The 72,089-nt window shown below is 32.8% G+C and overlaps 3 protein-coding genes across 4 annotated transcripts in view; all 3 read right to left on the bottom strand.

The window, feature by feature from the left end:
• The window catches only part of LOC105341555 (mammalian ependymin-related protein 1), a 4,583-nt gene extending 359 nt beyond the window's left edge, over positions 1-4,224 (bottom strand). Inside the window, exons 1-5 of the mRNA XM_011448134.4 lie at positions 4,019-4,224; positions 3,393-3,497; positions 3,135-3,210; positions 2,873-3,019; positions 1-46 (exon numbers count right to left, since the gene is read on the bottom strand). The exon at positions 1-46 is cut by the window's left edge and continues 55 nt beyond it. Coding sequence (XP_011446436.3) covers positions 1-46; positions 2,873-3,019; positions 3,135-3,210; positions 3,393-3,497; positions 4,019-4,156 — 512 coding nt within the window. The 5' untranslated portion in view covers positions 4,157-4,224. The remainder of the gene's footprint in view (positions 47-2,872; positions 3,020-3,134; positions 3,211-3,392; positions 3,498-4,018) is intronic.
• A 14,415-nt stretch (positions 4,225-18,639) lies between these two features.
• On the bottom strand, positions 18,640-35,657 carry LOC105341552 (neprilysin-1). Of its 2 annotated transcripts, none has more exons than XM_011448131.4 (22): positions 35,314-35,657; positions 33,040-33,266; positions 32,911-32,943; positions 32,385-32,546; positions 32,023-32,106; positions 28,563-28,768; positions 28,233-28,412; positions 27,893-27,979; positions 27,525-27,664; positions 27,278-27,371; positions 26,888-27,016; positions 26,252-26,350; positions 25,610-25,687; positions 25,305-25,408; positions 24,796-24,854; positions 24,581-24,632; positions 24,325-24,392; positions 23,006-23,136; positions 21,182-21,247; positions 20,931-21,035; positions 20,024-20,100; positions 18,640-19,865 (listed from the first exon to the last, which is right to left on the bottom strand). In XM_011448131.4, the coding sequence occupies exons 1-22, from the start codon at positions 35,385-35,387 to the stop codon at positions 19,766-19,768; spliced, it is 2,355 nt and encodes a 784-aa protein (XP_011446433.3). In that variant the 5' UTR covers positions 35,388-35,657; the 3' UTR covers positions 18,640-19,765. The 2 variants fall into 2 exon arrangements, with proteins under 2 accessions (XP_011446433.3, XP_011446434.3); XM_011448132.4 differs by lacking the exon at positions 35,314-35,657 and adding an exon at positions 34,623-34,772.
• A 10,607-nt stretch (positions 35,658-46,264) lies between these two features.
• Positions 46,265-67,130, bottom strand: LOC109620381 (neprilysin-1-like). Its single transcript, XM_034482291.2, has 20 exons — positions 67,102-67,130; positions 66,678-66,839; positions 66,342-66,425; positions 61,057-61,259; positions 60,410-60,589; positions 59,558-59,638; positions 59,189-59,328; positions 58,903-58,996; positions 58,506-58,634; positions 58,022-58,120; positions 57,742-57,819; positions 57,260-57,363; positions 56,002-56,060; positions 55,787-55,838; positions 55,536-55,603; positions 54,827-54,957; positions 50,417-50,482; positions 50,106-50,210; positions 46,811-46,887; positions 46,265-46,617 (listed from the first exon to the last, which is right to left on the bottom strand). Exons 4-20 carry the CDS (start codon positions 61,102-61,104, stop codon positions 46,518-46,520), a joined length of 1,611 nt encoding a protein of 536 aa, XP_034338182.2. The 5' UTR covers positions 61,105-61,259; positions 66,342-66,425; positions 66,678-66,839; positions 67,102-67,130; the 3' UTR covers positions 46,265-46,517.
• Between the last annotated feature and the right edge of the window lie 4,959 nt (positions 67,131-72,089).

Raw genomic sequence — 72,089 nt, 5'->3', positions numbered from 1 at the left:
GTGGAGAAGTTAGAGAACACGATAAACTCAACGTATCCTGCTGCCACTATGTTAAAACAAAAGACAATTAACTGATTTTTGTATAAAGGGGATGAAACAACAAGAGGCCAATTGGCCTTAACGGTCACCTAAGTAGCATATAACCCATACAAAAACTTGTCGAGGAGTCTCATATATGCATTTAATTAATAAGGTTTCATTCTGGAGTAGAAAAATTATAAATTTGTAATGACGACCACATTTAATTCAAAAAGAACTGTGAAACCTATAATTTTGGCAAAAAACTTAAAGATCTGGTCTACAAAATCATGAATTCAGTTTTCCTTTCAGCTGTGTGGGAGTAAAGAAGATAATTTTCTAACATTATATGCATTAACACCTATACATCCATTTTGGCCCTTTAAGTAAACATAATTATAAGTCAGTCAGTTTTTAATACATATGTGTGAGAATAGATAAGAAAATTTTTGAACATTATATGCATTAACACAATATTGCCCCCCCCCCCCCCCCACCTCATGTCCTGAACCCCTGACCCAGAGGCCATAAATTTCACAATTTAGGGAGAGAAGTTAGTGGACATCATAATCATTTATTCAGTTTTTTGCCCACATGTGTGGGAGAAGAGAAGAAGATTTTTTTAAGATTTAAAACATTTTTACAATATGGCTATATTGGCCCCACCCTAGAGCCTGAACCCTTAACAAAGGGGTCAAGAATTTAACAATTTTGGTAAAGGGCTTCATGGACATTAAAACCAGGCATTTTGTTTTTAACAAATATGGCCATATTGGCCCCACCCTAGAGCCTGAACCCATGACCCAGGGGTCATGAATTTCGCAATTTTAGTAGACTTCATGGACATCATAATCATGCATTTAGTTTTAAACAAATATATATATGGGAGTAAAGAAGAAGATTTTCTAACATTTAATACATTTTTACTATATGGCCATATTGGCCCAACCATAGAGTCTGAACCCCTGACCCAGGGGTCATGAATTTCACAATTTTGGTAGAGGGCCTCATGGACATCATAACCAGGCATTTAGTTTTAAACAAATATATGTGGGAGTAGAGAATAAGATTTTCTATGATTTAATACATTTTTACTATATGGCCATATTGGCCCCACCCTACAGCCTGAACCCCTGACCCAGTGGTCATGAATTTCACAATATTTATAGAGGGCCTCATGGACATCATAACCAGGCATTTAGTTTTAAACAAATATATATGGGAGTAGAGAAGAAGATTTTCTATGATTTAATACATTTTTACTATATGGCCATATTGGCCCCACCCTACAGCCTGAACCCCTTACCCAGGAGTCATGAATTTCACAAGATTTATAGAGGGCCTCATGGACATCATAATCATGCATTTAGTTTTTAACAAATATAAATGGGAGTAGAGAAGAAGATTTACTAAGATTTAATACATTTTTACTATATGGCCAAATTGGGCCCAACCTAGAGCCTGAACCCCTGAACCAGAGGCCATGAATTTCACAATTTTGGTAGAAGGCATAACCATGCAATCAGTTTTTAACAAATATAAATGGGAGTAGAGAAGAAGATTTTCTAAGATTTAATACATTTTAACTATATGGCCATATTGGCTCCACCCTAGAGCCTGAACCCCTGAACCAGAGACCATGAATTTCACAATTTTGGTAGAAGGCTTCATGGACATCATAACCATGCATTCAGTTTTTTCCTCACATGTGTGGAAGTAGAGAAGAAGATTTTTGAAAATTTGGCTTTTTTTGCATATTAGGCCCCGCCCATGGCACCACAGGGGTGGTAGAGCCATGAATTTCACAATTTAGATTCTTCTTACCATAGAGATGCTTCACACCAAAAATGGTAACGATTTGTCTGGTAGTTTTCAAGAAGTTAAAAATGTAAAATTGTTAACGCACGACGACGGACGAAGACCAATTGCAATAGGTCACCTGAGTCACTCAGGTGATCTAATAATATTTAATTTCTAATAACCGGTAAAAAATATGTCTGTGATAAATATCGATATCACATAAATGATATAGGTCTATATGAACTAGCTAGATAATTTAATTGACTTTTTGTCAAGTTCATGACACACCCCGAGGTCAAAAGCAAGCTTTGTGTGAAGTAACAACTTCTCATGTCTTCCAGGAATAAAAGCTATTGATAAACTTTGCACTTTCCTGCAAGTGTTCTTGATCTTGTCTGAATGACCCGAGGTCAAGGTCATGATACACCAACAAGTCATGTTATATTTTTGTGAAGTATCAATTTCAATTCTTCCTCCTCTATAAGAAAGATATGAACCGGACACATTTGGAACAGACAGATGAACGGACAAGGTGATTCCTATTTATAACACACCCCCCCCCCCCTCTAATTTACATGGCTGACAACATACATGTAAAAATAAGAACTCGTTCAATTTGCATCTTAAACATTTTTGAAAAGTTATATCCCCTTCATTAAAAGAAGAAAATTTTAATTTTGTCAAATCATCTGCGGCAAACGACTCATTTGATTTAATATTTTAATGAAAAGAAAGTTTATGCATAATTATACTTACCAAAATATTTTTGTGTGTAAGATTTTAAGTTACAATCACAAAATCTGAATAAAACACGCATAGTCCATATACTTCAAATGACACTTCAAGGTGCAATTATTTTGACAATAATCAAAATTTTGAAAATTCCTGTATTGTAGTGGAATTTTTCATATGATAATAGCTTCAAATTAATATCATTATTCACTAAATGGTATTGGGCCACTCATTATTGGGAACAAAATGTGATCGTTTGACATTAAATACCTTAAAGTGAAGCAAAAAGACTTGGCTGATTAAATACAACGTAAAGTTTTACCTTTGGAGAAGTGGGCCTCTATAGGTGTACATTCCTCGGTTACCGTGGCAAATGCTTGATTGGAATCTTTCTCAAATGAGTACATCTGTATTGATAGTTCATTTGGGGGTTCTCCCATATATGTTCGGGTTAAAAGTTTAGCATTTTCTGAAATGTAAACATATTTAAAGACCAATTATAAAATTTTAATACTTGTATGTATTTGCAAAAATGAATAAAAAATACAGGACTTGCGTGTTGTTCGCATATTGCATATTTGTACCTGGTATGCATGAATTGCTGAAGTTTCCGACGGGTAAGACTCGGCAGTAACCGTTAGCCCACACATATTCCTTTCCCTAAAAGAAAAGGCGTTTGTTTAGATTAAGGCAATATTTAGCAGTTATTACAATTTAACACAGTTGTAAATATATTTGTTAAACCCGAGTAGTCTTTGAAATACGAATAGATTATACATTTACTTTAGTACATAAGTGTCACCATTTCTCTGATCTGAAAAAAAATTGAAACATAAAGTTACATGTTTGTAGTCCATGATGACGCCAGACACTATATTATTGGTGTAGTCGATTCCATGGACGTATATTCGTTTGGACTCTCCATCGTAAGACACACGCTGCATTCCCTGAAATAAAAAAAATTCCATTCAAAAACGATTGGTCAGATTTTAAAGGTTATTAAAATATATGCTCTCATATACAAAATACAGGCTCGGGTATTCAATAAATTATGTGTTCATTTAATTTACTTAATCAGACTCAGGGATTCATGAATTGTTTTCCGGCTAATATCTAAATGATAATCAGTATTCAAGAAATTTAATACATTTCTTCAAAATTAATGGTCCAAAAGTTGATATTAAGAGACTTCGTTTTTTTTCGTTACTATATACAAGTAAAAAAACAACACAACATATTACACATAAATGATTTCGTATTGGACGGACTGTGCAGCCTTTTTTCCTACTGCGTGTACCAGATTGATTGGTGTTTGGCCATGATTAGATTGGAGTTTGCCTTTGATGCATTTTTAGTAACATTATAAATGTCATATATTATTCCGTATGCTAACCCCTCAATCTCGTCCAATGCGTAGTTAATGATAACAGTCGTAATTAATCTTTAAAATTTTAAATTAGAACCTTACTATTGTTATTTCCGCTGTTCCATTTTTGCGAACTTCTGCATATACATCCTGTGTGATCTCGTACACATCCGGGGGACAGCATTGCCCCCAAACACCCACCACAAGGAGGCAGAGAATGGCAACACCCGTCAGACTCATTGCTGTCTGTCGCTGGTCTGAACTCCTTGCAACTTGACAGTTTCTACAAGGTTTATTTACTATCAGGGGATACTCACTAGATAAGGTTTCTAAACTTTGTATGTTTAAACATACTACGTTAACCGATTTGCATTAAGGACCAATAGTATACGCTCTACGGAGATTAACAACTGATTAAAACTTCAGAGAATGACAACTTAGTTATTTAGAGATTTGTCTACTTTGAAAAGAGTAAAATTACTTCACTATAAAATGTATGGTTCTAGATTTCCGATTGGGGCGTATTCCCGATTGATAGAAATTTCAAAATTAAAGTTTTTATTAGTGAATGAATCACAGGCACGGGGCATAATAATTTTCTCATAAAAATATACCCAGATCTAATTATACACAATGTACACATTGCGGGATTCTTGAGTCCTCTTTCAGGCGACGTTTGGTTGGCAATTAATGAATATTGACAGGAATGATGGAAGATCTAGGTTTATTTACTTTTAGTTTCCTTTTAACACTAAATATTGCATGTGCTACGGACATTAATGTATGTGACAAAAAAAGGTGACATGAGACAGTAATTACACAATTTTGTACAGCAGGTAGAGCCGTATATAATCAAAGTACTGAAAGCCGGGCTCTTTTGGTGTGTCTTTATGCATCTCTCTCTCTCTCTCTCTCTCTCTCTCTCTCTCATGCTTTTAATGTCGACAAAGCATCAGAGAGCGACCAAATTTTGTAAGCGGCTATAAACAAAAAATATGTCTGTCTAGTAGAAGTAAAAAAGTTCAACAGTTGCTGCCTTGAATTTTGCAACAAGCATTATATATTCAATCCCCGTTTCTTCATCGCGCAGCAAAGTAGTTCATGGAAATTCATGCGCATTGTATGTGTCCAAAATGCATAGTAATGTTTTAAAAACACGTTATTAATAAGAAAACTAAAAAAGATACACAATTCATTAGAAATAAAAAAATAAACAAAATGTCAACACTTTTGACAAAACGTGGCTCTTTGTGTAACTATTTGGTATAGCGGAAGCTTTACCTTGACGCTGTTTGGTTTTTTGTTTATTTGAGCTATTTATAGTAACATTGGCGATTTGCCTGCCTATAGCCAGGACTCAGCAGAGCCCGGCTAAACGGACTTTACCCTAGTCGAAGATGGCGAAAGGTAAACGCGCTTCGATTATTTTACTTCAAATTTAGGCATTTGCAGGGGTAAAATAACGAAATATACATATAAATTTACAATATTTCATGTTTATAAACGTTACCATTGTAGAACTTCTACAAAATCTTTTCTTAATATAGCAAAAAAGCAAATAGAAATTTCTACTATGATTAGGGTAAAGCAAATTCATGACTAGGGTAAAGATTTTTTAAACTTTAAAACTGATTAGGGTAATGCTTAAAGAAATTTCTTATAGAGAGCATGAATGTCTTCTTATTTCTTTTTCAGGGTTTGTTTTAAGATGCTATTATTGTAAGTTAGAACCGCCATCTTCCAGCAAATTAATAACTCATTGCATGAAACATCACAGCACTGAAAATTTTTCACTGCGCGGCCAATTCCTAAATTAATACAATGGCCAGCTCATGTTTAGATCTGTTTATTTTCCTATTCATATATCGGACATAGTTAAAGAAATTGAGTCGGGAAAACAATGTACTGTTGATTTAGATGCAGCAAAAATATACTTTCAAGAATTTCCCAATAGCATTAACACCTCCGAGCCTGATGAATAAAAACCAGAAAATATGAAAAATAACACAATTTAAGAAAAATCAAAAGCTGATGAAAAAGAGTGTACAAGCGATGATACGCTCCAAGAACTTTTTGAAAAAACAAACAAGTTGTTTAAAGAGTCAGGAAGGGGTGATGGATTAACGGCTGTACTACAGGCACTTGCAAATGGAACATTAAATTCCCAGAATATTGCAGTGCACCTCCTTGTCCTTCTAGACATAGGGGATCTTCTCTCTAGTAGTTCCCTAAAAATGTACGGTGATCGGACACAACCTTAGACTTTTGGATAGTAGCAGGCTTGGGGCGAATTACATTGTAAAGTAATGCATTACATTACCATTACTTCATGAATTTGGGCATTAAATTACCATTACCATTACTTGAGTAAAGTAATGCATTACCATTACCATTACTTTTTTTTAAGTAAAGCTAATAAAGAGTTTTTGCAAATGTTTCAAATATACAACACTCTTTAACATATCTACAGCTTCATGCTCAGTATCAGGTTCAAATTCAATGAATAAACAAGAGTCATTCTTTATTTGCTCAATATATAATCATATTGTGGCAATATGAACAACATATTACATAAGTAAAATGATATTTATAGACATTTGGCATGATACAATATCAGATTTGAAATAGAGACACAGGATAACATGCGTAACAAAAAACTATTTTTTGAAAGTAATGTTGCGGTTTTTAAAAGCTAAATATAGATATATCACCAGATTACACAAATCTTAATAATTTTGGACACTTAATTTTATTAATTTATAAACAGATGATTTTTCCCAGTTATATTTCTTAATATATTTTAATCGTATTTCTTTTTACGGAGGACACTTTAAGACAAAAGATTGCTGTTGCACTTCAAGATCGAAGTTTCAAAGGGTTCATCTTTTAAATGCATCCATCTTCCGGGCTATACTAAATAAATGTTTTGCAGGAGCAGTTAAAGCTTGGACTGGAAAATACTGTTTGACGATTTTTATCTTAGGATATATTAAGTGCAATAATAGATTAAATACATAAATCTTGTATTTTCTATCAGTCCAAACTAATGTACAGTGTAATTAATATACAAGAGAGAGAGAGAGAGACAGACAGACAGACAGAGAAAGAGAGAGAGAGAAAATAAGTAAGATTATTCTCAAATAGATCATAATATTGGAAGTAATATTGATTTTCATCATGGATGGACAGTGCATTCATTTTGCTTTTAAAGGTGCATGTCAGTCTCCTATTCTATTGAGACATAGTGAAGGGAAGGGGATTGAAGTGTTTAGCACTTCTTATAACAATAGATTGTTTTGATACTTAGATTATCCTGGGGGCATAGTGTGTTGTTGACACACTTCTTATTGAAGTGCAAACTAATGGGAGTAAATTGTTTAAATGATTAAAAACTCTTAATAACAACACTCTTAAAAATGTTATGAAATTGTGCTGTTATCTTTAGTAATATAAACAATTCAAAAATGAATTTTAAAAAACCTTTTTTAGTAAAACATGTACAATTAAAACATTTTTTTCTCAATTAGAATTATTTCTTTCATCTTTAAAAATAAATTTAATCAAATTCAATTTCAACTATTCATTTATTCATCACATTTTTTAAAGTGAACATTCATAAATATGCATAGTAATGCAAAGTAATGCCATGTTATGCCAGCATTACACTAGATTTTGGAAAGTAATGCATTACATTAGCATTACTTGTAATGCTAATTTTGAGGCATTACACATTACTAGCATTACTTTGAAAACATGTAATGCATTGCAATGCATTACCATTACATTTAGCATTACCCCAAGCCTGGATAGTAGTCTACAAGAAGTTTCGAGGAAAATCCACGAGGTTCTTCAGGGGAACTATGAGAGCTGACTCAAATCAAAAATAAACCAGTACCCGAAATAAGAAAGAAAGACATACAGACAGACAAATGGGAGACATGAGAAATATTTAAAAATCCTATCATTAATATGCCTGTATTGTACATTCTCATCCAAAAAATTACTGCTGTTTCAAAGTTTTCAGAAGAATTTTACGATAATCTCAATTTCATGGAATCCTCACTTTTGATAAAGCAACATTCAAATCACTTGCATCAACTGAGAAAAAGGCCGTTGTGACAGGAAACACGTGGTTTGCTAAGGGTGCAACGATTAACCATGAAACGGTATATCAGGGTAATAATATCCGACGATTCGATTCATGATACTTTTTTTAAAAACCGCGGTTCGGTTTTCTCCATCCGCCTCCCGCGACCCTTTAATCTCCAATATGGGAGCATTTTGGTTTCCGTACAACAGAAGATAACGGTAAGAAGATTCCCGTATCCAGTGATACTACGTGTAAACATTGTTTTGCGGGTGTCTCTTATAATTCGGGAAACACGTCCAACATGACAACACATATGAAAATGCATCACCCATGCATCGACCTGTCTGTACGTAAAAAAACATCCCACATTCACAACTGCGACTACAGGATGCAGTCAGAGTGAAAATGTCTGTTAATTCGCCTCAGGCACTGAATATCTCGCGTGCAATAGGAAAATTTATTGCAACGGACCTGAGACCATTTTCGATGGTTGAGAGTGCCGGTTTTAAACTACTACTATCAGCATTCGAACCAAGGCACCAGCTTCCATCAAGGACATATTTTAGTGACAATATTATTCCAGAACTCATACTGAAGTCATGGGAGAGCTTAAGTCAGCTGAGATGGTATATCTTACCACTGATGGGTGGATTTCAAGAGCCACTGAAATTTATATTACTATCACAGCCCACTTTATTGACAGTTAATGACACTTAAGGAATTTGTTCTACAAACTAGACCATTGTTTGAATCGCACACAGCTAAGAATTTGTCTAATGTCTTAAAGAAAGCTGTTGACGACTGGAAGATTGTAAGATGTTACAAATCTTTGACCGGTAATCTGGTAGAGAAACCAATTGCCATAACCACTGACAATGCTACAAACTTTGTGAAAGCTGTTGAAATTGGTGGATTTTCTCCTCACGTGCGCTGTTTTGCGCACTGTTTGAATTTGGCAGCATAGGAGGGAATGGATATATACCTTCAGTCTCTCGATTGCTGGGGCGAATGAGAAGGATTGATACATTTTTCCATTCAAGTTCCACAGCTACCCACATTTTGAAAGAAAAACAAAGTGCACTTCAGCTTCCTGAGCACAAACTAATTCAAGACGTAAGAACCAGGTGGAATTCAAGTTTTGATATGATGAGCAGATATTTGGAACAGCAGCCTGCAATTTTTGCAACTTTTCACCATAAAGATGTTAAGAAAAACATTAAAGACATTGTGACCCTCTCAGAAACTGAGAAATCAGAAGCTGAAGAACTGGTCAACATTCTTGGTCCGCTGAAGAAAATGACAACTATACTCTGCAGTGAGCATTCCCCAACAGTATCCCTTGTACACCCCATGAGGGAAATGTTGCTACGTGAAATGGCTAGGAAATCCTCTACATCACAGATGGTTATGCAGGCAAGTATTTTTTGCATTAGAGAAAAATATGTTCTATTACGTATCATGTATGCCAACATGTATGCTATCATGTATGTCAACATGGTGATGTCAATCAACCATTAAATTACTATTTTTAAAAACATGCCTGCAAATATGTTTAAAATTTAGTTCATATTGTCATTGCACGTTTTGCAGGTAAAGGATGCTATCAGAAAGGACTTGCAGTCCAGATAGACAGATCTACTAGTGAAAAAGGCCCTTGAAATCAGTTGTGCCTTGGATATTCGTTTTTGATCACTCCCATATCATGAGAGTGATCTAAGATCTCAGATATATGACGAGATAATTCTGTTGCTGACAGAAAATCAGGTATTTTCTTAGTTTTTCTTTGAAGTTTGAATGTTTAATTATGTTTTATTTTTACTTTATAATGTTCAAGTGTTTAAATTTTGCCTCTATCTAATATACTGGTACTAACCTGTAATTTTTCATTATTTATAGTTGACTTGTATGATCACTGTCCTGTTACCTACACTGTATCACTAATATGTGCTACTTAAGTGCTAGATTAAATGGTAAGTAAGTTATAAAAAGAATGATGTTATAATAAGTTGATAACATATCATGATATCAAGTTGTTTTACATTTGCTAGAATGAAAGTAAATCAATTGACAATTCTCATTTATCGATACATGTAACTAATGGATTCAAAGGTAGACCTTGAAAAATCATATGCAATGTATTCAGAGGAATATGCACCTGATGAAAACAATAGATTAGATCAAACCAAAATAAAATTGATCTATGAGAAAGAAACTTTAAAGATAACAAAAAAGGCAACATATATGGGTATATGGCAACTTTTCGCACTTGCAACTGTATTAGGAAGACCAATATACTCTATATATCTACAAGCTGGAAATCAGCATGTCAGGAAAGATTTAAACAGAGTCATTCTACCTCAAGAGCAGAGAGAGACACATACTTCTTACATCATGTGGACAAGTACCCGTTTTGACATGACTGAAAGGAACTGGATACCAAATCACTTTGTAGCAGCTTTGCCAATCAGTTTAGAACAAAAACCACTTGGAGAACCAGAAAAACAAGAAGTGATTTGCATAAAAATACAGAGATGGCTATTATTGAGAAAGAGAAAACTTGCAAAAGACATGTTAAACAAAACAGAAACTGAAACAGAAGTGATTATTAATGATGAAAATGATGAAGAAAACGCGCAGCAGGAAAAGAAAACAAAAAATGAAAAGGAAGTGCAAGAACAACTGGACGATCAACAAATTGATAATGACTTGAACAATGAAAACCGGAAAAAGAAAGGAAAAATAGATATAGAAACTGAAAAGGGAATATCAGATGAAGAGATGAGAGGTGGCAACATTATTGGTCATGTGCAAAGTAACAAAGAAGGGAAGACAAAGCATTTAAAAGGTTCCGATTTCAATCCCGTGGATAACATGTTCAATTTTGAAAGTTCAAAAGAGGTATTAAACAGGTATGTAGTTATTCAATACAATGGAAAACCATATCCGAGTTTTGTCGTCAATATAGACGAACAGGATGTCCGCGTGCGATGTATGCATCGCATTGGAAAACTTGAAAAATGCCACTTATATTGGCCGAGATGTGTTACCGATGAGAGTCTATACGACATGGAAGATGTAATTGCAATCATCCCTGAACCAGTCAAAGTAGGCGCCAAATTTTATGTTGATCCAACAATTTGGGAACTGATCTTAAAACGCTTCAAATGACGGTTCTAATCACATGCATTTGTTAATTTGAACATTTTAAAGTTTGTGTGTGTGTTATTCTGTTCAAAGTTTAGTGATAAATATCATTGTTGTATGTATTAAATTTTGAAAAATTATCCATGCTTTTTTGTGAACTCACAAAATAATATTCAATCAATTTGATAAAAAAAAAATAATAGGAGAATTACTTAAGAATGATTTTACAGTATATGCAAAAGTATATATTAAAGTTGGTACATGAAAGCTTAAAATGGAATGTTTATAAACAGTACTATAATGGAATTCATGCTAAAGGTCTTTATCATCTAGATGAGTGGTGTCCATGATGAAACACTTTGTGTCTTTTGTATAACAAACTACAATTTTAAGCCTAAACCTGTAGAGAAAAACAGAAGCATTGATAATATATCTGCTAAAATGTGCATTTGGTCATTCTGAATGCACTTATAATACTTTTAAGCTTTAAAAACAAACGGAACTATCAAAATTTAGATTCTTATGACCTACAAAGTCCATGGTGTAACGTAAGTGTCCTTGGTAAAACATATTGGAACCAAATTGTGTAAATAATTTGACTTTGGAAAAACTTTTGTGCATTTTGGTAATATTTGCTGTTCTTTTTATACCCTTTCATAAGTTATACTAAAAAAAATATGCAATTGCTTCTATTTGAAGTCTGATATTTTGTCTTTTATTATTGGTTGTCCTTGGTAAAACATTTCTGTCTTTGGTCTAAGAAATATTGAGTTTTTTCACTTTTGGTCTATTTATAATGTGATATGCTTGCGTCTACAAAACACTATTCAGACAGTTAGTGGAAAAGAAGTTTTCAGTGTGCAATACAATGTCATGAGACGGATGCATGTTTCTCATTTTCACACCAAATATGGAAAATTAAGGAAAACACACTACTGAATTTTTGTCTTATGCTTAAATTCAAGAAAAACACAAGAAAATTTAACTTTAAAAAAACCCCCAAATGTATGAACAATCAAATTTAATGAAATTAATATTAATTTTATATGCGTTACTCCAAAGACTATTTTCTTTTCATTGAGTAATAAATATCATATTTTTATAGATTTTTATTTGGTGTACTGTTGGCATATTGTAACAATCAAACAATCAAACAACTTGATACGCCCAATACAAAATATGATAAATTCATTCATGTTGTAAGTACTATATTTTTGATCAAGTGCTACTTGAGAAAATCCACCTTTTTTCAGAATGACTCATATATTGAACCTTCAAGGTTAGATTAAAGAAGGAGCCTGGTATCATAACCCAACTCCACAACTGCTAACTCTACAGGGTGATTCTGACTTGCAGGATATTTCAATGGAAAATGAAGCCGAAACCCAGAGTAAATAACAAATTGCACATAAAGTGCTGCTCATGTGTATTATCATATGGGAAGGGATCTCATCCTTAAGTTATGAAAATTATAATTTTTAAATGTATTACAGAAGCTTGCATGTGGCCTTCATTTTTAATTAAACTGGTACAAAACAGTGTTATTTAGGGGCAACACTTGGTTGCGGGTATTACTGGCTAACGATAGCATCTAGTTTTGTCTTTGAAATTAAATGTCCGAGACCTGGCGAAGTCCACACCACAGATGTGTACTACCGATTACCAGTATATTCTTCCATCCAAGTTATGGCCGAGATGGAAATTGTGATCAATTTGTCAACATCTGCTACAACCCAGAAAGTACTACATTTATATCAGGCAAGAAATGTGACCAATGGAAAAGCATCATAACTCTTACCAAAAAAAGCTTGGTTGAATCAGCAGCAAAACCAACTCGAATTGACCCAGAGGCTAAAAAAACCCAAGTCTAAACTTCAGGTATTTGCTGACACATCGTCGTTTATGACTTAATTTCTCTCCCTTAGAGGCGTGGTTTGCAAATATTCGGATCAAATATTTACGGATGTAACAAGTCCCTTCAACACTCATGCCTCTGAGAAGTCAGAATCCCGTTTGTTGTTTGAATACATCCTTGAAATGTGCCATCGTCTTTGAGAACAACATCCAACATAATGAGGCATACAACATAATAAGAAGACCAGCCAAAGAAGTTATTCTCGCCATTATTTCTGACTTGGACAGAGGTCACAAAGATACAGAGAGGCATCATGCTATTCCTGTCGCATACTACATATCTTGTTTCAGTCTTAAAATGCATGCTGTACGTGGAATTCTAAGCGATATTATAAGATAGTGTTTTGACAAAGCCCTGAAAGTGAAAGTGGTTTCTTTCGAAGGTCAATTTCTTGAAATCTGCACAAAGGACGATCGAGGAAATCCCCTTATAATGTGTATGTTACAAAAATATATTTGGCAGAATACACGCTAAAAGAGTAAGAAGGAACTTCTGAAGTATCTTTTTGGTATTTATAATCTGCCATGCATCGTGAACGAAAGAGATCTCGATCACCAGATGTGACAGCACAGTGACTCTAGAATCCAGAGACGAGTGGTGTCAAGTCTTCACACAGTAAAAAACATCAGTTCACTTGTCAATATTAGAAGTAAGAAGAATAAATTCATTCCTGTAGCAGATTATGAAGAGGACTTTAGTTAATGATTCTTCAACACCTACCCTCTAACCTCATTAAAGTGTTGGATACAGACAGTTTAATGCTGATTAAAACAGCTGCCAAAGGTATTGTGCAGAAAACAGACGAGTCAAATGTCAATGCAGATGATGCTGAATGATTCCAAATGATGAACTAGAGCTACGATTGATAGTTGGGTCTGTTTTAGTGCATTAAAACTTGAAAAGACGGTGCATCTATTTCTCGCACTTTTTCTGTGCCAAAATTAAAGACAATCCTTAGTGCCAGCAAAATAAAATTTTCAGGACTGCGGAAATTACATGTATCACTAGTGAAACTAGTTTCCGAAAAAAGTTGGTGATTGATCTGAGGCAGTTTGCTCAACTAAAAAGTCTCCAATGTCTCTGAAAGCCATTGTACAATAACACATATCTTCTTGGTCACAACAAGCTGTAACAGTTTTGTATTGCAATAAAGTCTTCGGAGATGAGCTTTCCCAATGGAATAAATCATCGATGTTTCAAGATGTAAGCTATGTGCAGATAAAGAATGGAAGCCGATGTGCAATAAAACAGTGGTATGCTCAACCCACGACTATTGCCTCGCAAAGTGTGCAAGTAATACTTGAACCACACCACATTTTAGTCAACAATCGAGCTCGAGTGAGTGCTCATGGTTTAGATGGAATGAATATTTCTAAGAAAGCTCGGCATAAGGTAGCCGAAACAGTAGAAAAAACAACACGAACCTTTTACTTGAAATAGTAAAGGAGTTACGTGGCTAAGAAATTCGTATGCACAGACATGTTCAGAATAAGTAGAAAAGGAAATGAAGAAACTAGGATTTTTGCAAGAAGCAGAATGGTGTCATTTGATTCCCAATTGGTAAGCAGCGGTCGATTGAGCAGGGATCGATATTGATGAGAGAATTGCATATTTGATGGACATGAGAGAGTTTCTGTTGAAACAGTATAATCCTATGATATTTCCACCACAGGACATTTATGTGAACAGTTTACCTATTGCTCAATTTGAAGGCATATTAACAAATGTTGAGCGCCGCTTGCAGCTCTATATTATGGTGCAAACTTGAGCAGTGTCTGAAAGATGACAGGTAAAATTCTGATACATAAATTTACTAGCAGTTTGAAATGCATTTCCTAAAAATGAAGATGGGATACAAATTATTTTTAGGAATTTTAATATGACAACGGCACGTGCTTGTATCTACAAGCATGAAGCTTTTTCTACGATGCATGTCCAAAGGGGTGATGTAATGGTGTCTGCGCCTACTATGAATACCATAACAATAAGGTAAATAACAATTATTGAGGTTTTAAATTGTCATACCATACAGTTAGTAATGATATTTATGCATTTTAACTCTAAAAATAGTCCATTTAAATTTAACAGGCCACATGCGTTTAATGAAAAACAGCGCCTAAACAAAATCCAAAGAGAACATCTGGTACAATTTCCCAGTCAGGTGTCGTTGCAAGAGGTGCAACAGGTGTTAGAGCGCACCATAAAGTTAACGAAGAAAACATATTAGTGCATCGCCGATCCGGATATACCGATCATGAGATCGATAATGGATTTACTTTATTTAATTTTTCCTGAGAAAACTTAAGCATAACAAACTAAGTTCAAAGTAATGAGTATTCATTTTATTCATGCTGAATATCAATTCTGGTGTTGATTTTTGACATGTCTGTTTAAGTTGCTTTTGTAGGATGTGTGGTAGGAGCACATGCGGCAGGAATATTGCAATCCATCTGCTTGTGCTTACTTTCAATGTGATTCTTCAAATCTTTCTTGTGAACATGAGATGCACTGCATCCCTCCTTGGCACATGGATGGGCCTTTTGCTGTAAGAGTTGTAATAGTTTATATTTTCAAAAAAAAATTGTTGAACAAAATTTTCCTTTTTCTGCTTCAGATACTTATAGTTTAATAAAATAATGATAAGTGTCTTCAACTTTTCCACATGTACATAAAGGGCTATCAATGATATTATGTCGCAATAAGTCACAATTTAGTATGCAATTATGACGTAGTTTAGTATGGATTATATTGTAGGATCTATCTCCAAAAGAGAAGTATGAAGGCGGAGATTTATTTATACTTAAAATATCTTTATCTGAAGTTATTAAATTGATAAAAGTTGATAGTGAATTAACCTCCCTTATATGCAGAGGTAGGGAGTTCCATTTCCCAATGACTGTTGGAATTAAAGAAGATTTGTACACTTGCAATCGACATTTTGGTAAGGAATAGTTCTGAGAATTTCCCATCGCATAAATAGACAAATTACACCGCTTGTCTGGAAAACATTCCCTAATGTAAGAAGGAATTATATTTTTATCTACCTTGAACATTGTTTTAGTCTACCTATTTTACGTCTTGTACTTAAAGAATTCCAACCTGTTTCTAAGTAGAGCGAGTCTCTGGAAGCAAACATTGATAAACGAGTAACAATTCTAGCATCAGTTAGTTGTACAAACAATGATGTGGTTGAAAACTTTATTTGGTTATTCGAAATATATCTACAATCGGTGAGACGTCTTAAACGACAATTGTAGTGATGCATATAAAACCAATGTACTGATAGTACTAAAAAGCGCTTTGCCTAGCCTAGCTTGGTTTTAAAGGAAAGTTACTTTGTGCAAGCTTAGTCAGAAAGAATCAAATCAATTTTTCAATATTTCAGCTTCTGTATAGGCACTATATTTCCGTATCACTGTGTGGCAGCCCAGCAATGATGTACGTAAGCCCCGCACCTAAGATTCACAAATGCAATAGCCACGGGTACTTAATATTCACAATTGCCTGTGCAACTATGTGCGTAAACCCCTGAAACTGGTTCCCTAACCAGTTTAAATGATGTATATTTCTGCTCATAGGTGCAGTTATTTGATGCACCGGAAGAAGAAGTCTAACGACAATAAAGCGCTTAGCTATGCTTAGCGATTTTAAAAGCGTTTTACTATTTTATAAATCTTTTAAAGCAGTTACAAAGTCAAGCTATGTTTATATTTAACAAATGACTTTACCCCAGTTACAAAAATACTTTGTCCTAGTCGCAAAAAATCACTTCATAAACTCTACCCTAGTTTGGAGCAGATCTGCATGATGCAGTATCTCTATCAATACGGATAATTGAAGACATATTTACGAGTGAACATTGAAAACTAACACCGCTCAACATATACAGCGCAATAGTTTTTAAATCAACCATGACAAAGGTGACAATACTTACGGGGAAAATCCGAAGCGTGTTTACCTGTCGCCATCTTGGACTAGGGTAAAGTGCGTTACCCTAGTCCGTTTCTACACAGTGCTTTAGATATTTATCGCATGTCCAAGTTGTAGATGCAGAATTAGAAGTGATTTTTATCAATAAAAGTTGTAATGCACCGTTTTGGTTCAATTGGTTGTAAGCTTAGATGTTGAATGACTGATGGGAGACGGAAAGGATCGCAAAATAACTTTACTGATGAGTTTCAAGCAAAACTTCCAGCTGATGTGACAGTTTGAAATAAATCCAAGATGGCGGCAATTTTAGGCAATCTAATTAGTGACATTATTTATTGAACGCCCCTCGTATTTTGCGTGAAATTAGGAGAGAAAATAGATACATTTACCATTGGGACTCATGCTGCGGAAAACTTACCAATTGGCCTTATTTTCTGAAAATTGAACTCAAAAAGTAAAAAGTTTAAATAAGCCAATTTTCGACGATGGGCGTTTTGACAACATTTGAAATAAGTGGAATAATTATATGAAACTCTAGCAAGAACTGCATAATACACATATATGATTTATCGAAGATTTTTTTTATAGACAAAGGCGATATTATGATTTAATACCATGAATTACTTGCATCGATGGAATTAATATACTTTACTTATATAATTTGCTGTTAAAGGATACGGTGGCACGTGATTCAGAAGCACACATGGCGTCACAAAAATGCATCAACTGTAGTGTTAGATGTCGCTTTGATTTTGGCCCGGTTGAATTTTTTTTACATAATTAAAACCTTCAGATTTCATTTTAGCTTCGAACAGCCTTTAAATAAATGCGAATTGGCAAGGGGATTCTGTCCTCAAGAGCATATGGGTGATGATACAATAAATCTCAAGATTAAGGGCGGTGAATACCCAAGCCTGCAGTTTCTGATTCCCATGGCTTATCGACTAAAGGGTGGCCAGAATTACACACCAAAACTCCTTTTTGCAGTGGAAGTATTGACACGACAATTAACTAAATGCAACGTTAAGAAAGTGCGTGCCCTTACCAATACACCTGTTTCCTGAAAAGACTGACTCGAAGCATCTGGACTTGAAACTTTAGAATAGATGATACTATTCCTATAATGATGGTAGATTGCAAGTGCAAAATACAATACAACAACATCGAAAATATAGGATGCGTCAGCCTGCTTGACTGTTCACTTTGCGTATAGGAGCGACACATATTTGAGGGGGAAATGCGACTAGTCTAAAAATTCCAATTAAGTAGATATACTGGACAAACTGGCTTGCTCAGGAGAAGAAAAATGACAGGTTCGCTTAAATCACACTGCTCTTCTCTGGAACGGTTGGTGATGTTAGTGACTCCCTTGAACCTACAAGGAAGACGCAATGGGCACAACCTCTTGCTGATGTAATGGTAGCGGAATAATACTGCTATAATGGGATGAAACTGGGACCCGTTAGATATGGTAAAGGTGTAATATATGTAGAGACAAATTTCCTGCTTCCTATTGTGAAAATGTAGTGCCGCCCGGTCTTTATAATTTTTTACTTCCATTGTCGTTATACATGCAAACTTTTATTTGTTTACCTCATAATTATTGCATGCCCTAATTTTTTTTAAAATGCCAATTCTGAGAGCGTAATTTGGTAAAAGATTTATTTTTCTAAGATAATTATGTTATTTGAAGATTATACTACATTAACATTGTACATTATAAAAGCAGATCAAACAGCTTAGTTATGATATCACAAATAAAATGAAAACTGCTTGGGGTTCTGTAGTTGCTGAATCATCATGATACAAGACTTCTTAAAAATAAAAATATAGCATAGACATAAGAAATGGAAATAAAGATTTAAATATCAAAACAAGTTTTTTTTTTCAAATTGCCGTTAAAATAGCAATTTAGAGATTAAACATCAACTAAATCAGGATAAATTACACATTATAAAAAAAACTTCACAATTAAATACAATTACATAATCCATTTTATAAAATTAACACAGTAACAATACCCGTTATTTACATGAAAATGTCTTCATTGTATTATAATAAGGGGGGTCTGATATTAGCAATGTACATGGGTATATCCCTTTAACTATTTTTAGAATCGGTAGGACAACAAAGTAGTGCATTTAAGCAAAATGGTCCCTATACTAGCAGAGTGTATATACATTTATTGGGACATATTAAATCAGAATGCTTGACACATGTCTGAAAAGAGGATTTGCAATTTCAAAAACGTGTCAAAATTGAATTATCATTTGAAGAAAAGAATTGATATTATTTGATGTACACCCTTTCCAAAACGGAGAAATTCCCTACTTTTACTTTCATTTTCAGAGTTTTTCAATACAGACGCATTTTGCCTGAAAACGAATCTGACTTCACACCACGAAATTTTAACAGGGAAGAGACAATTTGATGAGCTTTCATTCAAGAGGTCTCTCGTTGCTGAAAGAAAATTAGGGCCGGAGCTATGAACCATAACGTTAACATTACCGCCTATGGAAAATGCATTAGTGGATATGTATACCTCTACTGGATCAAAAGATATTATTAAGTTTTACAAGAAGGACCTTATATTGTCATTAGAAAAACCAAGACATGCGTGTATAATTACACTAAACAATGATACGTATTATACATGTATATATTGGCATTCAATGCCGTGATTTACATAATGAAAAAAAATCACATATAAACAATTACAAAAACATGTATTCTGGAATTCATTGCAAATACTGCACAGGAAGCCCTCGTTTTACCATACAATGCATTTGTTTCTTGGATTCATATAACTTCCCACCGCACAGTTAAACGCTTTGCTGAAGTCTTCGTTGTTTTGTAGAGGTCCGATAACTCTGTATAAATGATTGTAACTCAATTAAAAGAATATTCTTGTTAATTTTAAAAAAAAATCAGGATTTTCTTTGTATATGATTACAAAATTAAAGCCAATGAATACTTTATATGTATAATTTTGACACAATTTTCTGTAAATTGTCCAAAAAGTTTTTACCGGGATTTAAAATTCCCGTGAGGGTCTGTGAGGATTCTACGAGCTGCCTCGTCAGGTCGCACCAAACCACACCACACCTACAGAAAATTACAATTATATTTATTTTACGTTTATTTAATATTTGATTAAAGCACATCTAAAGGTAAGGGACAATGTAGTTCCTATACCTGATGATACTATTAAATTATGACCACTCGCCAAATGAACCTAACCTAGTGCATAGGCCAAGAGAATGACATTTTACGGCATTGATTCTCAAACTACATGTACATGTATCATTGCTTGGTACAAATGTTCATATGGAGGGAATATAACTAATTTTTCATACACAGGACGGACATTGGTATGGTAGTTGTGAAGAAGGAAATTCAATTTATGGTCGCCATACTATGTATTTAAGCACGTGTGCAAATTAATGATAACTATATATCAAATAGAAAGTTTCAACTTTTCTTATAATTGCATGAAATTCATTTATAGGCAATAAAGAAAGAAGTCAGCATATCATATTACAGAAAACAAGGATTTCACATGGTGCAGTGAAAGAAATTTAATTTCTTTTTGATTATATACTACATCATTTGATACTTGAACACCCATGGTTCATCAGCTTATGCAAATGTGTTTAAAACATATTTCGTGTTATGTATGTATGCATATTTTGTTATGCATAGATTATTTGTTATAGTTAACCATTATGACGATGTATAGTAACAGTACTACATAACAGGTATTTTCAAACACAATTCATCATAACATACCACTTTCCTTCTTCATTTTAACCCTAATTTCGTAACAAAATCTATTTAGGTGTTTATATATAAAAAAAACATTTTTTGTTGGAAAATGTTAAGACTTTTAGAATTTTTACTACTCTAAAAATATTTCTATCAACAAATATACACACATGTGCAGCGTTTAGGTAGAATAGCTGTTTGGGGGTGTAGTCAAGACCAGGTAAGAATGGCTCAGGTTTCCCCTTTCTCGAAGACTGTAACCATTTTTCGTAAGCCTAAATTGAATTGAAATTGATGTCATTAAATGTTTAGCATAACTTCTTTGATATTGTAAAACAAGCATTTAGAGAGAGTTTATAGAACTAACATTTGCCAAATAATTTCATGTATTTTAGGTAGAAAATAATACATCGAATCTTACCAGCCAGCTCTCCTTTAGTCCACCATTATCTGCGATATTCTCACCTAACGTCAGTTTGCCATTCAGCTGTATACAGAAACATCACTTATTTGTTAATATTTTATGGATACAAATATTGTCATACTCTATTATCACCACATTGATTTATAAATATTTCATATTTTAAGTAAAATTGATACTTGTATTTAAAACATACGAATTTACATGACCTAAATGATACCTAACAAAGCGAATATCAAAATCGCTATGATATCTTGATTGCTTTAATGTTCAGCAACGACTTGGTTTTCAATGAAATATAGATGTTTTTTAACCTGTGAACGATTTGCTTTATCACAAAGCGTAGCGCATTTAGCGTAAAATAAAAAATGAAACAAAAGCAAAATTCGAAAGTTATAAATAAACAGCATGAAAGTACTTCAAAAGAAGATTTTTTGTAAATATATTTATAGCAGTACATGTATGTCACAAATAAAAATGATTTTATGCAATACCTTTTTCCCTGCCTCTTCCACTGTAAAATTACTTTACCTTTTTCCCTGCCTCCTCCACTGTATCACTACTTTACCTTTTTCTCTGTCTCTTCCACTGTATAACTACTTTACCTTTTTCCCTGCCTCCTCCACTGTATAACTACTTTACCTTTTTCCCTGCCTCTTCCACTGTATAACTACTTTACCTTTTTCTCTGTCTCTTCCACTGTATAACTACTTTACCTTTTTCCCTGCCTCCTCCACTGTATAACTACTTTACTTTTTTCCCTGCCTCTTTCACTGTATAACTACTTTATCTTTTTCCCTGCCTCTTCCACTGTATAACTACTTTACCTTTTTCCTGTCTCTTCCACTGTATAACTACTTTACTTTTTTCCCTGCCTCTTTCACTGTATAACTACTTTATCTTTTTCCCTGCCTCTTCCACTGTATAACTACTTTACCTTTTTCCCTGCCTCTTCCACTGTATAACTATTTTACCTTTTTTCCCTGCCTCTTCCACTGTATAACTACTTTACCTTTTTCCTGTCTCTTCCACTGTATAACTACTTTACCTTTTCCCCTGCCTCTTCCACTGTATAACTACTTTACCTTTTTCCCTGCCTCTTCCACTGTATAACTACTTTACCTTTTTCTCTGTCTCTTCCACTGTATAACTACTTTACCTTTTTCCTGTCTCTTCTACTGTATAACTACTTTACTTTTTTCCCTGCCTCTTTCACTGTATAACTACTTTATCTTTTTTCCTGCCTCTTTCACTGTATAACTACTATACCTTTTTCCCTGCCTCTTCCACTGTATAACTATTTTACCTTTTTTCCCTGCCTCTTCCACTGTATAACTACTTTACCTTTTTCCCGTCTCTTCCACTGTATAACTACTTTACTTTTTTCCCTGCCTCTTTCACTGTATAACTACTTTATCTTTTTTCCTGCCTCTTTCACTGTATAACTACTTTATCTTTTTCCCTGCCTCTTCCACTGTATAACTATTTTACCTTTTTTCCCTGCCTCTTCCACTGTATAACTACTTTACCTTTTTCCCTGCCTCTTCCACTGTATAACTACTTTACCCTTTTCCCTGCCTCTTCCACTGTATAACTATTTTACCTTTTTTCCCTGCCTCTTCCACTGTATAACTACTATTAATACCTTTTTCCCTGCCTCTTCCACTGTATAACTACTATACCTTTTTCCCTGCCTCTTCCACTGTATAACTACTTTACCCTGCCTCTTCCACTGTATAACTATTTTACCTTTTTTCCCTGCCTCTTCCACTGTATAACTACTATACCTTTTTCCCTGCCTCTTCCACTGTATAACTACTTTACCTTTTTCCCTGCCTCTTCCACTGTATAACTACTGTACTGGTTGGTCATACAGTCCGCCCTCTCCTTAAAGTTTGTGACGGATGCATTGGTCCACCATTGCTGAAGATTTCCAGTTCCATCATACTGGCGCCCTGTAAACGTTGATATTTCATTGCATAACTCTGGTAAATGCATTAAAAAAATAAAGCCTGTCATAATTGTTCACCACACGGCCATACCAATGTATAGTAACGCTGCCAGTCATTGCAAACTTAAACCGCGACTTGCAACCCTACATCACTGATGAATTCGCGGAAAGCAAGTACTTTATGTACATGTAGAAATATATTGCTGTTTACCGCTCAACCCTTGAAATTATTTTCTATAGATGTATTACTTTAGAAATGCAAGCTATCCTTACTATTAGTCCATTTTTTGTTTCAAATTGAACATAATAAATTTAGGTTAGATAGATATAAATTAATCATTTGAGATTTTCAGTAACTTTTGATACATTATTTGTCTAACCTATCGTTAAACCCGGCAACGATAATTCGTAGATAGTAGTCAAAGTAGGCGGTATATGATAGATGGATGGTGATGTAATTGCGGTTTTAAATGGAAATTTTGTGGGAATACGGTATCAATTTGGAGTGTAGGTATTTTTTTCACTTAACAGTTGTTATTCTTGGGTTTATTTTTTTAGGGAGTAGGAGGGGGTGGGGGTATTTTTTGACTTTGATATGACATATAAATAAAAAAGGATTACCTTACCTTAAAAGTAGTACATGCATATTACTTGGGCGAAATTAAAAATTAATATAATTGAAAAGCGAAATTGATTTTTGAGTTAGTTAAGCATTTGATTTCAATTCAGTCAATTTTGTGTATGTAGTAGAAGTTGTGACCCAAATATCATGCAAGGATTCAATTTATTTCATGCGCACCTGTTCTAAATTGTTATCTCGCAAAAAGGTACTGCATGCAGGCTACTGGGAAATGAAAACATACCGGTATAAATCCAGTCAAATCTTTTTATAATGCTCTATCATTAAATTGTGTCCTTCTGGGTCAATTAAATCATATATACTCTATACAGGGTTATTTTTGCCTTGTATTTTTTTTTGCCCTTCTACACATGCAAACAGTTTTTGAATTCGCCCACAATTGTTTTTAAAGAGGGATATACATATAACTTGAGGCATTGGAATTCGCCAAGTTTTTAATTCACCTGTCGACAACGAGAGCGAAAGGAGCCGAAAATAAAACGGTGGTCAGTATTTTCCTGCATACAGCACTGTGTTAACTTATGTTTTACTACTGTGTCCAAAGAGGCTTACCACTGTCATCAAAACCGTGCGTAATCTCATGACCTATGACGTAGCCAATTCCACCATAATTAAGGTACCTTAAAGAAAAGACATATTCTTTCAAATCAATAATAAGAATATATTTTGAATTTATTTTGTCATAAACAATTGATGTTTATGGTTAAATTTAAAAAAAAAAAATCCAAAATTTTTCAAAATAGGAAGCATTATATCATATTATGAATGCGTTGCTGAATTATAAAAAACAAACAGGCATTCTACTTACTGAGGATATCCGTTTTTGTAAAATGGTGGCTGAAGTATTCCAGCTGGAAACACTGAAAAAAACAACAAGAAAAGTTACATTATAGAGTGTATGAAAGAAGAAACTGTTCATGACTGATTTTTTTTTACTGTTAGATATTGTACAAAGAATTTGCTAAACATCTAAGCGATGTACTTTAAAGGAGATAACAAATAAGACATGGAACTGTGGCTTACTTATCTGATTCCTGGCAGGGTTGTAGTAGGCGTTGACCGTGGCCGGGGGCGTCTCCCATCTATGGTCACAAAATCACAAAATTAATGTGTGGGACAATCTATACTCCTAGTTTTCAACCTTTACAGTACATGTACCTGCTTATTTTGGTTATATATAATATATCTGCCATATATGGCCAGTTTTGTACATTACTTTGATCATCACATGCGCAACTGCTACTGTATCTGTCTATGATCTAGAAAGTCAATCTTATAAATTCATTTAAATTTCATTTATTAAAAAACCATGATCTGATTGTTTCTGTCTTTAATATAGAATTGACCTTCTTAGTATGATATCTGATTTAGGTGACCTTTTTGTTTCTGTCTTTGAAATAGGAATGACCTCTTGTAAATGCATAATTATGAACTGGATATAATCTTCCCGTTTCCAACAGTGGATTAAACTGAAATTTTTATCAAGTAAACTTTCATCCGGATACTTTTTCTGTGACCTCGACTTAACCTACTTGTTTCTGTCCACCGGTTTTGGCAGCTCTTGGAGGTTCTCCTTCGTTTGAAGTTTGGAGTACACAAAGACGTTGTCAAAATAATTTGTCTCACCAAACTCATACTGGAAATACAGTATCAGAATATCAGAGGAAGAATATGTTTATTAAAAATCTTATTTAACGAAAAGCATTTTTTCCCCAAACATCAATAAAACGCTATCGAAAAAACAAACAAAGCGGTTTCACAATTAGCTATAATGCAATAATTTTATTATTAATAACTTATTTTGAAACCTTATTTCATAATTATATTATTTACTTACATCCTTATACCTCTCGTTCAGAAACGTGTCATTTTTAACTGTTGACGGGTACCCGATTCTTGACTGCACTTGGTCTGCCTGAAAAGTATGCAGAAATACGCATTCATATGTAATTCTCTTCGATAAAATTATAATCATAAGTTTAAACATTACGTTAAATCTTGAATATACATGTATATGTATTTAATAATTTTAAAGCAATATGTGCTGTATTTTGCTGCAAAAACCTGCTGTTATGATAAGTTTGCATGTAACTTTTATGATAAATAAGATTTGAAAAAAATCATTAATTTTTGTTAGAAGAAAGATTTCTCTTTGAAAAAATATATAGCAGATCAAGTTGTATACAAGACGACAATAATTCAATTTTGCTTCAAGTTTTGCTTCTAAACAACTTTTCCCACAAAAATATTTCTGTTAAATTCTTTAGGAAATAACAATTTCGTAAAAATAAAATTCAACAAGAATGCAGCTCACATTGCTCTCAGCAATCAGTAAAGTTATCAGATTACATATATTTACATGTCCTGGTACCGTCCTTCTGTTTTGCATATTTAGTTTTACATAGTCACATATTTGTTGCATTATTTGACCCACATGAAAACATGTCTAGCTATAGCTTGTCAACATGACACTGAGTACCTTCTGTATAGCCCTGGCTATGGTTTCCTTGTCCATCCATTGATTCTTCCTTAATAAATCTTTCATCGCTGACCGCAAATTTTCTATCATTTCATCTGCCTGTATTCAGGAAAGAAATTTTAGATATGACCCTAAATTAGTTTGTTATTTATAAGGAAAATGTCGCCAGGAAACCGTCATAAACAGCTTAGGCTAATTGTTAAAAGAATTGTTTCAAAAATACATCATAAAAACCAAGTCTTACACAGAAAAACTTTTTGTGATAAATCAACATTAATTTTCTTGGAAGAGACCTCAGAAACAGAATTCGTTAAAAAATATTGTTAGCTCACGATCAAATATTACTATAATAGGGAGATAAATAGTTTAATTTTCAGTCAACGAAGCTTATTTTTTTAAACTTATATTTGTAATTGCTATGATTATCTTTATCGAAATTGTTTAAAAAATACAATTATATATCTTTATTGACAGAAAAAAAATAGAAACCTATTTGGTAATTAACGTGATACTGGTTGTGATATTTTCAAATTTCACAATAAAAAATATGAAACTCCGCATAATTATGCTTTATGGCCATTGTTATGACAGACTAAACTATTAGATGAAGAACAATGTAGTAACGCGAGATTCTACCTTGTATTTTGCCTGGCTGTCAAAAGTCTCCTCCAGGAAGGGTTTCCCCACGGCCAGTCCTACCTTACTGTTAACTTCGCCCACACAGGTCTTCCAGCGAGGGGGTTGTACTGCAGATCCAATCAGTGCCTATACATAGAAAACACTGGTATGTACAGTGTAATCAACGAGAGAGAGAGAGAGAGAGAGAGAGAGAGAGAGAGAGAGAGAGAGAGAGAGAGATATCCTTGTTATAATAAATATGAATTACTTTTCAATTCATATTTTTTCTCGGAACGCGTACTTTTAACAAAATTTTAGAAAGGGATATTTCCTATAACATTCTAGTATCTGACTACTAAAACTCGAACTTTTTCTTTCATCAAGATTGCATTACTTGTATTCTGTTACCTCTCTGTATGTTCCGTATGCATCTCTCACACTTGAAGGTAAAGCTCCACTTATCGATTTCATAGTTCTCCAAATGACGTAGTTTTGTATAATTCTGATATTGAAAAAAAAACACGAAAGCTTAAAACAAAGTGAATTGATACATTTATATTAGTTCAAAACTCTCAGTTCATATAATATTTCAAAATAAATTAATTGGTTTAAACATAATTACAATTCATAATTTTTTAAACTTTCTTTTGTATACCTTTTATTCTCTGTGTTTAGTTTGTTAACAATTTTTTCCATATAATCCGGGTTTCTGTTAATCACAGGTGTCGAACTATTCACGCTGATGTTGAGATCATCACGGCTTAGGGTGGCTTGAAAATAAGCTAGCCATTGAAACTGTAGATGAAACATAATAGGACACGTGTAGTACAAAAACATATTTAACATGTTACTCTTTTTTTTTTGGAAAATCTTGAACATACAATTATTGCACAGTGTATGTCATTGCTGTTACTGTCCAAACTCGCACTGAAAGATGACTATGACAGTATAACTACTGACCTTAATGGTCTTTTGATTAATTCTAATTTTATAGTGCTATTTAATTTGCTTTTTTTTAGTTACATTGGGGTACTTGGTCTGGAGCTCTCCTATCGTCATTTTGTGATACAACTTCTCATCGTCACGTCTCTCGTCGGATGGCATGGTGGACTGCAACACGATCACAAAACATAAAGAAACATGAATTATAAATCAGTTTTTGGAAACGCTGTTATGACTAGAATAAACATGATGTATGAATTATGTTTTTTTTTACATTATCACAATGAACGTTTTAGTTTATATTACGATTTAACCTTACAATATCTAATTGCAGCACCAAAAAAGGAATTTTATCTCATTCGTTAAAAAAATTCTACTTCAAATGCAACATAATTAAACAATGAATAGAATGGAATATTACGTTTGCAATTTCGATTTCATAATCTACAACATCTTTCATATCTTCGGATGCTGTTGATTCCTCGGCTCCGAAAATGACCGCCATTTCCTGAGCGTATTTTTGATATGCCAGTAACTTCCGGTCATTCCTACCCCTCAGGAAGTACTCCCTGTCTGGTAATCCAAGCTGAGGCTGGTCGATCTAATTTTCAAAAATATACTTTAGTTATATGGATCTGCAACAATCGGTGATTGGCATGAATATACTTTATTTAAAAAAAAACCCGGAAGAAGTAAAGCTTAAATTCCATTAATACGGTAAAACAAAGTTAACGTAAATACTATTTCTTACATAGAGAATATTTCTTGTCGGATTCTTTGAATCATCATACACGTACATGTCCATCAGAGGTGGACTATTGGTGTAAAGCCTAACTTTTTCCAAAAGTCCAATTAGATTGAACGTGTCTTCTTTCCAGGCCGCGCTCAATACGGGCCAACCACCGAGTTCCTTTATCAATCTTTTTGCTGAAGTGAAGTTGTCTTTTTCTATAGCATCTGCAAGACAAGTCATCAAATTGAAAAAAAAATAACTTGATTTCGATTTAGACTCGGTCTAACCTACATTTGGACTGGCGACATCACCGAATCACTTAACCCGTGATTTGTTCTTCATAATTCATATCTTGTCGCGATTATAATCGTAATATTTGCGTGAACCTACCGGTTTCAAAACTTTCAACCTAGTCATCCTCCTAACGAATTATCTAAATTACATGCGCTTCTTATCCTTATTATGATTCTCCCATAATATAAACAGCTGGTATATTTATTTTGACTCTGCGTTTATTCTAAAAATTTGCTAATCCCTGGGAAGTTTAAGGCTGGTACCGGTGTGTTTTTGAACACGTTGATGTAAAGACTACCTTTTTGTATTTAAAGGTGCAAAAAATAACATTCGTTTGATGCTAAATATATTGGAGTCGTTGAGAATAAATGGCTTATTAATCACATCTGAAGAACGGGAAAGGCTTCGTCGAAAAACCAGTTTTATCCCGACCTTAATATGCATGGTTTGTGTCGAATCGTTTGTTCTTCACAAATGTGACAAGCACGACTACATGCGAGATAACGAGATTTATAAATATACCTGTATGTAAAAAATAACAACAAGAGGCCCGGGGGCCACATCGCTCACCTGAGCAACAATTGCCTGAACTCTGATCAAATTAGCATTAAAGTATCAAAATCAAAATATCATGACAACTAAGTACAGTAGATCTTGCTAAAAAAAATTGAAAATCTGCCAAGTTTTATCCACATCTTTTTTTGGTAAATACCAAGCCCCTTTTGTTGTTATACCTCTAAGAAGATTTTTCTCTAATCCTATATACCCCCACCCCATTTTGTGGCCCCACCTTTCTCTAGGAAATCATGGTTTCATCAAACTTAAATTTGCATAACCCGAGTTTTCATACCATACCCCGGGGACCATAATTTGAACAAACTTGAATCTTTTCTATCTGAGGATACTTCCACTGATATTTGAGCTTTCCTTGCCTAATAGTTTTGAGAAAAAGAATTTTAAAGATATTTTCTATATATTCCTATGTAAAATTCCATTCCCCCATTGTGGCCCCGCCATATCCCCAGGGACTATGATTTGAACAAACTTGAATCTACACTTGAATCTACACTACCTCAGAATGCTTTCATTTTAATTTGAGCTTTTCTGGCCTAATAGTTTTTGAGAAGATTTTTAAAGATTTCCTCTATATATTCCTATGTAAAACTTTTCCCTATTGTGGCCCCACCCTACCCCCGGGTCCATGATTTGAACAAACTTGAATCAACAATACCTGAGGATGCCTCCACACAGGTTAAAGCTTTTCTGGCCAAATAGTTTTTGAGAAGAAGATTTTTGAAAAATACTAATAAATTTTCAATAATTCTCAATTATTTCCCCTTTAAAGAGGGCGTTGCCCTTCATTTGAACAAACTTGAATCCCCTTCACCAAGTGATGCTTTGTGCCAAATTTGGTTGAAATCTGCAGTGTGGTTCTGGAGAAGAAGAAGAAAATGTGAAAAGTTTACAACGACAACGCTGCCAATGACAACGCCAACGCCGACGACAGACAACGGACAAATTTTGATCAGAAAAGCTCACTTGAGCTTTCAGCTCAGGTGAGCTAAAAAGGTATTTGACGGAAGGGTGGAAACCTAGATATTAAGTTTAATAGGAAAGTTACATATCTAAATTATCATATAAGCATAATTATGTATTCATTTCGTTCCCTCCTTAAAAAGTTCTGTTATCAAACATTTTATAAATACATGAAGTAAATGATATACAAATGATTAAAAAAGGAAAACATTTTATTCAAAAGAAAAGTTATAAACACAGGAATATTTTATTTTCACAATTGTGTTTATGGTCATCCAGAGTTAAAAATAATATATCAAATACTATGCACTCGGTCAGGAAACCTGCTAACTAAATCACCACTCTTCTACATACAAACAATTCAGGTTTCAATTATACGCCTTGCCGTTTCGTTATCCTCTAATTCTCGCACTGATTGTTTTATTTCCTGGGACTGATTGTTTTTCCATCACTTTCCACAACTGTTGTGTAAAAATACCACGTTGTAATACACAGGTGGTGTAAACAAATTGATCTCATTACACTGAATCAACAGACTTCTCGGGGCACCTGAGGAGCAGATCTTTTTGAGTTCATTTAGCCTCAACGGTGTCAGATTACTCAGATAGCAGTTAAAGATAGTTGTCAATGCCGAAAAATTAAAAAAAACCTGTAAAGTTATAAAAGACGGTACCAGTTGGTATAAATCAAACAGGCGTCAAAAACGATATAATTTTTATACGACAAGTCAAATTTGAGCCATTATTCATTGTCAAGTACACGGATGGATTTTAAACTTTTGAACCCTTGGTGATTTTTTATCTTGTACAAGTAGTTCCCACCTTTTAGATATTCTAAAGGGATTGGAGTTTTAGTTTGAAGAAAACTGATTGTTAGGAAAATCTTGGTACATTATTTATCTGCAATAACGCAAAATATTAACTTGCATACGGTATACATTAAATATCACAGTTGTTTATACATGTTTTAAGCAATAAAATACTTTATGTGGTGATTCATGCGGGATATGAAATGTGATTTTTCTGCAATGATTGCTACCTTCATAGACCGCATGAATCATCAAAGAACGCATTTTATTGTTTATATTTACATCTTTCTTTTAACAAATAAATAAATTGATTGTAAAAAGCAAGTGAAATTAACTAAATTACCGTTAATGAACATTAATGCGTTAAAAAAAAACACAACCAAAATTGTTTCCTATGGGAATGTGAGCCTGACATCAACATAATTATTTCATGCAGTCCAGGATTTTTCTTAGGTTGCTAAAAGCGCGTCTAGATTTCAGTCCTGTCAATTTCTACATAGCTATGAATTACAATGAATGCTCATAAGAAATAGAGGGAACCACACTTGGTGGATGTAAATATATACTGTAAAATGGCTGTTGACGAGTGTCAATAATTAATAAATTGTTTTCTAAACATAAATTCACCATCACGAGTACACTGTAAGTATATTTGTTGATTAACTTTCCGAGAGAAACACATTTTTTTTTTTACAAATACCGCTAAAGATTTTAACGATTTAAAGAAATATCGGAATTTCCTCAATCAAAAGGGATCTAAAAATATAAATTAAAGTTATGCAAATCGAAGACATGTTATTATTAATCTTTAACACTGGTCCCTGTATAAGACATCCATACCTAGATCAACGCACGACCGGTACAACCTCTTGGCTTTCCTCACAGCTTCAATGTCAGTGTCTTCTATCTCCTTCTCCAATAAATCTGTCATTTTCCATTAGATTATTTAATTACATCAACATAACATTAATTTAATAACATTACTGTTTTTTACGTTACATGTGCAAAGTGCAAACGCCTCTAGTATATTAGCCTTCAATTATCATTGTCAGACAAGCGGAAGAAATTATAAAAACCTCAAATTAAAATAAGGCATGCATTTTTTAATCAATCACTATTTAGTAGATAAAATAAACCTTTTTATATAATGTATATAAAGAGATAAACATTGTCCTGTTGAGTTGGAGCACACAGGTACCTACATTTAAGGATGATATCCACGGAATCATCCACCTGGTAGAATACACCTGTGATGGACTTGTCTTCCGGTATCACTTGCCTCTTTCGCCACATTCCACACGCAAACTGGAAGAAATTGTTACACGGGTCTGCTTTGGGGTCTATAGAATTGAGTAAACTGGAGGCTGAAAGGAAAGGCAATTTTTTTTAATTACTAGTATGTATTTATTTTTGTATTATTTATTCATTCTTTTTTATATTCATTCATATACATGTAATAGTTTATACATGTATATTACTTGCAAAATGCACAGTGTGCATTATAACTGTTTGGGCAGTAAACTTACAAATTGTAAAACAAAGAAATCATACCGAGACACAATTTGTTAACTAACAGGCTCGTAGTTAGTAATATCTAAGCATTACATAATGAGAACGAGACTTGACTAGACTAACTAGCTACATGTAGATAAACCAACAACTGTACTTGTGAAGACATAGGAACGTTTAACTATTGTTTTCATAAGACAATATATAGCATAAACTAACCTGCTCGAACACACTCAGGAGAGTTACAGACTTCTAAAAAAAGAGACAGAAACACAATCCATAAAAAAAGAATACAATGCAATTGTAGGAAAACGCGGAAAATATTATATCTGACAGACTTTCTCGTACCCCGGGTGGAAGTGATGATGTTGGGGTCGGTTGTCGTGGAGGGTAAGGCGTGGGGTGTCTGCATGTTGGCCCCCGCCTCTGCTTTTTGAGAAGAATCATTGTCGTTTTCTTCATTTCTAATGACGACAACCGCCAACGCCACAGAGACGGCTATAATGGCGGCCAGAGCCAATATCAGTACACAGTAAATCCCGTTCGACCTGGACTCCTTCCTCGAGTCTTTGATACTGAAACAAAACATACAACTTAGGAACAACCTGTTGTCAGGATAAGTATCAGCCTGTTGTCAGGATAGGTAACAGCCTGTTTCAGGATAAGAAACAACCTGTTGTCAGGATAAGTAACTGCCTGTTGTCAGGATAGGTAACAACCTGTTTCAGGATAAGAAACAACCTGTTGTCAGGATAAGTAACAGCCTGTTGTCAGGATAAGTAACAGCCTGTTGTCAGGATAAGTGGAGCGAGTATCAAGATAATGTGTACTCAAATGATTTGAGAGTCAAATGATGGTGAACTGTATTTAAAAGCATTTTAAAATTAGTGATATCATTTGACAAGTAAATTCATGTACATGTACACTATGCACTTGTACATGTACCAGAAATCATACACACTTTTACAAGCACAATAATTATTATTTTAACAGAGGCACAATACTGCAGTGTTATACAAATAATGTCCTTTATGACTTTGTTTACATATTGTTTTCGCTTTAGTAAAAGGATTGTACGGTCGCTTAAAAGATCAAATCTAGTTTCTTTTTTAGAGTTTTAAATTGGCTCCTAGCTGATGTAACACTTAAGGATTCATTTTGTTCATTGTATGTTTGTCGCTCAAATTGGTTTACAAGTAATTGGTTCCCTGTGTATGGATTTGTTCACATGTTATTTAGTGTTCAGTTGCTACTACCCATGCAGATCTTTTTTTCTGATACATTGCGCCAAACTTTTTTCATTTTATTTTTTCTAAGTACAAAATGCTTTAAACGGACTATTTTGTGTACAAAACGATGCCGCAAATCTAAACGATTAAGTAACGCGACCAAAATGTAGAAACGGCTGAGGAATATACCAAGAAAACGGGGTTAAGGACATCGGGATCAACGGTACCATTTCTCAGTGGCGTAGTATAAAGGGAATGCGGCATTCTGTCTTGTTATAAAGCACGTGTTTCAAAGGGTATCCAAAGAAAGAGTAAACATTGACATAGACTAGGTGACAAAATACCCACTGCTCCTCCGCATGTCTGAACGAGGATCTGAGCATTTGTCAGAGATAAAAAAAAAAACCATCTCTCTTTTTTAAGTCATAAATTCTTACAGATCCTAAGTAAAATATATTGCAAGTGCATTGAATTTCCTTCCTCTACCAGCTTATTAGGAAAAAAGGATCGTCAATTCTTTTCCCTCTTAATCACCAGTCTTACATTTTCAAAAACAACACAATAGCATTAAACGTCAAGTTTTAAACATTATAGAATGATGTGCACTTCATTCGACATTACGGACAAGCTAATTAATAGAAAAAATATGAATTAAGCAAAGTTAATCAATTAATAAAAAAAAAGTTTCTAATGAAATATTACCTGGAGTATTCTGCGTTTCGTTTGTCCATCTTTGGTCATTATGGTTCGGATTGAGACAGGGAATGCGCTGTATAATTACAGTGTTTATTTACGATTAGTTAATCTCCGGTTCAAAAGATAACGGTTTTATACGCGGAATGTATGGCGACGAGATGACCGTTCCTTCGTCCGAACATCGCAGGCCCACACTTGTGGTTTTATAACCAAAGATTAAAAACTCCGCCAAAAGAACGAAAAACAATAAAAAGAACTCAATTGTGAAGAGGAAGATGGACGAGGATTTTTGCAGTACATTCCATTTGAAGATTTATCGAGGACGTTAATCATGAAAGAAAATAATCATGTTTTTTTTCTAAGATGATCTTAATTGTCTTTTAAATGGCATACATAATTAATTTTTTGATAAATTAATTACTTAAAAAACTAGTACTGTCACTTTTTGCAAAATGGTAACTTTCAATTCTTAATCACGTGTAAATGATTTCAAGGATGAAGTAAAAAAAAATTAAGAAATCAATCATCGGTAGATTTGACTAGCATTGGTAATGAATTCACATATTAAGCAAACCCTGTAGCCGTATGAATTTACAGTGATATGATGATGAATAAATTGTCAACAAACGTTATAAACAAGGTCGCCTTTTAAATCAAAAATACTTGCTATATGAATAAACTTATAGAAAACTCTTACCCAACATGAACATCATTTTCCGAAATGGTCAGCGTCGAAGCCGTCAGATTCTGTTTGCTGGTAGACATAGCCATTTAGGTCTGTTTGCGGACAGTGCTGGGCATCGACACGCGATCGATTCAAGGTCTAGGGGAGGGAGAAAGAATGTGACAGGGACGCGTTAAAACGGACAGTGAAGACTAAAGAGTGTGTCACATCAACCGTGCGACTCACTACAGTGTCTTTGACCTGCAGTCCCTAACTGTCTTGCTACCACTGCGCAATCAGTGGGTACAAACATGCATCCAGATCTCACTCTCGTAAACAAGTGTAGCGTATTCCGCAATCAGGCGTATCTTTTTAACAAAGGTCTAGTATTCCTGCGATCTTTATACTTATACGCTGGGAGGAAAGATCCGGTCGATGTTAGATAGATGGATTTTGTTTTTTTGCCGAGGTTGTATACATTATAATGAGATGCATTGAAATATCTATTCGTAGGCATAATAACTCGAATGCACTTTAAGCAAATTTGGTCACAATAATTTGAAGTCTGAATCCGGAAGGCATGCTTATATTTCTCGTATGATTAATTTATGATTATCAATCTTATATTGATGGTAATGTTTTTGATCTGTCGAAGTTTTTTATTACTTATTTTACGTCAGTGTTGATCGAATAGTTGCAGTTATGAGTGTGAGTAAAAAATCTGCAATACTACAAGAATTTAAGGTGGTATTAAATACCCGTCGATATTTATGTCGGTGAAAGTGTATAATAATCTAAGTACTTTCACCGGTTTAGAAATATTGAAACTTCACAATTTTTAAAAAAAAATAATTTTCAAATTTTTTTTGAAAAAAGAAAAATTATGAATTAATGAACCAGCGGTTTTCTATCGTTCTAACCCAATGCGCTACGTTTACAAGTTTGGGAAAGAAGATATTTATAAAAATTTTACTTGATTTAATTTTTCATTTCTATTGAAAGTAAGTCTTACATGTAGTAAGGAGGTGTCCCATACTACCTTACATTTTTTTTTTAATTTCCCCAAACTTCTACTTTTACATCAGTTTGGTACATGTATGTATCAGCACTGAAGGTCAGAATCCAACTGACGACAATTTACAGTTCAAAATCATACATACATGTAGTTCATGATATCACTTAATGAAGGATTAACATAAAATGTAAAGAAACAGATTAACAAACATCTCTTTGAGTAATTCATGACATTCTAGTATATGTACATAAAAGTTTTAAATGCAATAAGATGGAAAGATGTAGTGTCAATAAATATAAACAGATGTCAATAAAAAGATTATATAATTAGATGTTCATCTGTGACTGTGCCTCAGGTGGGATTAAGACAGTGTGGAATTTAGTAAATTTACGCAATAATTACGAATACAGTTCAAATGTCTTAATTTCACAATGTGAAACACCCTTCCAAAAATTTAATTAACAATTTCAAGTTAATCCATGGGTACGTGAAAATTAGGTATAGTACTTGTTTTTCGTGTTATAACTTTATTGATATAAATCTAAAGGTAGGATTTCATTTGTATTTGCGTCGTAGAAATTGCCAGAGGGTTATAAAATAAACAGCCCTATTGTCGCACAAAATGCACAAAACAAACTCTTTCAATTTGATTTCAAAGGGGTAGGTGACACCTACGAGTATGTATAGAATGACATGTTTTTAAAAACGTCTGGTGAATTAAATCTAGATCTGTTCTAGCTCTTACAATTAAGTCCAATGGATATAAGAAGGTTATACATTTTTTGTTTTACATAATGCTGTTTAAAAGTTTCGAAATGTGACGAATTCTTAATAAACGTCACTGTCTCCAAGTCGTATCGACCAAACTTATAACAATAAGGTGAAAAAGTATAATATAGTGTTACAGTTGATGAAAGCAATGTTACGTGTATAATTATGTAATTATCATTAGATATGCAAACACGTGTAAAAGTAGGGTGCAACATCTTTTTATCAAAATTTGAAGATAAAATCAGACAATGGTATAAAAACTCAAACATGGATTCTTTACGAACCACTTTATATTTGATGATCGAGGCTCTTTCAAGCTAGATCTCTAGAAAGGCGTCATTCTGAATGAATATAAAGTGTCTTGCAGGTAGGCCGTTAAAAGGCCTCATTTTAATGCAATGATACAGTGCGAGGTATAACTTTCAGCTCCCGTAATTACCTCTCTGGTAAACAAATTGGCTAAATAAATAAAGATTCTACTATTCAAGTCTAAAATATCACGTGTTTCAACACTTTTTGAAACAAGAATTTTGGATCAAAGTAACAATAGTTATATGTTTGCCAGTTTTGCTGTACCCCTAGTCAGCAGAAATTTGTGCTACCTAGTTTAAAAAGTATTTAATATACACTACCTAGCGAACGTAAAATCAAGATTGCAGGTTCTCTGAGATCTTGGTTAATATTTACATCGGTTTGGAGATTTTACACTAAACTAAACCCCTCCTGCGATAAAATAATGACACGCTAAATATTAAATACACATTCGGTGCAATGTATTAGAATTACATGGGCGTTAAGCATATGTAAGATTTTAAAAACAGTCTTAACAAAAACAATATAATGTTTATCTTTCGGGGTCCTACAATGCGAGGAGTGAAACTTAGAAAGGAATCCCGGAACCTTTAAATTACCATTATACAAGTGTCTTTTACTAATTAACAATTTTTAATTGCCAATGAGTCCATAATTAATCAGTCATAGACTCATTGGCAATTAAAAATTGTTAATTAGTAAAAGACACAAGTATAACCTTATAAACCGTTTTCTACTCGCTAAAGTATCCTTTCTGCAAATATTTGATAAATGCATCACGATATATTTAGTTTGTTGTAACTACATGTATATACATGTATTATTGCATGGATGTGGATGCTACGGTCTATTAGTATTTTCTCAATATTCAGGACACACCGATCATTTATACGAACCTACTTAGAATGCCTCCAACATATTTTCAATTGATGCATTGCCTTATGTACATGTACTGTAGCTTGCCATATGTTGAGCTTCATGTTTTATTAAAACAGAATTTTCGGAAAATCCTCGCACTTAGTAGTAGTTGAGATGGATGGGGACAATTTTTCAGAGAGAAAATGGTATGTATTTGATAACACGCATGACAAACAGTTTTCTGTGGAGGATTTTAAATACCTTTGACGTTAAGAAATCCCGCACCGTTAAAACTTCTCATTTTCCACTGTGCAAATTTACATGTACATCAAACTGAATATAAATCGAAAGAATATTCTGGCTATCGATGTCGGTAAGATATTGGTGATTGCTCTCCTCGGCGAAATATTGAATGCTGTCCCGTTTGCCGTGATTAACGACTCTTAATTTTGTTTCCTGTGTATACTAGTATATATGCAATAGAGTAATTTAAAAAAAAAAGATATATCATCATGTTTTATAGATAGTGGATCCAAACAATTCATTACAGAGAGAAAGAGAGAAAAGAGAGAGGGAGAGAGAGAACGATTTTTTTAACATTGATAAGCAGTGCGGTTTTTTATGAGGCCAACTGATACCATTAAGAATTAGTAATCCTACACAACATTTATCTGTCAAGTACGAAATAATTACAATTTGATTATGATTACAAGGGGGAAGTGCATGCGATAGATAACTGGTCGTCTCGAGACGGGGTTCACGGCTTGTTAAACCTTCCGTAAACAATTAATCAAATTACTCATGTTAATCATATTACCTTTGTCAAAAAAATAACACATCGTGGAATTTTAGCGCGATAATCATTTAGAGTTTGCGGAAATCTTTCTGCAACGACAAAATTAAACTAAAAGATTTGTATCTAAAATGATTATAATACTAGGCATCCCTAACACGGCAATAATAAGGAAATTCGTCAAGAGAAATTAAGGATGATTTCGTAAAATGATTCACATGTCTGCTTATAAAATTGGCTGTTAAAAATTCACATTCCTTCCAAATAATTTAATTTCGTTTATTTTCATTTCAGCGTGTTATGTATTTCCTTTTTAAAAATATTTTAATTTCGTAAAATAGATATAAACCTGTATATCTACAGTGACCAATACACTCATTCTGTTTATTTGGCGCCATAAAGGATAAATGAAGGGCTACATGTATAACATTTTTTTTTAAATCTATTCAATATTTTTAATTTGTTCTCAGCTATCAGTTTATAACCATCATTTTTATACAAAACACTGTTGTAAAACCAGTTTAAACAAATTTTAATTGCACAATGTTATTAATAAATAAATATATTATTATTTTGTTGAATGGTACAGACGTTTGTACGATGCATTCACATGAAGTGTGACAAAAGAAACATTCCGTATAATTAACATCGTCGGAAACCCACGGCCAGTCTCGCATACGCTTACTGAGCAAGCGTATGCGAGACTGGCCGTGGGTTTCCGATGATGTATAATTAATTGAATTGATAAAAATGTTATAATAATTTAAAGTATATAAGTGCCAAATGCTAACAATACCGACGATATTCATAGTAGTGTTATCAAAACAAAAACAATTAACATCAGTCAACTTCAACTTTCTTTATTGCGTAAGACATACATCTTATTGCATATGAAATTTTTATAAATAATATGTGCAGCACATTGCATGGATTTACTAACAAATGGTAATAGCAATGAATATGTAATACAGTGATGATAACATTGGAGAATGTCAATTCAACACATCAATTTAATTACAATTTTTTAAAAAAATAGTATATTAGCCAACATGTAGTTTGAAGGCATGATGCAAGAATTTTCCTAAGTTACAGAGTTCTTTAACATTGTTTACACATAATAGCTGTATAAATTTATACATTGATGGTTTTTTCCAATAGTAATTTTTTATATATTTGGCTCTTAATTGCTGGTATCGTGGACATATTAAGACAAAGTGATATTCATCTTCAATGTCGGATTTACAAAATTCACATATTCTGTTATTTCGCACAATATTTCTGTGGCGTCCACTTTCTATGGATAAATTATGTGAAGACATTCTGATTTTACTGAGTTGTTTTTTGTAAATACAAGGAATGGGTTTCACCAAATAATATTGCAGTGAAAAATGGTCAATAATATTTTTATATAACATACATCTAGATGAACTATTCATATCTGCAAAAAGAGTTTGTACAAAAGTATCAATTATTCTTTGCTTAATAATTAGAAAATGGCTTTTATAACATACCGGTATTTTGTGTTGGTCAGCCCAGATGTAGCCTAAATCAATTTCAAACAATTTGTCTTTGATATTTGACACCCAGTTTGATACATTTTTCAATTTGTGTTCACACTCTTCTAACATTTTATCATAACATGACCTCAAAATGCAATTTTTACTTTGTAATAATTTAAACCAAAACTTAAAAATCCGAAAATAGCGTACAATCTTCAAAGGCAACCTGCCAGTTTCAAAATACACCATAGACGTATTTGTATTTTTTCTAACACACAGAACATTTTTTATGAATTCTAAATGTATTTTCTCAATGTCACCTGCACTGTGGTTTCCCCAGACTTCACATCCGTAATTCAATATACTACTTACATAAGTGTCAAAAAGAGAGAACATAGTTTCCACATTTAAATTCAATTGCCTAACCTTAGATCTTAGACAGAACATTGCTTTTCTACCTTGACTGGCTAATTGTTTTTGTGTTACATTAAAATTCCCATTATAGTTCAATAAAACACCAAGGTACATAAATTTATCTACAACTTCTATATGGTTAGTATGTATATGCCATTTTTCGTTTTCATTGATTTTACCTCCATTTCTAAATACTACAACTTTTGTTTTATCTGTATTAATGGCCAAGTCCCATTTTAAAGTGTAATCATATGACGTGTTCAACATTAGTTGAAGTTCATATACAGATTCTGCAAAACACACCATGTCATCAGCATACATTAACGTAAAAAGATTTAACTCTTGTACTTGCAAAGGGACATTACCATTCTTAATGAACTCCATTTCTAAATTATTAACATAAAATGAGAAAAGAATGGGGGACAATACCTCCCCTTGAAGAAGACCAAGTGAGTTTTCAAAAACATCAGATAACATTCTTGGTGTCTTAATACATGATTTCATATTTTCATACATAGAACGTATAACATTTAATAACTTTCCTCTGATACCATACATATCAAGTTTTTGCCAAAGTTTAAGACGCTCTACAGTATCAAATGCTTTTTTGAAGTCGATAAAACAGCAATATAATCTTTTTTTATTTCGTAGAGACATATTAATGATTGAAGACAAACAAAAAATAGCCTCTGCAGTTCCTATGTTGGGTTGAAACCCGAATTGAGCGTCTGTAATAACATTGTATTCATTAGCCCAATTTATAAGCCTGTTATTTAAAATTGAAGTAAAAAGTTTACAAAAACAGCTTATTAGGCTTATACCCCTATAATTATTTGGATCTGTCGAGTCACCTTTCTTAAAAACTGGAACAATTACTGATTTTGCCCACATTTTAGGAAAAATACCAGATTGTAAAATTCTATTTAATAAATTGTGTACAATATGGAGGAGGTTGTGTTTAAATTCAATGAAATATTCATTAATTAGCAAGTCTGTTCCATGGCTTTTGTCTCTTTTAAGGTTTGATATTGCCGTCTCTATTTCCTTCTGTTATTTCCTGGTCAAGTTCATCAAACACAGCCGAATTATCACTCCTTACGTTTTCCGTTGCCGTCGTCATCACGTTTCGATTTAACGATAACTCTTTAAAATGGTTAAAAAATGTACTTGAGTCGACATCCGATTTATGAGATTTCTTATTTTGGAAATATTTATAAAATAACTTGGGATTTTGTCTACGAATTTGATTAAGCATGTTTCCCTCGGCACGCATGTACTGTCGCTTCAGTTTAGAAGCAAGGGTTTTATATTCTTTCTTTGACTGCATCAGATTGCTGTGATTACCGCTCCCTTTATCCCGGTTGAACAAGTTAAGATAATATCTGTATTTGTTGTATTTTTCTTTTAACTGTGGAGTAACCCATGGTTTATGTCGAATGTGTGGTTCTTCTTTAATTTTCCACCTCATTAGTTTTTTTTGTGTTGGATAATAAAAATATGAACTAAAATATTCAATTATATGATGTGCATAATGTTTGGCTTTTAAAAGCGAGATACAAATGGCAAGGGTAAAATGTATTAAATCGTATCTGTAACAAGCAAAAGCGCAACAATGCAATTTTAATGTCAAGGAATTTCTAGATTGATGTTTCGTAGATCTACATATATGTACTGGAGAAGCATGCGCAGTTCGCTTGATTTGACAATTTGAGGTACACTGTCCTGATTATCTAGTTAATATGTAATTAACATTTATATATTGTTAAATAGTCGTTTGTTGTTCAGCAAAATACTGTTGCGTCAAGTTTTGGAATAAAACAATCAAATAAATGATGAACTGTCCAGCAGTGAGAGACCCGTTACAACCCGTTCTCCCGTCCAAAGGCTTTCTTATAAAGGAATGTATGTAGGACACAATGCCAGTACATGTATATGTAAATGAAAATGAAATTCTGATGAGGATTATTCATTGTGGGGACGTAATCTACATGTAAATCGGAAACCGCACTTTTCTGTCCAAGCACACAGCAAGCACTATCTACATTCTTTGTTAAAACTCGGAGTATAATATCTGGTAGTTAAATTGTAAATAGATGACCGTGATTTGAGTTATACCCTAACGATTATCCCTTAACAAAAAGTCTAAGATGATACTTAATATGACCATCGAATAAATGAAAGATAGACTGATATAAACACATACTTCGATACAATTCCTGCCATTTGCAATGGTCTGAAACTTTGATGAATAGTAATTTACTAGTGATAATTTTCAGGATACCTTTGTGTAATATCTTTAATGATTTTTGTGAACATATCGTTCCTTTGAGTTATTCTAATTTATTGAGAGGAAAGTCGTATTTCCTACTAGTCACACGAGGCATTACATATTCTTTATACATGTATAAGTTATATTGTGAGTTTAACTATGACATTATGTTTTGTGCTATTTTAATGCCCTGTTATCTTCAATACTTCGGAGTAGGTATCTCTGCAAACCATGTCGACAGCTTGTTAAGTAGCATCTCGGCAATTTTGATAATACTTTCCAAGAAAGATTCTGGACTTGAATATACATGTACAAGGAATTACGAAGAAATTTAACAGCAATGAGCTTAATACGAATACAATTTTACCGCACATTGCCATCTAACCCTGGTATACATGTACATGTACACTGTGCAATGGCCAATGGTAGGATTGTTACTTCAAACTGTCTCATTCATTTCCTATCTGTCTGGCATTTATCCATACTTGATAAGCCTTCAGTGTTCCTTACTCATTTGAACGCTATCACGTTGTTTGTGTAACATTGTAAATAGGGGTGAAATTGTACCATACAAGAAGAAACAAACAAACATGTTTGTAGACATATTGATGAAACACACTTCAATTGTTACAAACAAGTAGGCAATGCCCATTTGAGAACAATATCTTTTCTATGCAAGGACACTATTTCCACTTACCCTTACATGACCTCTTCAGTCGGATATACTTTTTTTTTGCCGACACATTTCAGACACTGCATGTTATGATAATACTTAGTCTAAGATTTAGGATCACAGTGTTGATAACTGTATATTTTAACATTTTCCAGTGTCTTTGCCTGTGATAACACTACATATCGATTTTGTACTATATAACTCATAACTTCAAATTGGGGCACCAGCGGGATTTTCTTGTTTATATTTAAATATTTAATCATACAATTATGGCTTAAAATTATATAAATATAAGTAATAAGAAATCATTCTTTGAATATTATGAGGTGATAATTTCGGTCAGGGCGTGATCAAATCTATCATAAAGCACTTCGGGCTTTATTGGATTTGATCACGCCCGACCGAAATTATCACCTCATAATACTCAAAGAATGATTCCTAATTACTTATATAAAACATGTAGGAATGTATACAGGTATTTCACACTACAGAAGACACAACTGAACAAACCCCTTAGCAGTAATAAAAGTGTAAACTTGAATTCATATCTACATTTCTTTCTTGTTGTTGAGTACAACTATTTCTAAAAAAAATGCTATATATACTGTACATATGTATGGAGACTTTAGGGTATTTTCTCATTTATTTGGACTCTGTGCCAGTCTACGAGGATTTTGCTGGACATTTCATTAAATTCCCTTAATACCAATATACATGTATTTTATTTATGAAAAATATTTTGTAATAAGTATACTTTTGAACATTGTACAGTAAATATGTACATTTAAAAAAAATAAACGAAAAAAAACCCCGATATAAATATACCATTCGCTTTAGAGGGGTTGGAAATCTATAAATTATCTGTATTTATTACAACGTACAAATACATATACAATAGACATTCCTTCACTATGCTTCTATAGCTACTACATAACATTCTTGACTAAAAGCTCATTGTATATTAGGTTCCATTTTAACTCTGTCTGAATTTGATTTAAGAAGTTCAATGGAGTGCCAAACATAGATAAAATCATTATTAGTTTTGCACATTGTATGACACTTTCATTGTTAATATTTAAACCGGATATGAACGTGGCGACATTGATGATAAAATAGCGGGTTATGTGAATTTTTTTCTGTAATGATCGCTTCATAAACCTTCATAAACCGCATTAATGATAAAACATTTTTAGTTTATATTTACACCTTTCTCTTAGCAAATCAATAAAGTGATTGTAAAAAAAACAGTAAACTTAACCAAATTACTGTAAATGTACATCAGCACGTTCAATAAAACAAACATGCAAAGTGTTTTCAATGGGAATTGGAGTCTGAAATTATCATAATTATTTCGTGCAGTCCGTGATTTTTTAGTTGTTTTGAAGACTTCGACCAAATCAATATACGGGGCGTGTACATTTCAGTTCTGTCAGTTTCCTCGAAGCAATGAATTACAAATAATTTCCCTACGAAATAGAGGGAATCACACTAGGCGGATGGAAAAATAAAGTAACATTTATTAAAAAATACAAAAAAGAAGAAAAGGAATGCCTGGAAAATAAAATATTATTTAATATCCACAACATTTTAAATATGATAATAGTTTATATATCTCAAATACGACTAAAGACTCAGTCTGATTAATATAATAAAAAGTTAAAAAATAATTCATATCAAATGAAAATATGCACTGAAAAATTCCAAAAAATACACGGTTGTAAATCTTGATGATATCATACATGTCCATGGTTTTTATTTTTTAGAAAAGAGCTAAATGAATATGTTTCAAAAGAGAATCATAAACCTCATCATGTTTTTTTTTTCATTTAAAAGAATATTAAAAAACATTAGCTGATGATATTAAGTGGTCGGTTTAATATATAGCGAGCGAACCGAACTCTAAGAACCAGTGCGCGGGAATAATAAGGAGCTAAACCTTCAGATTCATCAAGAAAACATCTTTGGCGGCATCCCATAATGCTGTCTAGAAGAGTATAGCTCCCGGAGTGCTAGGCCAAAAGTATCTGAAATTTAACTCGTAATTTACGGTTCCATGAGGTTTGAAGACACGTTTTGAGTATTGCACAAGCTTTGGTGAGACCCAAAAGATTTTTTAGACCCTCCATTCCTTCCTATTGATTCGAGATACGTTAACAAATGATTATAGATTTTAATGCATGAAGTTAAAATAATATTGCGTTAAATTTCCTGCGATAGAATTTAGAGGTGGATAAAACATCTGTAATGCGTGTACTAGTTTTTTTAATATAAACTACAATGCCTGCCTCAGATGATGAGTATATATATATATATATATATATATATATATATATGTGTGTGTGTGTGTGTGTGTGTGTGTGTGTGTGTGTGTGTAGTATGTAAAAATCTTGCTTCTTGCTGCGCTCGCCACAACTGTAGCACCGTAAACATAATATTTTTTACAGAAAATATACTCCTCTTTACACAGGCTTATGATACAGTTGTATATGTATGAACACAGCCTTTGTTAAGATGTTGAAATATGTTTACACGTAATTTACAATATATGATATTAAACTGATTGATTTATATAAGGGAAATTATATTCAAGCAGATATGAAATGCATACAGACTGGAATTTGTTGTGTACTAATCTACCAAACAACACATTTGTCTTTTGGATTCATATAACTTCCCAGTGGACAATTAAACGCATTGCTGAACTCTTTGTTGTTCTGTAGAGGCCCGATAACCCTGGAAAAATATTTCAAACCTACAATTATCTTATTGGATAGTTTTTATTACAGTAACTGTAATAACAAGTCGTTAACTAGAAACACAGCTAAAAACTTTGGTACGTAAACAAAAAAAAAACAACAATATTCACAATAGAGCTTGACAATTATTGCTAAAAGTTGCTATAAATTGAATCACTTGAAAGTTTTACCGTGATTTGAAATCTGCGTGTTTGTCTGAGAGGATTAAGTTTGCTGCCTGATCTGGTCGTACTAAACCGCACCAGATCTGTTGGAAATGTGAATAAAAAGGATAAAGTAAATAATACGGTAATGACAGGTTCAGTGGTAAGCAGGGACTAGTTGACCCCCTTTTCCTACCCCAACCCCACAAAAAAAAAACCACACAAAAATATTAAATATGTAAATTCAGTAGTGTATTAGTTTATTTAAAATCGGTTTAAAAGCTTTAGAGACAATTCAAGAATATCTTTTACAACATGCACAATATCATAGCATTTAAATCTCATACATGTACCATAGCATCGAAATCTTATACCACAGCATTGAAATATCATAGCAAATCATTAAATTCTCATGTGACATAGCATACTATAGCATACAGTCATTCCAGTAATATCTTTTACAAATTTATGCTATGCTATGATATGCGATTCAAATGATATGCTATGAAATTTCGATGCAATGCTATGAGATTTGTATGCTATGCCATGAGATATTGAAATGGGAGTTTAATGATATGGTATGTTATGCTATGCTATGGTATGCTATGAGATTTGAACAAAACGCCTCCATACACAGTAGAGTTCCAAACAATTTAAAGTAAAAATGATAAGAAGCCAAAGTTTACCACTAATCTGCAATTTGAAATTCATTCTTTTTAATTAAAGCATTTTAAACGGAGCTAAAACCACGCTGTATGCTATGCTATGGTATGACATGACGAATAAGAATCTATGAGATTGTATGCTATGCTATAAGATTTCAATGTTATGATATGAGATTCGAATGTTACAGTGGTAACATCGTTATTGTTGACAAGCCAATCGTGTTAAATGGTGTACCGTGGGTGATCGTTCGTGTAACGCGTGGGATCGTGCGTGTATCAGAAAAACCTGGTTTGCGTTTTTTTATTGTGCGTGATCGTGCGGTTTTTCTGTTTTGGAACTTTTTTAGGGAATGCCAGGGTAAGTAATTATTCAGTGTATATCAAGCAGTCGTACTATCTTCACACATAATTTTCATCATATTAGCATGCGAGACACGCGAATGAAAGCGATGAAGCTTACCCGTTAATCGTTCAAACTTAACAATTATTCCGTAAGTTTTCTTTTAAATGAAAATACGATACACATTCCTCTCTGTTACACTGTATAAACATTCATTAGAAATAAAATTTATTTAGACACTTATAGAATTTAGATTTACAAAAAATAAAAATTCAATAAATCGGGTACCTGTATATTATGAAAATATGTGAAATCGAAATTCTTTGGAACAAGGTAACATATTTAACTGTATCTCGCATAATTAAATCATATGTAAGGGCATTGGATTATATAAACATGAACTCTTACATGTATGTAAATAATTTCGTGTAGTTTATGCATTATTATCATTTCTTGTGTTCTTAATTTTCTTCAACTTATAATAGAAGTTACTATTTGTTGTGGACACAAAACAATTTAATTAGTAACTATATGGATTTTATCACATCGTTTACTCGTAAAAATAAAACAGTGTATGGCTTCTGTTCATGCTGCTTTTCAAACCAAAAAAACTAAAAACACAAGCATATAATAATACATTTGAAGCAATACGTTTTCTTGCTTCTTATCTTAAAAAATTATTTTGATTTTGCGAGTTAAATGGTGTAGGGTCGTTCGTTTGCGTGTTTAATCGTTATCGTTCGAGTATCGTGAAAATTCAGTAAGTTAGTGATCGTCCGTGTATCGTGCTTGATTGTTCGTGTATCGTGCGAGATCGTTCGTGTATCAGCATCGTGCGTGTTGTTTGTCAACAATAACGTTGCTACCACTGTATGCTATGAGATTTCACTGCTATGCTTTACCATGCGATGGTGTATGTTGCAAAAGATATGCTTGAACTGACTGTACCATATTATAGCATACATCAGAATTTCATCTCGGCTTCAATGATTGTATTCTGAAAAATTTATGTAGATTAGAGGTAAATTTCGGATATTTATTATTTTACTATGAAATGTTTTGAACTCTTTTGTATGTTGATGCAGTTTTATTAAACTCTCATTGCATACTATTCCATTCATTTCAATTTCTCATAGCATAGCATACATCTTATAGTATTGCTTTAAAATCTTATAGCATATCATTAAAATTGCATACCATAGCATAGCATAAAGTTGTGAAAGATATGCAAGAAATAAATGTAAAATATATACTTAGAGAAGGTTATACATAACAAAGTTACCAAAAAAACTATATATGATTTTAGTCAAATTTGGCCCCAAAATTCGCTATTTTTAAAATGATTCAGGTACATTAATTTGTTGTGTTATTTTATAAAAGAGTTGACATGAAATATGTTTTCACCTATTTATTTGATTTATATGCACTCACTAGCAGTATATGACGTCAGAAGTGACGCTATTTTTATAATTCAATCAAAATCAACAAAAAATTGACATTTTTCTTATCTTTTTTCGAATGGGAAATATAGAGCGACTCTTTGAACAAGAACGATTATTTTGTCACTTATAAGTATTGGAAAGATACATCTTTGGTGAAAATATTTTGTTTGTTCAAGTTGTCGCTCAATGTTTCCTTAAAGAAAAACTGCCTCAAAACAAGCCATTTAATGCTAAAAATGAGAAAATGGCGGGAAAAGGTAAACTTTATGATGTCATATTTTTAAATTGTGGGCACTAAAATCAAAATGAAAATTATGAAAAAACTTCAAATGTATATTTGTACAAATAAAACAAAGAATTACAGTAAAATGAAAATGTTTATTTTAGGGGCCATTTTAGGCTCAAACCATATATAGTCCTTTAACTAGTTAACCAAATATTATTTAATAGGGCCGATATCTAATGAATAATTTTAAAGTGTCTATATGCTGCTTGATCCATTATGACCTCATAATTATTTTGTTATATTTTTTCCCGTACTCTACAGCTTTAAAGAAATTATGTAGAAAACTGTCCGTTTTTGCTATTAGTTTTAAATCATAGGAAAAGTAATCCGGATACCCAATGTTTTTGACATTATTTTAAAGAGCTGTCAAAAGCAACATTTTATTGGGAAATATAATTTCCATTTATTGTAAGACTTTGCAATGATTTATCTTAATGAATGTAGGTTTGAAATATAAGCAAAATGAAAATCAATAAATCAAATAAATAAACTATTTTTAAAACTGTAAACAGTTACTGTACATTTGTATATATCTTAACAAATTTCATTTCACTGTATACATGTATATATCCTCAGCAATTATACTCACGTGTGCTGCGTTAAGGAAGAAGAGCTGTTTGGGGGTGTAGTCAAGACCAGGTAAGAATGGCTCAGGTTCCCCGTTTCTAGAAGTCTGGAGCCATTTTTCATATGCCTGAAAAAAATATTACAACAGAATATGTAAAATACATGCATCTTTTTTAATCTAATAACTACATGTAAAATGTAATAATGAGAATATTTTTCTAAAACATCATATTATTTAACAATAAGACACACAGCATTCAGAAATACTCCTCATAGGAGGAAATGTTTCAAAATGTTGAATTTGAAAAAAAAACCGTTCAAAAAATGTTTTACTATCCAGCTTTCTTTTAGCCCACCATTATCAGCGATATTTTCATCCAGCGTTAAATCACCATTCAGCTGTATTCGGAAATATCAGTCATAAGATATAAATATGCCTCGCAAAGGTTGCAGAGGTACATGTATACTACATAAAGTTTTTAGAAATGAGATTCAAAGGTAAGAATTTATATTTAGGTAAACAAAGATCGAGTCTTATATTTGTTTACAAATACTGAATAGTAAAAAAAGTTACCATGTATGTGACAAAATTACTCGTTACAAAAAAGATAGTCTGATTCATATGTTCTTTGCAGATATTTTCTAAAACAAAAACCACATTTAACCGTAACTTACACTATTACAGTACAAAAACTTGTAAATGATAAAAAGAATCGATTTTTGTTCACAAAACAAAGAATTTCAAACTTGTAACTGGATATTTGACTTTCAAATTTTAACAAAGCAGTCAAAATACATTACGGCGGCGTGGATGGGCCAGATGAGAAAATTAATAAATCTTATTTGTTCGGACGAATTACCTATTTGCTCGGACGAATTATGATTTGTTCGGACGAATTAGGATTTGTTCGGACAAATAAATTATTTGTTCGGACGAATTAGCCATTTGTTCGGACAAAAAAGTTATTTGTTTGGACAAATTACAATTTGTTCGGACGAATTACAATTTGTTCGGACGAATTAAGAATTGTTCGGACGAATTAGTAATTTGTTCGGACAAATTAGGATTTGTTCGGACGAATTAGGATTTGTTGGGACGAATTAGGATTTGTTCGGACAAATAAGTTATTTGCTCGGACGAATTACCCATTTTTTTGGACGAATTATCTATTTGTTCGGACAAGTAAGTTATTTTTTCGAACGAATTTTCATAATCATGGTTACGCAGATGTGAAAAGTCTAAATCAGTTTACGAGATTATGCGCAGATCCAGGAATATTTCCCGATTAGGAGGTGGAGGGGTTATAGATAATTTTATTTTTCCCCACCCCCCATCCCCCCATCCCCCCACCCACTACCCTTGAGATCTTGAGATACATCCCCTGAAGATGCCCATTCTAGGCAGCGCAGGTTTTTCTTATAGTAACTAACAAAAAATCGCGCTATGCCATAATAAATAGTATTACTCCCGCCATTATCGACATGCAAAATTTTGAGACTACAGCTAATATTCTGGCAGCAAAATATGCCAGATTGTGTATAAGTGCAGGGGCATATAAAAATGTTTCATATTGTGGCAGCAAATTTGATCGATAAGTGGGGGCGGGGGGGGGGGGGGTGGGCGCGTTGAAACAAATTTAAGTTTAAAATTATTCTACAGTGTGTCAAGTTTATCTTGAATTTGATAAATCATATGGTCGCTTTTTTGATGGCACTTTATAAGAAACCAGACAATGTTATACTTTATCATTATTTCTTACCTTTGACGACATAATATGTGTATCTAATCAAGATAATACAACTCACATTTATATTAAAGAAGTTTATGTGCATCAACCGTACCCCTTAAAAATCAATTTTCTTAGATTTACCTAAAATAGGCCCAAGACCCCCCCCCTCGGCAAACATAGATATCCCTTAGACCCCCCTCCCCAGAAGCATTTTTTGGATCCGCGCATGTGCATGTATAACAGTATAAGCACAAATTATGTCCACGTAAATTTGATTCAACTTATCAATCTCTGTTGAACTTCAAAGACGTTCAAAATCCTTGAATGGATTGCCGTAAATCGTGTGCTTATATATATATATATATATATATATATATATATATATATATATATATATATATATATATATATATATATATAATATGTATTGCCATAGCTCATAAAATATATGAGATTAGTTGTATCTAACTTGTAATTGATCATCAAAGCTGAAGAACGGTTTTTCTTCAATGTCGAACCTATGTAATTAATTCAATGATGAAACATAAATATTTACCCCACTTTTGACCGTGTAAACAATTAATTAAGTTAACACTTCGCCGCTCCATTGAACAAAATCGCCGTTATCATCGCCGCTTCAATGAATACAGATCGCCGTTATAAGATTTCAATTCAGTCTTAATTTTTGGGAGTTGATTTTAATCAACTCTCCTATGCAGTTACTCTGGCAAACCGAAAGTGAAACAGTGTTTTGACCTAAGCACAAAACATCACCGCTGAAAAGACTTAGTTCTTGAAAATAATACAAAAAATCGATGTAATGTATGCCGAAGAATTGTTTTTCAAGGAAACTTATCTATTAATAAACACTTTGAGAATAGTCAGATTTTATATAATACGAACAATTTAGATATTTTTGTAGTCTTATGTGTTCCTACGCTAGAGTTTTATAAAGTCTCGTTCAACCAGACGCTCGGCTGTCTCCGTAAATCTCCGACAAGCAGAGAGGCTCTCTTGCTTGTCGGAGATTAACGGAGACAGCCGAGCGTCTGGTTGAACGAGACTAGAGTTCGATATCAATCGTGCCTGGATCCATACGATTCTTAGAATTGTTTCGATTACTAATACAAAGTTTGAAATCTATCTTTAAATATTACACAACATGATTCGTACGGGGTTTCTTGAAATTCTTTTCCGAAAAGTCTGAAAATTCATATAATAAAAAAAGCGTAATTCAAATACAGACTAGAAACTAATTGCCATGCAAGATAAGTTGATTTTAATATAAATGATAATCGATAAAATCAACTCCCGTTAGTACTTCAGTACTTTGATTAAATTTATTCTTTGGCAAAATTATAAGGGCGGGTACCGCCTCTGCCGCCCATGTTGAAATATCCCCCGCCATTGTAGAAATATCAGTGACTAGTACATGTATAACATTTAAGTGCAATCATTTGAAGGAAAAACGATATCCAAGGAAAGGCCCGGGGTGGCTTGATCACAAACTCTCTCCCCCTTTATCATATACATTATTGCCAGATCAGATAGTCTTGCAAATTACTCATCAACTATTCTGTTTTTATTTACAAACATAACTTGTTCGTCCAAAAAATAGCTAATATGTTCGAACAAATAGCTAATTCGTCCGAACAAATCATAATTCGTCCGAGCAAATCGTAATTCGTCAGAACAAGTCGTTATTAGTCCGAACAAATAACTTATTTGTCCGAACAAATAGCTATTTCATCGGAACAAATCCTAATTCGTCCAAAAATATATTAGCTAATTTGTCTGAACAAATCCTAATTCGTCCGAACAAATCCTAATTTGTCCGAACAAATAGCTAATTTGTCCGAACAAATCCTGATTCGTCTGAACAAATAACATTTGTTTTTTTATTTGGCCCTCCACGCCGTTGTTTATGGTAACCATTCTAGACATTAAAGGGGCATGGTCACGATTTGGGTCAAATTTTATTTTTCTGTTTTTATTATTTGCAATGCCTGAGGAATGCATTTCTAATGATGAAATGAAATTTGGGTGCCAGTCGTTGAGTTTTAAGCAACATATAGTAATGGTTTACAATTCTTCGTCATGTAAACAAGGCTCGTGCCCTGGTTTTTTTTTTACATAGGTTAAATATACCAGTAAAAATCTTTTAAAAGCTGGTTTGTCTATCTTATTATACATTTTAAACATAAATAAACAGTTCCTAACGATTAACACATTCATTTCAGGTCTAAAACTGAAATTTTCACTTCAACATTCAAAATGTAAACAAACGCTTTGTTTACATAGCGAAGAATTGGAAGCTCTGTAACTCGCTTATGACTCATCAAATGACACTCAAATTTTGGTTGCCTATTAAAAATGCCTTACTGAAGCATTGTAAACATTAAAACCGAAAAAATAATTTTTGACCAAAATCGTGACCATGCCCCTTTAAATTAAAATGGAAAAATAAAATTTGAAAAATTTTGAGCTCAGATTGTGTCTAGGTCCCTTTAATGTTGATGAAATGAGGTTTTAAGGACTCTCTAAGCACAGCAGTTCCTGACTTTATGTTAAAATATTGGGCAGTCAAGGTAAATTGTCATTTGAAAATATTTTAATCTGTAATCTACACTATCTGACATATTCTAAAATCTATTAAATAAATAATGAAAGTGAAAGTTTCAATCATGAATACTTCAACGCATGTATTTAAAAAAAAATTGTTTCAGAGAAAAAAGATGCACACACATCCTTTTTAAAATAGTGCACTTAAAATATGTAGAAATTTGTCCGATTAAATGTTTCTATAAAGCCCCAAGTATTATCACTGTTACACATACATTGAGGGACATTAAAGTGTAGTAAAACACATCAATTTTGCTACATATAAAATGTAGATAGAATTGAAAGGCTGTTCAAAGATTGTTTATACTAGCACAGCAGTTTTTAAGACATTAAAGTAATACTATAATAATGTGCAGCAAAGTAAAATACAAATCAGATCTTATAATTTTACCTTTTGGCCCGCTTCCTCAACCGTATAACTGTTGTACTGATTAATCATACATTCTATCTTCTCGATGAAGTTAAAGGTGACCCCATTAGACCACCATTTCCTCAGATTTCCCGATCTATCATACTGGCGTCCTAAAATGTAATAATTACATGTAACTGCTACAGAAAGATTTAAAATAAAATAAAATGAGTTTTGGTGCAATTTAATTGGATGGAATTTATGTACTTTATTTTTTTGTGTATTATTTTAAGCATGTAGGGTACACACAGAAAGAAATAAAAACCTCTATCATGATTATTTACTATATTTCGAAGAACCAATATGATTTGCAATATGTAACATTTGACAAAATTCTGATTAGCAACAATTTACATGTATATACCTCACTACTGTAAAACACTGTGCAGAAATGATATCATTTTCAAATAAGCTACTTAACTGTTTTACAATCAGGTTTTGCATCTGCTCTATTTCCATTCACTTTGTTTTCTATTTACCGCTACATTTATGTGAACCTTGTGTAAACATATGATTTTCAACTATTTTCCACTTTAAGGATAAATTACCTTTGGAATCCCGGCGTCTTTCTCGATCATTTTACAGTTGTTTTGTACAAATAAAATGGGTAAATATTATAATTATGAAACACCGCTTCATAACTACTGTATTGAGTATTATTATTTATTCTACTTGAAATAAATATGCGTACCCATTTTATCAAAACCGTGAGTGATTTCATGACCAATTAAATATCCAATTCCACCATAATTTAGGTACCTGAACAGAAAGTTGATCATCCTTTTTAATAAGCATTGATATAATAATAAATTAAACGAAACAACTCAAAATATTAAAAATATAAATACAAACGACGAAACGATGGTTTTTTATTTAGAAGAATAAACCTTGAAGCAGTAGATGGTAATTATTATAGTGATATAAAGAATGTTGGATACTTACTGCGGATATCCCTTTTTGAAGAATGGTGGTTGTATAATTCCAGCTGGAATCACTAGGAAAAAAAGTTGCATTCATTGGCATGTTAAAGAAAGTAAAGGAAACTTCACCACTGAATAATTTTGAGAAAGGAGGTACAATATGTTTAATTTGTTAGGTTTATTGTTAAGCACATTGTGATGTCATATACTATACACAAGAGCTGCATTGAGTCTTTCAGATCTGGTTCGCAGAATTATCGTAGAAGGCGTTGGTGGTTGTTGGGGGTAAATCCCACCTGTAATCATTGTCACAAAATACACTAAGTTCTAAATAATAAATTTACAATACAATGCCTTTTTGATATTTGAACAATTTCTAGCTAAATGTGTATTGACTTGCTTCTGCCCATTTACCGAATTTCTATACTTATAAATTTAGACATTTTGCCAATAAACTACAAAATGCCTGCAACAGAGTAACTGCTTACACCTTTAGAATTTCAACACGCGTGATTTGATGTCCGTAAGCTATATAATTTTACCAGATACGTAATTATTGGAGAAAAAAAATTTAAAAAAACCTACTTTCATTTTTAACCCAGCTCGAAATATCAAAAATAAGTATAAGGTGGTGAACACGCCTGGCGGATCCAATCAGTGGGAGTTTGCATCAAAGAATAAATATGATTGCAATGATATAATGTTGAATGATTACGTAAAGAGTAAATATATTTACTGCGAACTTAATTAGCGTATTTATAGACATTCAGATATGACAAATGCTGAATAGATAAATGATCCATTTCGTTCTTGAATGCACAATTTTAATTTTGATGGATAGAGCTTTCCAGAACGGAGTAACCAGGAACATGGTTTAACTAATTTTTTTCATGACGGGAAGTGTAGGGCTGGTTATTTATCGGGCAGTTACCTTGGATATGAAAACTTTGGTTTAAGATATGCAAATCAATGGGTTTTTAATTACATACATTTTTTATATCACTTCAGATTGGAGGTTAACCTTATACACTGAATTGCAACCCACAAACAGATGGTGTTAACAACGTTAACTATACGTTTGTATGAATTAATGATGTGGGAATAAAATGGGGACGTTGAATGGGGGAGGGGGGGGGGGGCGGGAGTCTTTTATCTAAAATTTATTATTGGCAGTGGTCATAGTAAAAGTAAGATTATATCTTAAAAAAACATATAGAAAAGAGATACGTCGCACTATATACCCACTCCCTAATTTGAAATGAAAAAGAAAAGTTTTTTCCAGCCGCCTGCATAAAAAAGGCCACGTACAGAAAGCATTGTATTATATTAATTCATAAAGTGTTTATTCCCACGCCTGTGCGGGACACAATCTAGTGACCTGATAATTATGACTATACTGTAGTTAGAGCATAAACAAATGACTTCACTTTATAATTAAATTGAACATGTCGATTTTTCTACTTGTATTTTGTTATGGAAAAAAGACGTCACCTACTTGTTTTTATCCACCGGTTTTAAAAGTTCTTTGAAGGTCTCCCTGATGCTTTGTTTCGTCAACAAAAGGAAGTTTTCAAAAAACTTAGTTTCGTTGACTTTATACTGTGAAATAAAAACATACAATGCTTGTTTTTATTATTTTATTATCATGGAATAAAATATTTTTCAATAATTATGAAAATTATCATGTGTAAATAAAAAAAATCTTTAAATAAGGAATCATCCTTGCATATATAGCTTTTTTAAATATTCAAATATCTTTTTCAACAACATGTATATTTAATAATTAACACCATTTAATTTTTTTTAAACCCTTTAATTGATATGATTCTTTTTTTTTTGTATGATAATGCTTTATTGATATGATTTGAAGAACCAAAATGTTGTTTCATTTCGTAAGGTTCGATGGGTAATTTATTAAAAGTTTTATTTACAGACAAATATAATTATACACAAATATGATGTTTATCAAATGCTCACATGTCTATATCTTTCGTTCAGAAACGTCTCATTTTTAATTTCTGCTGGATATCCGATTTTTTCCACCATTTGGTCAGCCTAAAATGTTAAATTTTGCATCTCACTCACACATTGAATGCATCATGCAAGTTCAAATACCTTAATCACCTACAAAATTTGAATATCTAATTCAAATTTTGATTAACTTATATTAAACAATTACAGTCATTTCACTCTTGGACATATCTGTATTTTACAGGCTAAAAAACCATGTTCATTTTCTTGGAAGCTTATCGTATACCTTTTCTACTGCCTTCAAAATGGTTCCATTGTCCATCCATTCGCTGCTCCTAATCAATTCTTTCATTGCTAACCGCAAGTTTTCTATCACTTCATCTACCTATTAAGACAAGCATTATTAAGTAGTATAAAACTGACAGACATTGAGCGCAGCAAAAAGATACCTTACAAAAACGTTAAAGGTTGTGTACCCAGGTTTATACTTGATGTTAATTTGATAAGATTTACAAGAATAAAGCCTTGCCTTCGGGGAATGGAATATCGAAACATATTTCTCCAAGCTGATCGTTTTTATTATTTTTTTTTTGTTGGAAAAAAGAACAAATAACCATTTTATTTTCATGTTTTTATAATTATTATTGACTTTATTCGATTTTTACTTATATTTCTCTTTTTAATTATGCACATGTAAGATGGATTCTTATGATTTATTTTTTACATTTTCTAAGAATGCGTATGCAACAACAATGTTGGATCAAATATACCAAGTATTTGGACTGAACGTCAAAGGTCTCGTCTAGAAAGGGTTTCACAACCGCTAGCCCCATAGCCTTACTAGTCTCAGAAACACATATCTTCCAGCGAGGAGGTTGTATCGTAGACCCTGACAACACCTATATATGAATTTAAACAATGTGAAAAAATGACGAGAGAGAGAGAGAGAGAGAGAGAGAGAGAGAGAGAGAGAGAGAGAGAGAGAGAATATAAAAGTATGGTTACTTTAAGGAATAACTATTTGTTGGGTTTCAAAAGTTTGTATACAATTTCTTGTCTTTTAAATATTTTACAGATATATGTCTTACTTCAACAATGAAACAATAAATCTTTTTTATTATTTTTTTACTTAGAATCTTGAACATTAATCGAAGCGTTACACAGTACCTTATTGAAGTTGACGTAAGCGTCTCTCGCTTCGGTAGTCAGTGCGATCCTAAAGCCATTGAGAGTCCGCCAAATAACGTAGTTTTGGATAGTTCTGTGAATTTAAAATGGGTTTTTTTCCTGACTATGATACAACCCCTATTTTGTATATCTGGGTTTTCGTCAATAACCAAGGGTTTCGTTTAATGTGCCCCCAGCAATTAGCAAGTTAAGTCTGCTTAGTTGTTTTCTCAAAACGAAGGAGCATAAATCACACAATTTTAAGTATATGATACAGTATAAAAACCTTTTACTATATGAGTTGAGTCTCTTGAAAATATTTTCTATATAATCTGGATCTCTGTTGACAATAGGTGTTGTAATATCCACACTAATATTGACGTCATCACGCCCAAAAATTGCTTGAATAAACTCCAGCCACTGAAACTGTAGAAGATAAAAGATAATAATACAGAATAAAAAGAGTATTATGCATCTACATGAGTATTCGTAATAATCGCTTGTCACATTATTTCGCATGTAAAGCATACATGTATGTTTTAATGCTTTTTCATTGTTATATATAACACGATGCAACAACGATGTAAACCAAACGACGTGTTTATTCTGTCCTCGATTACAAATGTGAGAAAAAGAGCTATTGTGTTTTACTTACATTGGGGTATCTGGTCTGGAGATCTCCTATCGTCATTTTGTTGTACAACTTATCTTGGTCGCGTCCTTCTACACTGGTTGCCTACGAATTTAGAATTAATGTTCAATATTATTGTATGCATGATCAGAATCCTCAAGTGCCATAAAACGTTTTTAAAATTTCATATCTTTCATATCAAATGCAAATCATATTTTTAAAGCTCTTCCTAAATTTTCATCAAACAGTGCGTAGTATCGTAACTATAAAGATACGTGGATTAAGCAGAGGAAAACGTTAGAATCTACAATCTATAGTGTCCTATCAATATCCAGAGGACCGTTGTCTTCTTTTTTTAATACACCTTTATTTAATAAGTATCTATCGGAGTATTCTGACGAATCATAAAAAATACATATAGTCACCAAAAAACCATAGGCGTAAGGCAGCTTTAAAGATTTATAACTGTTGCATGGTTTTCACGGATATTTTGACAGACATTGACTACCAACATGATCACATCACTTGATAATTGCATTGGTAAAGAGTTAATAAAAAGTAGTTTAAGTAACGTATAATTTTTTTCTCTGAGAAAATGCTCGGTAATGGGATCAAACATACTGAAACGAAAAATATATTACTGCGATAAGAATACATTACCTGTGTTTTGTTAAATGAAGAAGAACATGAGTGGATATTATGGATAACGATTTAAACCTAAGATGAAAAAATATCGTACTTCTTAAAAATCAGGCTGATAATATATCTTGTTAATTTTATCGTATTCTCACTATTTAATTTTAACGCAAATTATCTTCACAAACGTCAACAAATCTCATTTCACGTAGATCTGAAGCATGGTTTATTTTTTCGTACTTGTGCTATTTTAATTTCAAAATCCACAATATCTTTGGTATCATTAGAAGCCGTCGTTTCGTCAGCTCCAAAAATGATTGCCATTTCTCGTGCGTATTTTTCATATGCCACTAGTTGCCGATGATCTCTGCCTCTCAGAAAGTACTTTCTGTCTGGTAACCCAACCGCAGGCTGGTCAATCTAATTGTGCAGAAAAATTGAAAATTGAAATGAACAGGCATACAATGACAATTATAATTAAGCTGAATACTCTGCTTAAGGAGAATGGAGAATCATGGGTAAAATGTAAAAAAAAAAGTATGATTCACACTTTGTCGAAAACTCATGGATTCTTTATAGTTGCCTTTGTAGTTTAGGGGTTTGATAAGTTGTTATTTGGCATTTAAAATTCATTTTCCCCAGGCCGGGGCAACCTACATACAATGTACTTATATAGAAGAAATACATAAAAGTTAAAGATTTCAATACAGGATGTCCAAATCTTTGGTTGCTTTAGTATGATGAATTTTCTTTTCTTTACATTTAAATTGACCCTGCCCAGGGTGAGGGCACTGCTGAGTGGACTGCTTAATGATTAATATAAATGATGAAAAAAATGAAAAGGAAAAAACTTTTAAATAAATGACTAGACTTTTTCTCTTACTCACATAGAGCATATGGTTTGTTGGATTCTTGAAATCCCTATATACGAACATGAAGATAAGTGGATTGGCCGTGTAAAGTGTTATTTTGATCAGTAGATCGGTAAGATTAAAATTCTCTTCTTTCCAATCCTTGTTCAATACTGGCCATCCTCCTAAATCTTCAATCAACTGTTTGATTGAAGTAAGGTTGTCTTTTTCTATAGCATCTGCAAGAAATGTCATGTATATGTATATGCATACATCATAATTTCTATGACTGACCGGTTCGGGAGGTTTGCAGAAATACATTAAAATATTGTCTGTGTATCCATTAACATTAATCATGGTAAATTGAAGGAATGTGATTAAAATGTATATTTTTATCCAGGTTACACCGGTTTACAATATCACTTAACGTGTTTTCCAGAACAACAATTCCTTAACAATAAGTCTAAAATACATGTTCAGGTAAAAACCCTTAGATAACATCATATTATTCACCAGTTTAATTATTATTTGTTAAAGAATCACGTTAAAGTCTCAGTGATTTGAGCAAAATTCCCTTTTGGTCTGAATACACAATGTGTACAAAAATTAACTTTTCCTGTAATGATTCATGCACACGAAACAATAAAAATCTTTAATAAATTCATTAAAAATGTATAAAAACCTGGATGTTTGTTTCCAATTTCGAGTGAACATTGTATCTACAGTATTGGTCAGATCCAACCTAACAGAAAGAAAACCTTTGGGGTTTTCACTATATAGAAACAGACTATGGTAACACACTTTACCTCAGTCCAAGATGGCGATAAGGAATCACGCTTCGATTATCTTACACTAAATTTACGCAATTGTCGGAGTAGTATAAAGAAATAAATACACTAATTTACACTATTTGTAATGTATAAACGTAACAATTGTAAAAGTTTTGCAGAATCTTTTCTTAAAATAGCGAAAGGAAAAATTTCGACTATGATTAGAACACTGTGCCGGATGATTATTCCAGTGCCAATGTGGGTTTTTTTAACCGGCATAAGAGGCAGTTTTTGAAAAATTCATAAATACAATATGATAGACCATTGTCTAGATAGTATATAACCACTTCTGTTTTTAGTGTGTTTCACCTGACAGGTGAGATATTTACCTTAAAAAATTGATATCCCATAGGAAAATGATCATTCTCACAGGAGAAATGATTCTCCTATATATTGACAATCCTATAAGATTTTCTAAAAATCCTAAAAGAATTATATTTCCTGTAAGAGAATGGTATTTTCTGTGGGAATTTGATTCAGACAGGCAGTTTTCATATAGGAAACTAATATTTCCTATCGGATTTTATTAAATTCTATCGGAATTGAAATTCCTGTAGGAAGTTCTTGTATTCCGATAGGAAATTTCAAATTTCCTCTAGGAATATTGTTTTTCTTATGGAAGATATTATTTCCCTGAAGGAATTTATTTTTGAAAGGTAAATATCTCACCCAACAGGTGAGTTACGATGATAGAAAAGGTGGTTGTAAACTCTTTAAGAAATGATCTATCATGTGGCATATTTGAATTTTTCGATATATGCAGCTTAGACGGGTGCAAAAATGCCACTTTGGCACTGGCATATTTATCGGCACAGTGTTTTAGGGTAAAGCAAGTTCGTGACTAGGGTAAAGATTTTTAAAACTTTAAACGTGATTCGGGTAACGCTTTAAGGAATTTCGATCATATAAAGAGTATAAATGTCTTCTTATATACTTTTCAGGGTCTATCTTATGGGGCTATTTTTGTAAGATAAGAAACGCACTCTTGTAGCAAATCGATAACCCGTTGCGTAAAACACCACAACACTGAAAAATACAAGATTTAATTACACGTATTGCTATTTCACGCCTGATAAGGACATATATATACATGATTTATATTTAATAATTAAAAATTGCCAACATATTTCAATAATAATAAAGTTATGAACCAAATATGTGTTCTACAATGACCATGTCGACGTCACACAATTTTAACCCCCATTCCTCGCAATCATATGCATGTACTTAAACGCATATTCCCGATACCCTGTAATTTGATTTTAGTCTATTCTTTACGATTGAGAACTTGTAATTTGAGAGTTTGAATTTTAAAAAATTTATTCAGCAAAATGTCTGCATAAAAAAGTATTTTTCACCATTACAGCGAAGTCGTAAATTGCGGGTCAAATCAGGCGCGTAAAGCCTTAAAATGAAAGCGTGCGGGAACTGTGTGAAATGTTTTATCAGGATAATGAGAATTCATTAGGAACATTTAACTCCTATAAAGCAATAATAAACTCTGTACTAATCTTTTAATCAAACTTGTATTCTTTTTCAACAAACAAAAGAATAAGTCAATTTTGAAACGGGTGCTGCCTATTAAGAATGTCTATAATGTGTCCGTATCAGTACAATTAATATTTAAATACGAAATCCGTCAACATGTTTTATACTGTTAACACCTTATTATTTTCATAGGCAATCCGAATCAACTTTTATAGTTGACACTGTAATGTTGTAAAAACGCATGCATTTGATTTGATTAATTGATTTTAAAAGCTGTATAGTACAATTTTTAATGATAGGAAATTCAGAAACAGAAAAAAAGATAGAGTGAAAACTATACTGTTCATAATCTATGAAATGCGAGAGAAGAAAAAATGATGATTTTACATGTGATTTTTTTACTCTTATAAACCCTCTTAAAGGAAAATGACAAGATGTTTAACCACAATGATTACAATTATTTTGTCCAAGCAATTAAGCTAGGAAATACATGTATACGCCCTTACACAGATGTTGGGTCTGAAATCTAAATCATTTATTTTGTTTTTTCCATTACAATGTTTTGAATAAAAAAAAAGAAATCATAAAACAGTGATACCTTGAGGAAAGTTCCTTCTATTTCGTTATGTGTATCTTCTATGAGATTTTAATTTTTCTTCTACGCGGTTATTTATGATTAAAAAAAAATTATTATTTGATTGCATAGCATCCCCCGCCATACTGTAAAATTTGATTTTTAATCTCTGTTGGTGTATATACAAAATTAACAAGGTATTTACACCACCAAGTAAAATTAAAATCTACATCAGGGCATGCACCCCTATAAAATAAATTCTGTGAATAATTAAATTTCAAAAGCCTAAGCGTTTTGCATACCGTTTAGCGTTGGGCAAAGCGTGCAGCGTTTCGTGAAAATTGTTAAGCGTTTCGGTGGAACCGCCGTTTAGCGAGCGTGTGCACGTGGTGAAGAAGTACTTTTTAGGGCCTGCAGTTTTATATATATATATATATATATATATATATATATATATATATATATATATATATATATATATATATATATATATATATATGAAATCATGTCTATAGTTCCGATGCTAAAGCACAATGTGATGTGTTTCTTGCATGCAAAGAAATTTAACAAACGTTCGAATAACACTTTATATGTTAAAATAATGAATGTAGATGAGAAATAAAGATGTAATATTTTGTATGTTAATTATTTTAATGCACATTGATAAAACTAGATATAGAAAATAAGCTAATAAAAGGGTCATGCAATCGCTCGGATATCCAAAATTCAAATTATGCACAGCAACAAAATCTACGAAATAAAATTTTAATGACTAAGACGACCTATATTACGTTTGAATACGTTACACACGCACCGCAAAGTTTACTCTTTAAGATAGGGTTTTTTTCTTCACGTTATCGCAAATACAAATGCGCCTTGAGAAAAAGAACAACGCCATCCAACAGCAAATGACTTTCTTGCTTTACTTTATACATTCTTGAATTGTTTATTTCTTACTTTTTATTATGTTAAATAAAAATATTTTGATACTTTAAAAATTTATTGCAATATCCCAATCTCCGTAATCTACCGAGATCATAATGGAAAATCCCGAGGCCTCAGTCTCAATTATACATCCGACACCTTAAACAATATCTTCAATCGGTGTGACATCTTTTAAAACGACAGTACATGTAGCAGTAATGAATATCGAAAGAAGTCAATTTCAATTTTATAAATTGTTTAAAAGCAGTTACAAAGTCAAATTATGTAAATATTTAAATGTTATACAAGTAACTTTACTCTAGTCACAAAAATAATTTACCCTAAACGCAGAAACTTCTTGTTCCTAGTTTGGAGCAAATCTTCGGCATGCGTTATCTCTATAAATACGAGCAATTTAAAACAGATTTACGAGTGGACATTCAAAACGAACACCGCCCAACATATACTGCGCAATAGTTTCTAGAATTAACCTGGGTTTACTCCGGGTTTACTAGAGTGGACACAGAGTAAAACCCATAGTAAACCCAGAGTGGACACATAGAGCAAACGATACATGTGTATTTATAATAAACGAGGGACAGGAATTACAGGCAGTTAGATACATGTAGTATAGACGGGTCTGCTTCTCACTTTAATGTGTACAGTGGACCCCAAAGGCAAACCCCCAAGTAAACCCAAAGTAAACCTCGAGTGGACCCTAAGTAAACCCCGAGTGGACACATTTTCAAAAGCGGACTCGAAGTAAACCCCGAGTTAACCCTGAAAGTAAACCCGGGGTTTAGTTTGGGTCTGCTGTGGTGTAAGGTAGGGTCTGATCGGTACTGTGTCTATCAAAGAAGAAGAGCACTGACTAAGATATTGGAATTATTAAAATTTTATGATTCAAATATTCGAATTTTTTATTTAATAATAGTTTGTGGCTAAAATAAATCATTTTTAAACTTTTACGGTACACTATAGTCTGTCCCAAGATATTTTTGCTGCACGTTTTGACGATTTTTAATAAAAATACACATACCTGTGAAAGAAATGCAATTGAAATATCGATGAAAGGAAAATTCCCAAGATAACTTCTTTCACACATTACGATTTTTCCATCGTAAAAATTCATAGGAACGAAAATAGATTTCCTACGGAGTTTCATAAAGGGAATATTGACATATTTTCTCCCTTGTCACACGGAATACCTCGCACTTTTTTAACGTTATCATCCGGGCTTAATAATGGCTAATGCAATGCAAAATCTACGTAGATTTTCTATTTTTAGCCGTGTGAAATCTGACAAGCTAGAGGGTGCGTTTCAAAAAGGAAATCTTGGAATTTTTTCATACTATTGAAAGAATATTGTTTAAATCAAGAGGTATTTATAAATAATAAAAATATATTGGGACAGACTTCAGTATTCTATTTTCGATTTGTTGACCATCCAGCTTTTAGCCTAACTCTAATTCCGGGTCAGGGCATTATTGGGTTTTTTTCCATACCTACGTCCACACAAGACTGGTAATACCTCTTGGCGTTCCTTACGGCTTCAATGTCACTGTCTTCTATCTTTCTCTCCAGTACATCTGTCCATTTGAATATTTTGAAAAAAAGGATAAGAGAAGCTACATATCAGAAATATAATGAATTACTAAGGAGTTCGAATGAAATTAAAAAAGTAAGTATAGGAAAGAATAAGGCTGTGCCTTTTTTATCTAACCTATGAAATAATAAAAATCGACATTTAACACAAGCATGAAAAATATAATATATAATTATTTGAATAAAGGACATAGTATATTTGGCAATTGAGATTAAATCATATCAAGTTATCTCACGTTTTAAGATGATATCCAATTCGTCGTTTAACTTGTGGGTGACACCTGTAATAGAAGCATATTCTGGAATCACATGCTTTTTTCGCCACTTCCCGCAAGCAAATTGGTAGAAATCGTTACATGGGTCTGCTTTGGGATCTATGGAATTAATCAAATTTGACGCTGAAATGTGAAACAAAAGTGTTATTTAATTTTGAGCTTTTTAATGTAAATATACAGGCATTGTCAATTATTGATAAGAAGGAGAGATTGTCATGTGGTAATAGCTCATAATTGTCTTGCTGTTAGATACATATACATGTATCAACATCTATTTAAAAAATTTAATTAATATTATTTAAACTAACATAACATAAGCTTTGTCTGGTAAGAAGCATTTACAATTGAAATATGATATTTAGATTATGTTATAAACTAAACTCACCAGCGAGTATACATTCCTGGGAGACACATATTTCTACAAAAGAAATAAAAGGAAAACCGAAAAAGTGGAAACCCCAATGGTGACAAAACAGATACAGAGAAACAATTGACATTTTGAATGTTAAGTACCTCGTTTGGAGGATACGAGATTAGGGTCAGCTGTGGTAGAGGGTAAGGTAACAGAATCATCGTCAGTTTCTTCGTTTTTGATTACTACAACTGCCAGGGCCACAGAAACAGCTATAATGGCGACTAGAGCCAACACCATTAAACAGAAAATCCGAATCTTACTGGACGACTTATTTCTGTTTTCCATGCTATAAAAACAAATCTCATTTAAAGACAGTGTGATAAAAATATTGTAGTGGGTCCACAAATGTGCAAAAATTACCTTTTTCTGTTTTATTTCATTTATTAAGAAACTATAATGAAACACTTGAACACGAATTTTTTAAAGTAAGAAAACTTATTTCTTCGAACATCAGCTCAGGTATTTTTGATTGAATTGCTGTAAATATGATTTGAAATAATAAAAAATATTGTTTGACATGAGGGCTACTGTCTCGAAAATAAGATACATTTTACCTAGTATTTGGAATTAAGAAATACGCAAAATCTAAACTAGCAGTTTCTTATTAAATCTTATTAAATCTAGATTATATATTCCATGTATAAAGTTTTCTTTTGCATATCAACAAATCTCATAATTTCTTTCTAAATTATTGAAAATAATGTAAATTTCCCATAACATCGATTTATAACCCTTAAATATGTTAGATATTTGGAATATGTTGATTTAAACTGGCGTATGTGTGTCAAAACCTCCAGATAGTGTCATTTTTAGAACTTCAATGCCTTTTCTTTTATAGAGTGGGTCTGAGCTCCATATTTTTGTCATAGTCTATATAAGGTTTAAAGTAAATCAAACCGATTTCAAACAACGAAAACATGGAGAGATGACCCACACTACTTTAAAAATGTCATTTTGTATCCCAACAATGGAACGTTTTAGAAAAATAATACAAGTGCGTAAATTCGTGGTTGTAGTCGCATATAGCATTTAACAATGAAGTTTGTTGTGACTGAAATGGCTCAGTGGTTAGAGCACCAGACATTTGATAATATTATAGACTTAAGGTTTTTAAGTTGTGGGTTCGATACCAACTAAACTTTAGATTTTTTTTCTTATCGTTTGTTAAAATATTCAAAACTGAATACATGTATAGTTAAAAATTGGGCCTTTGTAAACTTTTAATATAACATTATCAAGTATATTTAGTTGGAAAAAATTAAATTTGAAATTGTATTTTACGACTAAACCAAATGGGCATTTGCGCTATCTTGTTCCCCCATCTTCTTTAATAGATAATTCGTAATTTTCAAATGACGTCGTTTTGTCATAAGTTTACGCAATGGCATCTGTTATAAAAACAAGAGATTTAACCAGTGTTAGGTAAAACTTTTTTTTCTTACTTTTTCCTTTACGTTTCTTTACTCTGTCTGAGGGATGCAAATACTTTTGGCAAAGCGAAGTGACAGGTTCTATTCAGAATTACATTGATACTCCTGAACTCATGTTTGTACATTTATATTACAAGTGCGGTTTTTGCCTTTGGTCTAGGGTTTGTACATTTATTACATTTTTTGCAATTTTTTCAACTGGATTAGTGCTCATTATCACTGAATAGAAGGAGTCTATAGCTATAGTTTCCTAAAGATTTTTAGAATGAGACTGACGTCGACCTAAATATAGATCAAGAAACATTCTCTGGGTGAGGAATATTTGTTGGTAAAGATTAAGTAATTGAATAGGCATATGGATACACTTATTAAAGCAGTCTCTGCATTAAATTCCTTTAAATTAAACTATGTCTATAATGCGCAACCAACTAGAAGGTTTGAAAGTGAAATTCAATGTTTATGTTAGGTGTTGCATGCATTTTTTTTTACATCACATGAATAAGCCCAGATCAGTGCAGTCATAGGTTTAAATAATTTTCCAAAAAAAATCTTCAAGGAGCTTAACTAGGTATTCGGTTGATGGAACAAACAGTCCTTTTATCACACCATACTTCTACAGGCTGAAAAACGCAATCAATACAGTGTAATACTATCACCATAGAACTAGATAGAAACGTGGAACATTGTTTGATTTTTCACTAAAACAAAATTAATGCTAGTCTTTCATTGTAATTTGTTTAAAACACCATGTTAATCAAAGAGGTTTGCTCCTTAGGTAGCAATTTTGGGTCACCTCTAGTGTGAAATTCTGCATCACATATTAATTCTAGTAGTACATCTATATTTTACAAAGCCAAATAAACTTTATTGAACAAAATTGTATTAAAAAAAAATTACATTATACAGACCAAATTTCTAGATAATTAACTTTGTCTTTTACGATATATTCACGTTCTCAAAAACATTTTTGAACAATATTTTGATAATTCTATCGATATATTTTGGCATATTTAGCTTATATTTCATAGAAATGAAGAAAAAACTAGACTCTTGTTGCTATAGCAACAAAAAGGTCTTCCGTTTCTCATGTATAAATCTGTACAAAAGATCCATTTCTCTTGTAAACAGAAAATGGATATTATTTATACTAAAAAGGAATTCCCAAGAAATAAACAAACAAAAAGACAAAACTTCATTTTTGAGTACTTTCTGTGACGACCGGAAGTTACGCCGGATCATACAAAACATAGTAAACATATCTTCATACATTGCCTTGTATTTCGTCAAATTTTGGATGTTCAAGTTTTTGTTAGTTATAATATCTCGTTGAGAAATGGTTTTTGTCTCGGGACCGGAAAGGAACGAACGGAAGTGATTAAGAAATTGACAATACGTATTTTAGTACATTTACCTATGATAAGTGTATTGTTCATCACATTGAGTAATATGCTAAAAAAAAAATTAATTTAAAATAAAACAACCTTTTATTGCTTTTATTTTATCACTTCGAGTGAAAACCGGAAGTGACGTACGACCAAATGGAAGCCGTTAAACACATGTTCGTTCAAATGTCCATTATCCATAAAAGTTTTGTGTCTTGATCTCTCAAAGTTTCTGAGATCTTGGGGGTAGTTTGTTTTTTTAAAAGAAGGCTACCTGAGATATTTGAGATGTCTCAACGGAAGTAGAACTTTTTTGGTTTTTTTCACCATCTGTGGATGACCTCCTGTATTTTTATAACTAAAAGGTTACTTCCATGCCAAATAACCAACATATTTTTAAAAAATCAGAATTTGGTGTACTTTCTGTGACGACCGGAAGTTACGCCGGATGAAACAAAATAGTGTTAACACGTGTCCATACACAGGTCTATAATCCTACAAAGTTTGGTTGTTGAGGTCGTTACCGTTTTTGAGATCTCGTCGATATAAGGTTTTTTGTCTCAAGACAGGAAACGGACAAACGGAAGTGCTTAATGAAATTTAAATTTTTTATATCTTGTTACTTTCCTATTTTACATTATTATTCATCGAAGTAGCTAAAACTATCAAATAAAAACAGTTTTATGGATAAACAGTTTGATTTGTTTGAACTCTTCCGCTGTGGACCGGAAGTGACGGAAGACAAAACGAAACTGTTTAAACACATCTTCAATCAAATGTCTATGATTAGTGAAAGTTTCGTGTCTTAATCACGTACAGTACCTGAGAACTTGCGGGTACAAAATATGTTTTAAAAAAGCTTCCTGAGATAATCGAGATATCTCACCGGAAGTAGATTTTTTTTGTTTATTTAACATTGTATAGATGACATATGAAAGGATCTATACTAATATCTTTATTTTATGGGAGATAAATTAAATATGTAAAAACAAAAATTTTTGAAGTGCTTCCGGTGACGACCGGAAGTTACGCCGAACAAAACAAAAATGTTTAAACACATCTACAACTATAGGTCTATCATCCCACAAAGTTTGGATGTTCAAGTGTTTACCGTTTCTGAGATCTCGTTGGTACAAGCTTTTTCAACGCGGGACAGGAAACGGACGACCGGAAACGATTTTTGACAAAATGAAAAAAACGCCTCGAGATATTGTCATTTTCTTCCATTCCAGAAAATTTCACATAAATCTATCCAGTCATCTCTGAGAAATCTTGTGGACAAAAACTGGGAAAAAAAAATAATAATAATAAACTAGAGCAAAGCTCGTTGCAAAGCAACGAGTGGGTCTTCCGTCAATGTCGGAAGTAAAGCTGGAAGTTCCTGTAAGAAGCAGAGCTCTTAAACCAACAACAAGAGTAAAAGAAAAAAATGAAAAAAAATCGAATTATTCCTGGTACGACTTAATAAAATACGAATGATTTTTAGTACGACTTAACAAAAACCTTTCCGATTTTAAGAACGACTTAACAAAAAAAATCCGAATGTGTTTAAGTACGACTTAGCAATTATTTTTGGTACGAGTTAATTTTACTTTGAACATTACGCTATTTTTTAAACCAAGGACGCGGAAAGAAAATTTCCGGAAAAATCAATTTTTAAACCCCGATATCTCTATAATGCATCTTCCGATTTTTAAACGGATTTCAGTTTCGTATTCAGCATGACCAACTCTACAAACCTCATAAACATTTGAAATTGAAACGAAAAATTCGAAAATTCGAAAATTTTAAAACACTTCCGGTTTGGACCGGAAGTGTCGGAAACTAAATTCCAGGCTTATGTCCAAATAAAAACGATCAATGCTTCAACACAGGAAATTCCAAGTCTTTATCTTAAAGCGTTTTTGAAAAACGCCCTGGACAAAATCACATTTTTAAAAATTAAAAATTGACGTAACGTAGAAACGGAAGTGACGTTGTACTTAAAAAATTAACATCTTTTAGGGACAGTGATTTGCCATAATCCCTGAAAGTTTTATGTAAATCCGTTGAAAACTTTTTGAGATATTAAGCTTTAAAAAAGTCAGAAAAATAAAGAAAAAGAATAATAATAATAATAATAACTAGAGCAAAGCTCGTTGCAAAG

Source organism: Magallana gigas, chromosome 3 (genome assembly GCF_963853765.1).
Source record: "Magallana gigas chromosome 3, xbMagGiga1.1, whole genome shotgun sequence".
In the NCBI taxonomy this organism is placed as follows: domain Eukaryota; kingdom Metazoa; phylum Mollusca; class Bivalvia; order Ostreida; family Ostreidae; genus Magallana; species Magallana gigas.
This window is presented reverse-complemented; position numbering and strand designations above follow the sequence as displayed.

Excerpts from the sequence above, each read along its gene's own strand:
- LOC105341552 (XM_011448131.4), bottom strand. The coding sequence starts at position 35,387 with ATGGCTATGTCTACCAGCAAACAGAATCTGACGGCTTCGACGCTGACC. Across the intron at positions 28,413-28,562 it reads CGACAAGAAATATTCTCTAT|ATCGACCAGCCTCAGCTTGG; the intron begins GTAAGAAATAGT and ends TTTGAAAATTAG. Across the intron at positions 27,980-28,232 it reads ATGAAATCGAAATTGCAAAC|TCCACCATGCCATCCGACGA; the intron begins GTAATATTCCAT and ends ATCGTGTTGCAG.
- LOC109620381 (XM_034482291.2), bottom strand. The coding sequence starts at position 61,104 with ATGTTCGTATATAGGGATTTCAAGAATCCAACAAACCATATGCTCTAT. Across the intron at positions 58,121-58,505 it reads ACGTTCAGTCCAAATACTTG|GTAGATGAAGTGATAGAAAA; the intron begins GTATATTTGATC and ends TTGTCTTAATAG. Across the intron at positions 46,888-50,105 it reads TCTTCCTTAACGCAGCACAC|ATCTGGTGCGGTTTAGTACG; the intron begins GTGAGTATAATT and ends CATTTCCAACAG.